Source organism: Ochlerotatus camptorhynchus, unplaced genomic scaffold (genome assembly GCF_037179485.1).
Source record: "Ochlerotatus camptorhynchus isolate MF236.1 unplaced genomic scaffold, CSIRO-AGI_Acam_v1.1 ptg000357l, whole genome shotgun sequence".
Classification (NCBI taxonomy): Eukaryota; Metazoa; Arthropoda; class Insecta; order Diptera; family Culicidae; genus Ochlerotatus; species Ochlerotatus camptorhynchus.
In genome coordinates, this window is record NW_027040845.1 from 2,579,142 (window position 1) to 2,651,230 (window position 72,089).

The 72,089-nt window shown below is 40.4% G+C and overlaps 1 protein-coding gene and 1 pseudogene across 1 annotated transcript; both read right to left on the minus strand.

The window, feature by feature from the left end:
• Positions 1 to 4,635: 4,635 nt before the first annotated feature.
• LOC135709333 (PAS domain-containing serine/threonine-protein kinase-like) lies at positions 4,636 to 20,298 on the minus strand (annotated as a pseudogene).
• A 15,660-nt stretch (positions 20,299 to 35,958) lies between these two features.
• LOC135709334 (uncharacterized) lies at positions 35,959 to 36,729 on the minus strand. Its single transcript, XM_065231641.1, has one exon. It carries the CDS (start codon positions 36,727 to 36,729, stop codon positions 35,959 to 35,961), a length of 771 nt encoding a protein of 256 aa, XP_065087713.1.
• Between the last annotated feature and the right edge of the window lie 35,360 nt (positions 36,730 to 72,089).

Below are 72,089 nucleotides of genomic sequence, written 5' to 3' on the forward strand. Positions count from 1 at the left end.
CTATGGGTCGATCATTTTGCGCTGTTTCTGGATGTTCCAGCTCGAAAGAAGGCCCTTCTAGGATTTATTTCTTCCGGATTAATGCTTCAAACAGGTAAACAGTTTCGGATATATAGTAAATTTCAGCTAAGCCATACCAAGTTTGCAAAATTTTAGGGAAGTGGATGCCTGGATAAACTTCTGTCGCAACCCGTCACTCAACAAGAGCAGTATAATTTGTTCTTTGCATTTTCAAGATTCCGACTTCTACAATCCGAACAACAAAACTCAAGGGTTAGTATATACGCTAACGATTTTAAATTGATTCACTACTTGAATAGCCTATTGGTCCCAAGCAAATCGATTAACGTATCCTATTCTAGTCGAAATTCTAGTACTACACTATGTTTGTTTTGATTCCGTATGGAAGTTTGACAGATAAAATTAGGGGTTCGTGGATTTTCCTATGTTTCGAGGGGTGATTCGACTAGCTTGGGACCGAAGATAGTACCAGAGCTGAGCCAAAAACTTGAGCACTTTTCTTCGGGATTTTCTGGTCTTATACCATAGTGGTAACTCTAAGACTAGAAGGTCCCGAAATAACGTGCTCAACTTTTTGGCTCAGCTCTGGTACTATCTTCGGTCCCAAGCTAATCGATTCACCCCTTGAAACATAGAAAAACCCACTAACCCCTCATTTTATCTGTCAAATTTCCATAGCGAATCAAAACAAACATTGTGTAGTAGTAGAATTTCGACTAGAATTGGGTACGTTAATCGTTTGCACGGATAGAAATCTCCTTATACCTTTTGGCAAATTTCTATTGCTGATTATTCATAAAATGTATAAGTCAACTAATAAGCAGACGCCTTGCAAAAAGTTAATGAAGATCATGTGTTGAATGAAATGTATAAGCGGTCACACATACCTTTTCTGCATTCTTATAGGACCTATGTGGTTTGTCTTATGGAATGTTTAAGGCTGATGTAATGGCAAAAATGTATAAGTGAAACACATGAATAAAATAATTGATTTTCGTTTCGTGTGCTTGGGACCAATAGGCTAGTCAAGTAGTGAGCCAATTTAAAATCGTGAAAACTAGATGTATGAGTGCTCATTGCAAGACAGCGTATATCACGTGATATACGCTATAATGTGAACGGGGTATTAGCAACAATCAATACGAAACTAACGATTTTAAATTGACTCACTACTTGACTAGCCTATTGGTCCCAAGCAAATCGATTAACGTACCCCATTCTAGTCAAAATTCTACTACTACGCAATGTTTGTTTTGATTCGCTATGAAAGCTTGACAGATGAAATGAGGGGTTATTCGTTTTTCCTATGTTTCGAGGGGTGAATCGATTAGCTTGGGACCGAAGAGAGTACCAGAGCTGAGCCAAAAAGTTGAGCACGTTTCTTCGGGACCTACTAGTCTTAGAGTTACCTCTATGGTATTAGAGTTACCTCTACGGTACTATCCTTTGACTTCACCGAAAAATCCCATAAGAAACTGTCAATCATTTCTAGAAGAGACCATTTTTCGACGGTGCCGTCAACGCCAATAATGGAGCACGAACGAAGGCGATGAAGCACACAAAAATGACAGTATCAAAGGCAGCGCAGGTTGCTATGATTTTCATCCAAAAATAAGTTAAAATTTCCCAATGGTGAAAACATGACGGTTGAGTACTTTTAACTGAAAATCGAATTCATTTTTATATTTTTGTTTTTGAGCTTTTTTTAAACTCAAGTGTTTTTGAGTGTTTTTTTCTTACCGTGTTTGTTAATCTATACCGAAAATTGGGTTAACGATTATTAGCGTGTTGAAAGTTTTCTTCCTGTGAGTTGCCAATGTGGTATGTAAAGAGGGATGGCAGATATAATCTGCATTTTCTTTTATTTGTTTGGATTACCTCTAAGCTTATTGTACATTCAAACTATAGCAGATATCACGTTATTTAGGCACTTTTTATATCATATTATATTACGTTATTACGTTATTAATATCAACTATAGTCTGAACGTAGTATAATTTCATTACGTCAGGGTAGGCGTGTAACATGCATGAGAAGCTAATACTGTTTGCCACACCTTTTATTTGACTAAACGTATGAATTGATTACACGCTTAAATAATAAGGCCACGAATGTTTTTAGTCACCTTTCTCACCGGGAGAGGGTATTACTTATGCGTCTTTTCGGAAATATATGGGAATTCTGGAAGTGAACCATATTGTTAATTTATAATATTTGATAAAACCCTATTGTTCGCAAATGAAACAGCTCGCTTCTATCCAGCACCATAAAACAAATTCATTTTTATTACTCCTCCACTTCTAACTTTGTTAATATAAGCTCTAAGCCCGCAGCCATCGACAATAAACATAATCAGAGCTCCCCGACAATAACCAACAAACCAACAGTGCCATCGCGCGACCAACCATGGCAATCAACGATCGAGCGGGAAAACTTTGTTTCACTTTGCAATGCTCAACTCCGAATACGACGACGCTACTCTTATCAGCATTGACGCATCTAGAAATACAATCCGCTCTAACAAGCATAGTTAGTTGGTTTACCCACATGTAGAACCGTTTCGGAATACCATCAACTCGAGGGGATAAAAATTTCATTAGGACACTAGCTTGCAACAGTTCAACCAACCAACTGGCCTTATCATAACGATAATCTAAACGTCCGTCGATTTGCATTCGGATCGTTCCTCCACCCATCGCTGATGTTGCCCGGAGCGGAAAAAGTTGAACCATAAATGAATAAGGCACAACTTTTACCGCGTCCCCGAGAGTTGCTTTTCACATACCTACGCTTTCACCTACCGGGGAACTATTGGATAGCCGAGGGGGGGGGGGATGAAAGTCTAGCCTTTTTGCCTCCCGGTCGGAATCGGCACAACTCGGCATGGAAGAGAAAGTTTCACTCCTGAAATAAACAATTAAGCGATGTCAAGTGGGTAGTTGGGAATCACTTGACTTTTGGCACTACCACTTTTGCCCTCCACGAAGGGGCAGTGCCCCTTCAGACGAGGGGATTCCCTGTCCAGCGGAAAAGTTGATCGATCAATTTGGCAGTGCGATGATGAATGTATGTATGAAGCCTAACGTATGCGTTGTGATTTTTGCAGCATCACTGAAGGGGATAAAGTGAATACGGAGGTGTGTATCGGCATTCTTAGTAAGTATGTCCTTTCGTGGATTGCATGGATATGGACCGTAGCCGAATAAGCACGCAGATTTGGCTGAAGGAACATCTGCCGTTCTTGCCGAACGATATGGGGCCGCCAGCCAGCCCCGATCTTAACCCCTTGGATTACTCAGTGTGGCGCGTCATGAAGGCCAAGGCCTGTGCCAAACGCCACTCCAGTACAACAAGCCTCACACAATTAGACTATATTATCAGAACCTGTCGAGCATTCCGGAAACATGTTGTGGCCGTAATTGCGGCAAATGGAAATTCTATCGATGATTAACGCAAGTTACAAACGTATTATTTATAATATTTTTTTCAATCCACAAATGTTCTCTTTCTTTTTGTTTTCACAGTGTTCAATTGTGCAAACATTATCACGAATACGGTACATCCATGGAGAAAAAGCACATCCACGTCCAAATATGTGTGTGAGATACATTATAGACTGATGAAAATTCTTCCAGTATGTAATTTCTCCAAGAGTTTGACTCTCCCTCCGAAGTATTGGTGTGCTCTTACTGCTCATTTGACAGTCATATTTTGGTGACTGCTTACTTATGCCTAATCTTATGAACAGTAAATTATGCAATACAACATCTTGAGTCCGAACACTTCCACCCGGTTAAGTAGGTCCGGTGCTCACGTCACCATCGATATCTTCATCAGCAACATGGGCAACATCTCGCAACCTGTCGTGGATCAGGAACTCAGCTCAAACCACTATCCGGTGGTGGTTGAAGTGGGTTCCTAAGTCAACAAGTTCCAAGCATCGCGACGAAACTACCATCGTGTAGATTGGTCGCAGTTTCAACACTGCGTTGACACCAGTATTAACACTACCGCCATCCTCATCCTTATCGTCAGCATCACCATCCAACACCACCAGCAGTATCTCACTATTTTCTGTATCACAATTTTCTTCTAGTAGTAATAAAGCTCCTGTTTGGGTTTTGATCTAATTTCCGTCCTACTAAGTACATCCCGCACTTTAACTCTTTTTTTGTAAGGGTTTGAACAAAACATGGAATGTTTTCATCAAAAATAACTTCTAAATTTATTCACCTTTCCATACGTACCGTTGGATTTGACAAATAGTTAAACAATGTTGAGATATTATTAAAAATCTAACACTGCTTCTTGATTCTAATGGGTTTCAGTTCCGTCCTATCGCATTGAAACGCCATTAGATTTTCTTCGTCCTAGATGATGGTAAAAAAAGTGGATTCGCTAGGTGCGCTTCTTTTGTTTTGAGAACAATGAGTGTAAATATTCATACAATGCGCTGTAATAGACTTCATGTTGTGGCTTATGAACTAACGGATCGGAACAAACGTATTATTGTTTTGGGCAGGGTGAAATCATTGATAATAGTTATTGATGATTTCTGCTCGATAGAACGGAAATGGGCGATTACGACGAAGTAGCGCTCTTCCCTATTGATTGTTAAACAATCCAATCGCCATCGACCAGACTGATACATGTTCCGTCAGGTTCCCTCGGACAGACTGGTGAGATCGGTGAAAATAATATTCATCTATCTACCGAAGATATCGTCAGACCAATCTCATCATCGTGCCACAGAGGACAAATATCATCGTTCAGCATCTCGTTGGGATCCATGAACGAATCATCCATGTGGACATGCTCATCGCATCAATATTCGCATCTTCGTAGCACTTCTACGAATTGGTTTCGTGCGGTTTGCAAAATTGAACTATGACGAAATGATTTCCTGCGTCATCCATTCCGTCGCCAGTAGCCCCTGGATGGTAATCCGAGTTTTGGAATTCTTGTAAAACAGCGGAAGCAACACGTACTCCACTTCTTCACAGGATTTCTTCACGATTGCAGGATTTTCTCAACAGTGTCACGAGAGCCCACAGTTCCAGTTCCGGGCCGAAGAAGCGGTTGTCTGCCAACACTTCTGGACTGCAGTACCCGGTCGTGTCGTAGAAGTTAGAAAAAATATACCCTTCCTGTACGAACGTCCCAGATCCGAAATCAATCAGCTTGTTATGGAAATTGTGATCGATGATAACATTCTCGTCTTAGATGTCCCGGTGCAGAATACTCAACGAGTACAGGAAAGCAACCGCACGAGCAACCTGTCGAAAAATCCAACAACCCAGCTTCTACGGCATCACGGGTGTTCGATGTATAAAATAGAACAGATCCATCCCGGAGTGGTAGATTTTCATCACAACATCGAAAAACTTGTTGAACCAATCGAATATGTTGACAACCCTCAGACATAGAGGTAACTCTAAGACCAGAAGGTCCCTAAGAAACGTGTTCAACTTTTTGGCTCAGGTCTGGTACTATCTTCGGTCTCATGCTAATCGATGCACCCCTCGAAACATAGGAAAATCCACGAACCCCTCATTTTATCTGTCAAACTTTCATAGTGAATTAAAACAAACATATTGTAGTACTAGAATTTCGACTAAAATGGGCTACGTTAAGGTGATTCTCTAAGGAAGCCATGGCGTGAAACTTGGAAAGCATAAATGTCAGCTTCCACAAAACATACAATTATGAAATTGGCACTCTCTGATTGCAGTATAGCGCAGCAAACAAGGAGTAGCATTTTCATATTTTTATGTTTTGTTGAGGCTGACATTTGTGCTTTCGAAGTTTCACGCTAAGGCTTCCTTAGAGTATCACCTTAATCGATTTGCTATGGACCAATAGGCTAGTAGTGAGCCAATTTAAAATCGTTAGTTTCTAACCGGTGCTTCAGATGCTTCACGTGTGTAAACAGGCACGCTTCCATAGGTATATCCCGTTTCTTTTCGGTTTTAATCATAAACTGCGGCACGAGTTTCTCCTTCAGTATGAACTTCGATATCACCAGCAACCTATCCGAGTTCCGGTAGCTCAGATTCACATACCCGTCCGCGCCCTTCCCGATGTGCCTCACCAGCGTGTAATATTTGCTGTACTCTCCGTGGATCAAATCTTCATCACAATGTGACATACGGGAGACGGCAGCAGTATTCTAGATGGCCTGCCCTAGCGAATTGTCCACCGTACTGGCCACATAGTTGAACGTCAACGTCAGATTCTGATGCTTATCCTCATCCACCAGGTTGTTGTACGATGAATCCGGATCTCGGCTTACCCAGCTGCAGTAGATCTTCCTCCCATAGGGAAGCGTCTGATTCGAAATGGTGTACAGTATGTCGATCACGTTGCCATCGTAGTGAATAACTTCCCCGACGAACTTCCCATCCGAATAGATAGATATGCGTGGTCCACACGGAATTGGAAACGTTACAACGATGAAATGTCGTTTCTGTTGATCTGGCGTGGACGTCGAGGGGGCGACACTTTTTTTTATAATGTGTTTATTTTTTCCAGGCTCATTTGCCGTAGCTTTGCGAAGCCGATATTTATTGTTTAGATTACAAAATTACTTAAAACTAGCGTTAGTAAAGCGTGGGCGATTACTCGCAGCTATCTCGAGGTTTAGGGGTATCAAATTGTAACAAGCGGATGGCAGGGTAGGGATTGAGAAGACAAGGTTTTTTCGAGCAATGTACTCTTGATCTCGAACTAAGTGACATACTGGAGGAAAAGACGAACATGGGAGTACACCGATGCACTATGGGGATTCAGGTGGCCAATAAGAAGAAGACCGACTTATCTTGATTCGGATTCTGTTATCTGCTATCGAAAGAAGACTATTTGATGCATAAAATCCCACAAAAAGAATTCTCAAAACAGATTCTATTACTGCGATACCGGTAATAGAGTTGGTCACCCGCCATTTTGTGTGAAAAGCAGTCATATATTTGAAATTTCATTTCTTTAAACTGAAAAAGAAGTGATTATTCAAAGATTATATTGAGAACTTTATTTTTTCGCACAGTTACCCAAACACTTTACTAAGAAAATAAAAAGCTTTGCAAAAGTGGTAAATGCTTCCGTAAAATTTTAGTACACTATCAAAGATTCGATTGTGATTGATTAAGATATTTAACCCAATTCAACGTATCGCATCGTCTCTCTTTCACTTACGAGACAATAAAAGTCACTTTGTGAGGTGACTCTCCATGCAAATCAAATGTAGAGTCTTCTCACAAGGCGTGACTTTCATTGCCTCGCAAATGACAGAAGGTCATCCCGATGTACAGAACAGGGATGACTGCTTAAGGCCTTGATCTTGACTTGTAAAGTTCCATCATCTTTTTGCTCCAGAATAGTTAGGAGGGCATCGAATATTATTCTGTGATTTACATATAACCAGAACTTCTTGAACTAATAAAGATTTTCGGGACATTGTTTACAACATAATTTAACCTTACTCAATGACCATAACTCCAGAATAGTTTGGAAGCAATCAATATTTGAACACTGATACTCTACGGGGCTGGCCAGAAACCACGTGGTCTATTTTTATGATTTTGAACCCAACGTGGTCAAACGTCTATACAAATTTCTGAAAATTTGTATGGATCGTGGTCTTCCGTCCCCCCCCTTAAATTGACTACGAGGTTTCTGCATGGCCCCTAAGATGCATAATGCGTTAAACATCATTAGTAGGGACCTGATGGCCTGTCAAATACGTCGACAATATACGAGTCAAACCACATTGATTCAAGAGGACATCTACTTGAGGACATTTTGTAGACCTTAAGATATTACATGACTTCAAAAACATCTTGAAGCTAACAATTCATGCCAATACTATCATGTATCAAGACAAAATGCATAAAAAGCACGAAAATATTTTTGGCCACCTTCTTGTATGGAGAAACCCCACTGTGCGATGAGAAGCTAACAACTTGGAAGAGCACAAGATGACACTAACTACTAAATTCTCTGGGGCAACACTTTTAAATCTCAATTCTAGATGCTCAACAAATCAATCGTTGAAAAATCTTCTTTCATTTCTCGCATCTACTTGCATCGCATATCATCTTTTTGCAGGAAATCTTCAGAATCGTCATCAATCTTCTTTCTATCTAATCAGCGTGCGCGCAGCTAATCAAAGCAAATCCTGCATCGTAGATAGAGTCGTCCCTCTTGGTTGATGTGACCATTGTCTTTAAAAGCTCGTACGATTTGACATACCACAACAAAACATTTGAACTGTAAAAATACCGGGTTACTAAACGTACAGTTATTCACAAACAAAGTTAGTCCGATGTAGGGCTCTACATTTTCGAAGCTCTAAAAAGAACTCGAGTTTTGTTTCTCTCATACAAACGTGTTCAACGCTTCATTTCTATAACGCCTTGCTAGACTATAACCACGAAACGTTGATGAAAAAGAAGCACGATTAAAAAGGAAAGGCTGGTTGTGGATCTTCTCGTCGTTGCTTTGCTCATCGCTTTCAATGTAAGTAACGTCGTTTTCTAGTTAAACGAAACCTCATTATGGCTTTCAATTCCTTTCACACTCTATCACCATAGAGGTAACTCTAAAGCTGGGTTTAGATAGGGCAAGTCAATTGATCAAGTCAGTTGAATTCAACTGACTTGAACGTGAATTGAACGTGTAAACCATGCCATTCAACTGACTTGATCAACTCACTTGAATTGAAAAAAGTTGAACCAGGCTCAACTTTGCAAGCCAATTGAATTCAACTGAGTTGATCATTTGACTTGCCTAGTCTAAACCCAGCATAAGACAAGTAGGTCCCGAAGAAACGTGCTATACTTTTTGGCTCAGCTCTGGTACTATCTTCGGTCCCAAGCTAATTGATTCACCCCTCGCAACATAGGAAAATCCACTAACCCCTCATTTTATCTGTCAAACTTTCATAGCGAATCAAAGCAGACATAGTGTAGTACTAGAATTTTGACTAGAATGGGTAACGTTAATTGATTTGATTGGGACGAATAGGCTAGTCAAGTAGTGAACCAATTTAAAATCGTTAGTTTCCACCGGTTGCTATCACCGCTCTTTCAATTTGTTTATTTGCGTTATGTCCCGTTTTCGCTAATTTTTTTATAGATAAATATGTGGATGGAAGATAAATTACACATATAACGTGTAATGTTCAAGTGTTTACACGTGAGAAATGTTTTAAGTTTATATTTTCATTTTCCGACACAGGGTTTTTGATCTAATTACTGTCCTACTAAGCACAACCCGCAGTTTACCTCTCTTTTTTGAACGGGTTTGAACATAAAATGGAATATTTCTGTCAAATATGACTTATAAATGTATTCACCTTTCCATACTTACCGTTGGATTTGATAAAGAGCAATAAATTGATGAGATATTGTTCAAAATCTAATACTGCTTCTTGATTCTAAATTCGTCCTACGAGTTTCAATTCTGTCCTAACGCATTGAAACGCCATGAGATTTTCTTCGTCCTAAGGATAAACGTAGAAAAAGGGAATTCGCTAGGAGCGCTTCTTTTGTTTTGAGGACAATGAGCGTTAATATTCATACAATGCGCTCTAATAGGATTTATGTTGTAGCTAATGAACTAACGCATCGGAACAAACATATTATTGATTTGTGCACGGTGAAATCATAGATATTATTGATCTTTTCTGACCGATAGAACGAAAATGGGCGATTACGACGAAGTAGCGCTCCACCCTATACGTCATGAAACCTCTGTTGATGTGTTTCATTAAAGACGAAACTATCAAAGTGGAGCGCTCTTTCGTTCGTCCGTTTAGCGAACCCCACACGTATCAATATATTGACGTGAAGGGGAATAATTGACAATAATATTGATGATGTGAATACAGAAATATTGTCAATAACGATGTATTGACGTCAATATAAAATGTATTGACAATACGATTATTGTCAATACAAACTGTCGTGTAGGGTCCAGGGCTGTCTAAACTCGCAAGATAAGAGTATTTTAAATCCTCTAGTGAATGTGAGGAGTTTCATCAAGCCTGGCGACGGGAGAAAGAGAGACAAGCGATTGAACATTTCTAGATAGAGCTGGAATTAGGGCGTAACAGCTTTTGTAAACAATGACTTTTCTCGATGATTTCTCGAAAGACATGACTCTCCCTGGCAAATCAACATTACCATCGAATAGGGGAAGACTTCCCCTACCCGATCGATATGTTGGTTCGTGGAGGCTTGCCTTGAGTTGCTAGAAATCAACGAGAGAAGTCATTGTTTACAAAAGCTGTTACGCTCTAATTCCAGCTCTATCTAGATTTGTTTGTGCACGTCGACTGAGGTTCTAGAATGCTGCAAAGGTGTTCGACTCTAAAGCTGGGTTTAGACAGGGCAAGTCAATTGATCAAGTCAGTTGAATTCAACTGACTTGAACGCGAATTGAACGTGTAAACCATGCAATTCAACTGACTTGATCAACTCACTTGATTTGAAAAAAGTTGAACCAGGCTCAACTTTTCAAGCTAATTGAATTCAACTGAGTTGATCATTTGACTTGCCTAGTCTAAACCCAGCTTAACAGAAAAAAAAGCCAGCAGTCTCTTCGTCGCATCGATTTGGTCGAGTGTTCACTCGGCTGTCGACAAAAGCAGACCACTCTTGATGTGTGCTACGCGATCGGCTGTTTTCTCGGCAGCAACCATTGTGTGGTCCTCCTCATTGTTCTTCATCAGCAGTTCTTTCGGTCGATGCGTCGTCGACTTTGGAAAGCAACCGTTTCGTGATGAGTGTGTGAGTGTTGACCACGTTTTGCGTCCATTGCTGCAATGGACGCGCTCTGACCCTCGTTGGCGTACAACAATTTGCCATACAATGAAACCACTGGAAGCGACTCCAGTTCTGATGGAGGAGGCTTTTTGGATAGCGGAAGATAAAGTGTTTATTGTGTTGTACCTTTTGACTATATTTTTAAGATGTATTGTATAGTATACCAAGAATCCTCGGCTCTGTAAAGTTAATTCGGTTGAGCCTTACCAAATAAATTTAATAAACAAAAAAAAAAAAAAAAAAAAAAAAATCGATTTGGTCGATTGAAGCTGATATTGTGACGCCCTACCCAACAAACAATTTAAGTTGATCAACAGCTGAATAAGCCATTTTTTAGTTGAAGAAGCTTATTTTTGCCTGAATAAGCTTTTATTCAATATTCCATGTTTGTTGGGTGGTCCGATGACTGGCACTCTCGGCACACTTGAGGCACACTGAGAAAATTTTTGGTGCAAAATAAGTGTGTAGAGTGACCACCTCCTAAATAATGGATAGTGTTCTCACAGACAAACAGACATAACACTCACAAGTTGTTCATCGAACAAGCATTTAACCGACAATTTAAAAGTATCGTAATTGGTAGCGCGCATAGGCAATTCACTTGCGTTTGACGTTTACACACTACCACCATCTGTTGAGCGTAGTGCCCACCAGAGTGTACTCAATAGATGGCGGTAATGTTTTAGCGACGATTTTTTACAGTGAGAAATATATAATAAAGTGTTATGTCTGTTTGTCTGTGGTGTTCTTATCTCAAAACTGACGAAACTCTATATGGGACTGATATGCGTATATAGGCAGTATAAGTAGTGATACAGAACCACCTTACAGCTGCCGTTAAAACTATGAAGTCTGAGTTTTAATTTGGTAGTCATAAAACAGTTTGATAGATGCAACCACATTCTGCAAGGGATACTATAATAAAACAATGATATAATAAGAATAAACCTTCCAAGCATTTAGATTGTTACTTGGGCTTGGAGGTACCCCATAGTGAACAGTTATCTTTTTTTTCAACTAATTTGTTTATATGTCAAGGCTCATTTGCATTAGCTTCACGGAACCAAAATTCAATTTTGTTTAGCAGTTATCCTTATGATGATCGTGTTTGATTATGCGCGGAATTTTCAAAAATTTCTGACTCAATGAGGCACATTGCTATGGGAGGCGCTTCTCATCTCAACTTAAATCTTACGAGAACAACACTAGTTGGCCCTTTATGCCGCTAAAAGTGCCAAGGATAATAAAGTTACTAAGCAATAGGGAATGAATTAACTAAAAAATATCACGATCCGATCGTTTTGGTATATTAAAAAATATTAAGGGTTGTGTCCTAGACACGACCGCAGCATGACGTAGAACTACGCAAAATTGGTGTATGTCGTGCATTTTTGACTATTATACTTTATCTTAAATTTTTCAAGTATTACAATGTTTCGGTTATGGTTCAACGTACGTGTATCTCTTAGCGGAAGTGAATATTCACTGTATTTATTTTTGAGAGGCATTGTGTACTACCGCAAACTACTTTATCAGAAATAAGCTCAGTGATTATTTACTTTCGTTAAGAGACACATCTACCTTGAAAAGCAACCGTTTCGGGATGAGTGTGTGAGTGAAGACCACGATTTTCGTCCATTTTTACAGTGGACGCCCAATGCCCCGCTTTGGCAATGTTACCATACCTTGAAACCACTGGAAGTGAATGGAGGAACGGAGGAAGCTTTTTGGATAGCTGAAGATAAAATATTTTTTTGCATTGTACCTCATGACTATAGCTTTAAGATGTATTGTATAGTGAACTAGAAATCGCGGCACTGTAAAGTTTATTCGATTGTGCCTAGTAAAATAAAGTAATTAAAAAAAAAATAATTGAATAATGTTCTCATAATAGGATTTTATTGAACGTTTTTATTCAGCAATGAATTTGAATCATGGCTGGACCAAAAAATGCATGATGGCCTATACCATTTGTATGCTTTAGAGCCCGCAAGACCGAGTGTAATAAACCAAACAACAGTCGCTAAATGAAAGGTATTATGATCACAAAGAGCACATATTTTTTTTGGAATCGGTCAACCGGTTCCGGAAATATGAGCGGAACATGCTGCGGTTTATATAAGGCATGAGGCTAATTGCGACCTCAAACGAATAAAACTTATCATGTGAATCAAATCACATTAGAATGAAAAAAAAAAAATGGCGGTCATTTTGGGACCCTGTGACACATTGGCCATGTTTTGATTCCTCCGGACAAGTTGCCAGTTTCTGAGTATGGTCAGAAACCATTGAATCATTAAAATTCAACAACCAGTTCAATGTTCAATGGCAGTTATTAGGAAGAGTCAGGATCCAATTTCCGGAAACCCTTAGGAAAGTAGCCAGTTTTATACCCCGGACAGACTATGGCTTATATCATGTAATATAGGCTGTCTTGCAATGAGCACTCATACATAGGATTTCCTGTGAAAAGTAGATGTATGAGTGTTCATTGCAAGACAGCCTATATTACATGATATAAGCCATAGTCTGTACGGGGTATTAGACTTGGATTTGTATAAATGAACTCAAGTTTCCTTCGACCTCATCGCTGGTTTTCAAGGTGATCACACCGTAGTCCACTTCGCTAGTGTACTTGCCAACTAGCACATGCCCAGCTTACAAAAGTCATTCGGTTCCGAATCAGAGCCAACACAAACATAGTTACACATACGACACTTTGTATTCGAAAGCGAGCACCGCTGCGGTCTCATCAACAAAAATTGAGAGCAGAACGGATACAAACCCAACCCACGGATGCCTCCCATTACGTTTGATGATTGATGCGTTGATTGCATGCAATGAGCTTCAACGCCCCTGCAATTGTTTTTACGGTGCGACATTTGCATAAATGCAATAGCTATTCAAATGCAATTTTCACTCCATTTTAATCAATGTTCATTGTTTGATGATGATTGCAAAATGGAATAGTTTAAATTTATTGAAGCAGAAAATTCTGATGTCATCTAAAAATGTTTCATAGTTAATGTTTTAGACAATTGCCATACTTAAATAACAAGCGACTATTCTGATATTCTTGCACGAAAACTTACTGTATATTTAACATATTATCTTCACCTTAGAGGCTCTATCGTTAAGGGCAAGATTAGAGGTACTAGAGATAAACAAAACAAAGAACAGAAACCACCGTCGGCCAATCGTCGGTCCTTTGAGAATAGCATAACTTTTCCAAAAGAAGCCTGATAATTTGTAGAACACTCACGTGCTGGGAGCTTTGTGTTTGAACTGGGAAAAAGTTTTCGCATGACAATCCATTTCTGGAGAAAATATTCAAACCACCACAATACGTCCAACATGTCCAAGAAACCGTGCCAAAGCCGTAAATAAATAGGATTGTGTAGACATGCAGCGAACGAAAAAGAATGAAGAGCTGCACCGCACCACGAGCCTTCGCTGCAATGGATCAACTTTTAACGATCTGCACATATTTAGTTCAGCGCTGGTTGCAGTGTGATGAAGCGAAAAGAGAAGTAAATCCAGCATTCGTCGGGGGGTCCACCGACGGTAGTTTTTTACGAACTCTACATTTTGGAAGAGAAGCACCCTTTGTTGGGAAATCCCTCCGGGCGCATAAACCACTTGTGCAGATGGAAAATATGTCACATTGTGGAAGCCGGGCAAGATTGAAAGCGCTGAAAAGGCAGAAAAAGGAAAATCCCACTGATGGAGATGCTCGGAACGATGGGCGAAAGTAGTGAACAGCTTTGCGCCATAAGCGTCTTTCATGCATCTTTCAACAATGTCAAACTCTGTGCATTTTTCGCCCCAAACTCCCCCCCCCCCCCCCGCAGCAGCAGCCATCAGGGAAGAGAACCAGGTTCGTCATCATTCGTTGTCCCCGTTCGGGGATGGGAAAAGGAGCAAGTTTAATCTTTTAGCATCAGACGATAAACAAACAAGCGCAGAGTTACACACATTTTATTTTTGTGTGAATGGATTGCGTGTGCCACTGCAAGTGCAAATATTGACTGTCTGTGTTTGGCAGAGAGAGATGTGTTTTTTTTTTAAATTTGCTTGATTGGTTGGAAATATGCAATGCAAATGTGCTGTAGACGAAGCATCGTGCAGTGATTCTCGGAGAATAACAAGTTTTGCGACTGAACTGGTCTGGCACATCCGTCGGGAATTCCTCGAATTCATGTCAGGAACGTCTGGAATCTCCGTTTGGAATATCTGGTATCATCCGGAAACCAAATCTAAAACTTCTCAAGTCTCCGTTGGAAGCGTCTGGAATCCAAGTTGGGAATATCTGCACCAGAAAAGAACGTCTGGAATCTCAATCGGGATTGCCAGGAATCTCCGTTTGGAGAAAGTGTCGAGTCCAAGTAGGGCACGTCTGGAATCCCCGCTGGGATAGAGCATGCTTGAAATCCCCCTTTAGGAACGTCTCGAATGCAAATGGAAAGTCTGGAATCGCAGTCGGAAATGTCTAGAATCCCCATCAGGAACGTTTGTTGTCGGGGCTGAAAATGTTTGAAATCCTCCCAGGGAACGCTTGGAATCTGCAACGGAAACTGCTGGAATACTCACCAAGAACATCAGGAAACACTTTGGGATCGTCTTGAGTAGTGGTCGGGAACGTCTGGTATAACGTTTGGGAACGTCTTCAATCTTCGTCGGGAACGTGCGGAATCATCTGCGCGAACATCTGGAATGTAAACATGAATCGCCTGGAGTCCCTGTCAGGATAGTCTGGGATCCAAGTTGGGAGTGTGTCTCCGCTAGGAACTTCTGAAATCCATGTCAGGAGTGTCTGGATTTTCCACTAGAAACGTTTGGAGCCTCTATCGGGAAGGTAAGAAAAATCTTCATTGGGAAAATATCAAATCCATGTCGGGAACGTTTGAAAGCCCGCTGGTATCGCACAATAGCTGGAATAAGGGCGTAACAGCTTTTGTAAACAATTACTTCTCTAGATGATTTCTAGAAATTCAAAGCTTAGGACTATCTGGAATTCCCGATGGTATCGTCTGGAAACCAAATCTAAAACTTCTGGAGTCTCCGTTGGAAGCGTCTGGAATCCAAGTTGGGAATATCAGGAGACTTCTCTGAAAACGTCCGGAGCCTCCATCGAAAACGTTTGGGAGAAAGTGACGAGTCCAAGTAGGACACGTCTGGAATCCCCGCTGGGATCGAGAATGCTTGAAATCCCTGTTAGGAACGTTTCGAATGCAAATGGAAAGTCTGGAATCGCCGTCGGAAATGTCTAGAACCTCCATCAGGAACGGTTGTTGTCGGGGCTGAAAATGTTTGAAATCCTCCCAGGGAACGCTTGGAGTCTGCAACGGGAACTGCTGGAATACTCACCGAGAACATCAGGAAACACTTTGGAATTGTCTTGAGTAGTGGTCGGGAACGTCTGGAATAACGTTTGGGAACGTCTTCAATCTTCGTCGGGAACGTGCGGAATCATCTGCGGGTACATCTGGAATGTATGTCTGAATCGCTTGGAGTCCCTGTCAGGATGGTTTGGAATCCAAGTTGGGAGTGTGTCTCCGCTGGGAACCTCTCGAATCCATGTCAGGAGTGTCTGGATTATCCACTAGAAACGTCTGCAGCCTCTATCGGGAAGGTTAGTACAATCTTTATTGGGGAAATATCAAATCCATGACGGGAACGTTTGAAAGCCCGCTGGAATCGCACAATGGCTGGAATAAGGGCGTAACAGTTTTTGTAAACAATAACTTCTCTAGATGATTCCTAGAAATTCAAAGCTCGCCCAAACATTACCATCGGGTAGGGGAAGACTTAACAAAAGCTGTTTCGCTCTAACTCCAGCTCTATCTTGAAGTGATATCAAACTTTTCATGAGTTATTTAGTAGTTTTGGAAGTGATTCAGTACTTTCCGAAGTGAGTCCAAACTATTCTGAAGTGATTCAACACTTTCTAAAGTAATTTCAAACTTTCCATAAGTTATTCAGTAGTTTTGGAAGTGAGTCCAAACTTTTCTGAAGTGATTCCGCACATTTCTGAAACGATTTAGTCCTTGTCGAAGTGATCGAAATAATTCCTGAAGTGATTCAGTACTTTCATTTTCATTAGTCAATCGTTTGTTTTGGAAGTGATTCAGTATTTCCCGGAGTGATTCCGAGCATTTCTGAAGCGATTTAGTCCTTGTTGAAGTGATTGAAATCATTTCTGAAGTGATTCATTACTTTCTGAAGTGAGTCCAAACTTTTATGAAGTGATTCAAAACTTTATGAAGTGAATTCAAACTTTTCACAAGTTATTCGATTGTTTCGGAAGTGATTCAGTATTTTCCAAAGTGATTCCGAACATGTCTGAAGCGATTTAGTCCTTGTCAAAGTGATTGAAATCATTTCTGAAGTGATTCAGTACTTTCCGAAGTGAGTCCAAACTTTTCTGAAGTGATTTAAAACTTTATGAAGTGAATTCAAACTTTTCATTAGTTATTCGTTTGTTTCGGAAGTAATTCAGTATTTTCCGAAGTGACTCCGAACATTTCTGAAGCGATTTAGACTTTGTCGAAGTGATTGAAATCATTTAATGCAAACTTTTCATAAGCTATTCGATTGTTTCGGAAGTGATTCAGTATTTCCCGGAGTGATTCCGAAGCGATTTAGTCCTTGTCGAAGTGATTGAAATCATTTCTGAAGTGATTCAGTACTTTCCGAAGTGAGTCAAAACTTTTATGAAGTGATTCAAAACTTTATGAAGTGAATTCAAACTTTTCATAAGTTAGTCAATAGTTTCTGAAGTGATTCAGTATTTTCCAAAGTGATTCCGACCATTTCTGAAGCGATTTAGTCCTTGTCGAAGTGATTGAAATCATTTCTGAAGTGATTCAGTACTTTCCGAAGTGAGTCCAAACTTTTCTGAATTGATTTAAAACTTTTTAAAGTGAATTCAAACTTTTCATAAGTTAGTCAATAGTTTCGGAAGTGATTCAGTATTTTCCAATGTGATTTCGGACATTTCTGAAGCGATTTAGAACTTGTCAAAGTGATTGAAATCATTTCTGACGTGATTCAGTACTTTTCGAAGTGAGTCCAAACTTTTCTGAAGTGATTTAAAACTTTATTAAGTGAATGAAAACTTTTCATAAGTTACTCGATTGTTTCGGAAAAGATTCAGTATTTTCCGAAGTGATTCCGAACATTTCTGAAGTGATTTAGCCCTTGTCGAAGCGATTCAGTATTTTCCTAAGTGATTCTGAAGTGATTCAGTACTTTCCAAAGTGAGTCCAAACTTCTCTGAAGTGATTTCAAACTTTTTATAAGTTATTCAATAGTTTCGGAAGTGATTCAGTATTTCCCGGAGTGATTCCGAAGCGATTTAGTCCTTGTCGAAGTGATTGAAATCATTTCTGAAGTGATTCAGTACTTTCCGAAGTGAGTCAAAACTTTTATGAAGTGATTCAAAACTTTATGAAGTGAATTCAAACTTTTCATAAGTTAGTCAATAGTTTCTGAAGTGATTCAGTATTTTCCAAAGTGATTCCGACCATTTCTGAAGCGATTTAGTCCTTGTCGAAGTGATTGAAATCATTTCTGAAGTGATTCAGTACTTTCCGAAGTGAGTCCAAACTTTTCTGAATTGATTTAAAACTTTTTAAAGTGAATTCAAACTTTTCATAAGTTAGTCAATAGTTTCGGAAGTGATTCAGTATTTTCCAATGTGATTTCGGACATTTCTGAAGCGATTTAGAACTTGTCAAAGTGATTGAAATCATTTCTGAAGTGATTCAGTACTTTTCGAAGTGAGTCCAAACTTTTCTGAAGTGATTTAAAACTTTATTAAGTGAATGAAAACTTTTCATAAGTTACTCGATTGTTTCGGAAGTGATTCAGTATTTTCCGAAGTGATTCCGAACATTTCTGAAGTGATTTAGTCCTTGTCGAAGCGATTCAGTATTTTCCTAAGTGATTCTGAAGTGATTCAGTACTTTCCAAAGTGAGTACAAACTTCTCTGAAGTGATTTCAAACTTTTCATAAGTTATTCAATAGTATCGGAAGTGATTCAGTATTTTCCGAAGTGATTCAGAACATTTCTGAAGCGATTTAGTCCTTGTCTAAGTGATTGAAATCATTTCTGAAGTGATTCAGTTCTTTCCGAAGTGAGTCCAAACTTTTCTGAAGTGATTTAAAACTTAATTAAGTGAATGCAATCTTTTCATAAGTTATTCGATTGTTTCGGAAGTGATTCAGTATTTTCCAAAGTGATTCCGAAAATTTCTGAAGCGATTTAGTCCTTGTCAAAGTGATTGAAATCATTTCTGAAGTGATTCAGTACTTTCTGAAGTGAGTCAAAAGTTTACTGAAGTGATTTAAAACTTTATTAAGTGAATTCAAACTTTTCATAAGTTATTCGTTTGTTTCAGAAGTGATTCAGTATTTTCCGAAGTGACTCTGAACATTTCTGAAGCGATTTAGTCCTTGTCGAAGTAATTGAAATCATTTCTAAAGTGATGCAGTACTGTCAGAAGTGAGTCCTAACTTTTCTGAAGTGAGTAAAAAATTTATTATGCGAATTCAAACTTTTCATAAGTTTTCTTTTGTTTCGGAAGTGATTCCGAACATTTCCGAAGCGATTTAGTCCTTGTCGAAGTGATTCAGAACATTTCGGAAGTGATTCAGTATTTTCCTAAGTGACTCTGAAGTGATTCAGTACTTTCCAAAGTGATTTCAAACTTTTCATAAGTTATTCAATAGCTTCGGAAGGGATTCAGTATTTTCCGAAGTGACTCCGAACACTTCTGAAGCGATTTAGTCCTACTCGAAATGATTGAAATCATTTATGAAGTACCACAGAAGCATTCTGCACCATCGCCTCTATCATCATCATTATCGGCAGCAGGTGCGGTGACAAAGAAAATCCCAGAAAGAATCGTCCACATTACAAACAGATTCAGCTCCTTTCTGTCACCATAATCGTTTCCAGCCCCTCATCGACTCATCAACATCAGCCACCCACCGAAAAAGGAAGAACGCCAGAAAGCAAACATCACAAACCCCCCTCCCGATGATGTCGGTAGGAACCCACCCACATGCGACACATCGCCAATCGAGCGTACACACAAAGAGCAGCTTTGCCCTACCTCTCGGTGACGCCATTAAAAAGCCATTACAAATAATTTAATACTCCCAAGGGCAATGAAAAAAAAAATCCAGGGAAGCATTCCATCTGCCCGACCAGCCTCCGCAACCATTTGAAAAGTGATTTTCGTCCTTACAAACGATGCGATGGGTCCTGATGCCCGTCTGTCATGTCATCTTCCACCCGGGGGGAATACGACGACATTGTCTATGTCCGAAATTGTGCGCCCGAACCGAATTGACTGACTGACTGATGACTGTTGCGGGGAGCCCATCAGCTGGTTACGTTCCGTTGCGGGCCGAGTTTGAGCCCCAAATTGCTCCCCGTTGTGTCATTTTGTGATGGATTTACCACCAACTGGGGCCGTAAATAAGTAAATATGATGGCTGCGGCTCAGCGAGGGGCGTGCGGCTTGTTTATTGAATTCCAGTGGCTTTTGGATCTAGGTTCGACAACGCCAACCTTGCCGGCGCTGGAGGGGCAGTGGTTAATGAAGTCGGAGATTTCTGGTGGTAATGGGAATGCATTTGGTCGTGTGAATTACTTGAGGGTCCTTGCCCACAGTGGATATGGATTCAGTTCTAGCTGAGGCCGTTGAGATTTTCTGAAAAGAAAAATTTCTGGTCACGTGTTCATTTTGGTAGGTAAGTACATAAAGCCGTTCTTTCCGGTCCATGTGTTGCAGAACTCAATGTGATCGACGTAGGCCACGCTTCGAAAATGACGTGTTTTTGTTTTGCTGCGTCGTTTTCGTTTTTGTGAAAATGTTTAAAATTTAAGTTCGCGGTTTTAAAAAGTTGAAATTAAAAACACAGAAGTGATGTGATAATGACAGTTATCAAATCCCTCTATTTCATTGCATCAGGCGACATTTGTACCACCACGTTACACCACACAGCTAAGTTCATTTACCTTTTCGTTCCTCTTCGTTTATCCATCTGAATTAAGATAATCATTTTAAAACTTACTAAATACACGTCCATCAGGTATTGCACTACTGCTTGATTGTAAGTTTCAGTACATTATCAATGGTATATCTTAGCATCGATACTGCATTGGAGCATGGCTTATCGTGTGTGAAAACAGCTTCGGAATGCTTGTGCTCTAGAAAAGGGATATTGAAGCTACGGTAGACCTGTCACCTTCTAACTCCCGGGTTCAAGTTAGTTGCATTCATAAGAAATGATTGCAGGCAGGTTTTATCCATAATGTCACTGCCAGACGGTGGGAGCTAGACTGTAAACACATCCACGCACACACTTGTGTTGCAGAACTCAATATTAAAAATCTAGTTACGATTGCATTCTTCAATTTTTGCAACTTGATTACATTGTTTCGACAGGTCCTTTGTTGCCAAGCAATGTCGTTCATTAATCTTCAGTATATTAAAGTTTAACCCATCTATTCTCGTTGGATGTACAATTTTAATCGATCTAGGAGTTTTTCCCCACTCGAAATTGCTTTGTCTCTGCTCCCACCTGTTTATGCTCTCTTGTTTCTATGACCGGTGCATGGCCGACCAGTAGGAGCACATTTACATACAGATCGAAAGTTCATTTCCACTCTCGCATTTCTGCAGCATACGTTCACGAGCCTTACATATAGAACGTTTTTCACATTGAATTGAAAAGCAATTGTTTTCCACCCTCACACGTTCGATTGCACACTATGGTGCAAAAATAAAAAAAAAAACTATTTCCATTCAATACCGTACAGCTGCATCCAATCGATAGCCTCAATTTATCCGAACAAAACATGGGCTCTGCACGAGAATTGGATCCAATAGAGGGGAGAACTTTGTAATTGAACCATTCACTTGGTGCAGTGGGCGGCATATTGCTCTACTGTGCGTTTGCTTTAAAACGGTTCAATTTGCTATGAAGTTGAATTGTTTTAGAACTTCCATTTCGACAAATATTGAAATTCGTACAAACAGCAATCTATCTCGAGCTAAAATCAGCAGTTAACTAAGTGAAAATTCACCAACAGAACCACTTTGGCGCTGATTGAAATGTACTCAGTGACAGAGGATCCATTAAAATCTGAAAGCCACATCCCTCTTCGTCAATCAAAGGCTTTTAAAACCCACTTGCACTCTCAGTCAGCTAATCTAATCCAATCAACCTATGCCTTTTCCTACACATGTACTATGTATGCACCTACCCACCATTACACGAACCTCCTCTCGACCGACGGTATGGGGCCCTGATTTATCGATTTTGCTTTGATGTTCGATTTCCACACAATCTCTGGAATGTACCGGGAAGGAAAGGAGGCTGCCGTTTTAGAACTGACTAAATGACATGGATGGATTCCGTAACTCGGTTATGTTGGATTTTGAAACCTTTGGTGATGACGATGACGGCATAAGGTTGTGTAACAACACATCATTCTGTCGTTCAGGGAGTAGGGTTTCTTCGTTCACTAAAAAGTGGTTGATTCTGCATTTGAAGTCGGCATGTGTGATTTCTTAAAAGGGAGTTGATTCATCTTTGAGTTCGGTTTTGTGGTTTTTCGTTCACAATGAGATCTAGTTAGCAAGTGCACCGTAGGTTTGGAATTGTAACTGGACCAATGAGAAGGTAAAATGATTGAGTCCAAACCAAAATCATCATCGGTTTGAGATATATCAATAGAGAGAATTTCCACATCAACTGGTAAATCGATCAGACGCGTCCTACGCGATTCGACTAGGAAACAGTGGAAAAGGGTGGGGTTGAAGTTCTTGAGGAAGAGGTGTTGGAAATAGACGAGACGTCCCTGGTAGCCAAGAAGAACAGTGAAGAGGAAGCTGGTGATGCCCTGTAACAGCAATAATAGGAAATATTGAAACGAGAACGAATATTTGACCGTCCTGCCATGGCCGAGGTATGAGAACTATAGAGCATTTCCAGCCCAAAATGCAAACCGGTTGGACATGAGTGTTTCCAATTTGAATGAAACATTACTCACATATTTGCTGCTACCAATGGTTGCATTTTTCATTTAAATATGATTTTTTCTTCACAGTAACTTTTGAAAAGGGCGTGTTCAAAAAATTCATTAGACTTTTTTTCAAAAAAATCATAACACGAAAACTATAGATTTGATCAAGATGACATCTGAAGAGAAGTTGTAGTTAATTAAATTATTAAAAAAAAACACTGAAATAAAAAAAAAAAACTTAGTAAATAAACATTGATCAGTACCTACTGATTATAATAAAAACTATGTTTGTAAATATTGTATATACCTAATCCTAATCTTAAGGCTAAAACTAAAGTCAAATCTTAAAACTAGTGATCTTAAACTAAACTACAACTAAACTTATATAAACATGAATTAACATTGTGAACCAGTCTAATGAAGATGATCACCGATTCTCACGAGAGAGAATGATCTCATTCCAATGGTCAATCATTGCACTTGACCAAACGAACCGAATTGTACACACAATACGAGTAGTAGCAAATAGATACCCCAAGCGTGCGCAACCACATCTATTGTCGGTGTTCTTTTAATTTCTATTCCTCGATCGTCAACCATCCGTCGGTTGCAATAAATTAAAGGAAAGTGAAGTGGAAATCGAAATTTTGCTTGTGATCCGAAATCGATGTTATCGCGTCAGTGTGATCAGGTTTTGATCAATCGTGTGTCCGTGCGTAATTAACGTGAAAATCGCGGACTCCAACGTTAGTGGAAAGTGACTAACTGGCTAACTCACATCTTCTACTGGGAAGGTGGAGTAGCAGCAGTACTTTCGGGTGCTAAAGTGCTCCTCTGGTTTCTGTGCGCCGTTCGCGGTACGAACGGGAAGAAAAACCTCCGAATCCCGGCAAATACAGAGCCCACGGCTCGAACAAACATAAAAAAATGTAAAACGTTGACTCAAAACAAACCCCCTTCTATCATAAAATCTTAAAAAAAAAACTGAAGAAATGTTCTAAAGCTTGGTTAAAAATAAAGGCTGGTAACTTGCTTTTTAAAAAAAATAATATTTTTCCAAATAATTTGTTAATTTTTAAAGTTTATGAAATTGCATTATTTTTTGTATAGTAATAATTTATTTGAGTTTTACGCATAATCTTCAATAATTTTTACATAATATTTTTTTCTAAGTCCAGCCGTTCTCAAATTAATGTGAATAAATAGTAATAGTAATAATAATTGTCAACATTTTATACCATTTTCAAATATCGTGATACACCGAAACAAACAATTAATCAGATATGGGTACACGACGTTAGGCATACGGACGTTAGGCATACGGACGTTAGGCATACGGACGAAAGGAATAATGTACGATAGGCATAATGGACGTTGGGCATAAAGGACGTTAGGCATAATGGACGTTAGGCATAATCTACCCGATAAATTTTAGAAGGATGATAATGGGGACCGTCTATTGATTGCTGACTTCGGTGACAATAATGAAAGAGCCTTAATTTTTTGGAACTCATGAAAACTTGCGACGTCTTGGACAGGCAAAGTATTGGGTTACAGATGGTACGTTTGCCACAGTTCCTTGTTTGTTTCGGCAACTCGTCACTGTTCACGTCACTGTTTACATCAGCAGACGGTTCCGCTAGTTTTCATTCTGATGACAACAAAAACAGAATCGTTGTATCGAAAAGTATGGCAGGAAATCCTGGCAGCAGCAGGTATGTTTTTTTGTTATTGAATGAAAAACCACAGAATTCACCATTCTTCATTTCATGAGCTGTTCTTCGGCATCATATTTTATTCAACCTTAGCTGTTTTTTTGTTGTTATTGAATGAAAAATCACAGAATTCATCATTCTTTATTTCATGAGCTGTTCTTTGAGTAAAACCTTTTCTTCTTTGACAATTGCAATGTGTGTGTAAAAATATATTACAACAAATGTGTGATTTTTTTATTTCTAGATGCGATTGATTTCAAGATATAGTTCAAAACTATACTGAGTTTTCATTGCCAGATTACTTAACCGCTAGCGCTACTAATCTTGGATCTAAGTAAATATGTGGATAATGGATTCTTAACTGTGCTTATTAAATATACTATGTTTGTTTAACTTGTATCATTTTTTATTCAACGCTTAGTTTAATTTAAGCATTGTTTACCATGCTCGAAACAGGTTTCTAGAGTTACACAGCAGCAAGGTATTTTATGCCTAACGTCCATTATGCCTAACGTATATTATGCCTAAAGTCCATTATGCCTAATGACTCTATGCCTAACGTCCGTATGCCTAACGTTTTTATCCCTAATGGGGTACACTCATCAGATATGGCAGCTGTCAGAGTTTTTTTTTTTCTCTGTTCGGGACCTAACACCACTGCAACCAGTAATTTGATCTATTGTAGTATATCCCGTGTCCTTAGTTTAGTGCATGTCGTATTACTCCATCACTATTGAGAAATGATGAAGTATTCGATTTATTTTTCAGTTGTCATTCTTGAATTTATCGCAAGGATCCGACTCTAATTGCAAGTTCCCGCTATTTATACTCTTCGGAGTGTTGAAACACCCTCCAAAGGCGCGCCCCTGGAATGACACCGATAATGACCATGCATCAGAACTCTCGTTTTAACCACTTCAAACTAGAGATCAACGAATAGAGGATTAGGAATCACATACCTAGATAAAAACTAACTAATTTTTTCCTTGTTTCAAGATCATCCTCAGTGGGCAAAGCCGAGTCTTGTCACTATCAACAAGGCATAAAAAGTAACAAGGATTCCTTCCTTGGATTACTGAAAAATCCTGATCCCCTACTTTGAAGTAGTCAGGACTAGGAATCGGTGGTAGATCTTACATCCCGTAACGTACCACGAAAAGGTGATCTACCCACGTTACGGGGCTGTCAGACTTACCCTTACATAGACGCAGCGGAAGAGAAACAAGTTTATAAGTAAATACTCTTCAATATAGCCAAATAATCAACAAACCCCCTAACGTGTCTTTTTTCAGTCCTCTATTAGTTGTATACCTGGGTAGAATCGTGTATGTCATAACAGAGGCAAACATATTAACAAGTAAACTAATTTTACATTAAACCTGTATCTGAGATAAATTCTCTCGGTACTTCTCTGACGTTTACCATATAGTGCCTAAGGAACTCATACCATAGAGATCTCCTAGTACAATCTCACCAACACTAAAGTCCAACGTCTATATATGATAAAAGAATATGATGACCGCGTCAGGTATCCCGCGATATCACAACTAGTTAAAAAGGCACAGGCTTCTTTCACGCACACTTAAAAAAGGTTGCTTTAATTAATTGTACCTAATAAAGATAGGTATAATGTCAACATTGTAATTAATCTGCTAAATATATATTTTGGGAAGTCCTTCACCTGTTCCATACAGTTCATCTCTCTTAGCGTTTCAAGTTAAAAGGCAAGCGATTTTATGACCATGATTAACAATTTCAGTTGTGTTGTAAACCTTTACCTAATTCAAAGAAGTGTTGTTCAGGAGCAAGAAACTTTTTAGATGGAGTTATAAAATAAATAAAATGTTTTGAGTTTAAAATACCTCTGGGTAATTCTTTGAAAATTTGTAGTACATGCCGTCTTCAAGTTTATCGTTTGCCATCAAATATGAATATGAATATCATCCCATCGGTTATGTCTCTGGCTTCATCGACTTCAGCAGATTCTGTTGTCAATAGAATCAGTTTGTCCCATAATATTGAGACATTTAACCAAGGCATCATGGGTATCCATGTATCACCAATTCCGACAAAGAGGCTGAGAAGTGCGTGTTATCCTCAACAGTGACACATATTCGACCTTTCGGAAGATGATGACCAAAGAATCCTCAACGCCAAGGCTAAGGATGACGATGAAGTGATGAGCCAACTGAAGGAAAAATACGCGGATCCGGAATGCACTCGGGAAGAAAAGATGCAAGTATTATCCGTATTACCCAAATTTTGGTCTGTACAAAGAATCATGGATGAATTCGGTGTGAACATAAATAATTTTTTAACACCATAAAGGAAAAATTAAAAGTGCAATTCTCATCTTCTTCACTTTCTCAGGTGAACGATTTGGTCACCGAAGATGGAATATTATGTTCCCCTCGTTCCAAAGCAGGACATGGACTGAGAGCAGAGTTAGTAATATACAGTAATGAAATTCTACGAAGATGACGATATAAGCAGAGTTATGCCGGGCATAAGAGATTATGTGTCGAGTCCGCATCGTGCTTTCTTGCCGCGCGGATCTATTTGCTTTTTGCTGAAGGAAGTGTCACTACTACCTAAAGCTACAACAAATTTAAACAGCACTTTTCAGTGCTCAACCTGTAAATTTTTTTCTACCTTGTTCAACTCTTATTCCTCTTCGATCCTTGTTTGGACCCTACCCGAGGTAATCCTTCTTGGATATCGATTTGGAAAATTCCTCTTTGATCCTTCAGATTCTCAGATTGCTCACGGATGATGAGAATGATCCATCATCCAAGAAAAATTCTAGTAAACTTTCCCGGCTTAATGCCAAGAAGGAAAAGATTCCCCCTATTGTGATAACCACTTCCGATTTCCATGCTCTTCGCATGGAACTTTTGAATTTCGTGAAAGCTAAGTTTTCACTACAAATTGGACGTCGGGGTGAATGCCGTGTATTGGCTGAAACCTTAGACGGATTTAAATGTCTTCTCAAGTATCTTACTGAAAAGAAGCACAAATTTTTTACTTACGACACCAAAACTGAACGTGTGTTCAAGGTTGTCATGAAAGGACTGCCCCTGGATCAGATCAAAGATGAACTGGCAAAATTACTTGGAGTTGTGCCACTCCAAGTAATCAAAATGAAAATGAAATCCCGTCCTGGCGATTCGCGCAACGGGATTTCTAATGATTTTTATTTAGTTCACTTCAAGTCTAGTGAACTAAACAACCTTAAGGCCTTAGAAAAAGCTAGCCTTATGCTCCATGTCCGAGTGAAGTGGGAACACTTCAGGAAGACTGGAGGAAATTTCCAAAACCTCACTCAGTGTCGTAAGTGCCAGGGATGGGGTCACGGAACTAAAAATTGTTACATGCCAGCTAAATGCATGAATTGTGGTGATTCCTCTCACGCAAAGGACGACTGTCCTGTGAAGGAAGATCCTAAGAAATTTAAATGTTCAAATTGTGGTGAAAACCACAAATCCAATTTTTGGGAATGTAAGACTCGCAAAGCGATCCTACAACCACGTTTCCGAACAGGTACAAATTCCTCTGCTGTTAACAACGGTCAGCGAGGAACAAATTCTACATTCGTACCCGTAGGTACAAATATCACCCCTGCTTCAAATTTTTCATCTGTACCTACTCCCCTCGCTGCTAACAATGTTCAGCGAGTTAATGGAGCTACCTATGCTGCTATTGCAGTGGGTAGAAATCAAAATACTAACCAAAGTAATTCTAACGGAAATTTTGACAATTTTGACTTAGGAAGCATTACTGCCCCTAAAATGAAATTTTTACAGAATTCATTAATTGACATGATTTCTGATATGCTTAAATCTAACTCCATGTTTGATGCTATTCAAACTGGAGTAAAATTGGCTGATAATATTGTCATGACTTTAAAATTCAGTAATGGATTTTAAAGCTTTAAACATTTTAAATTGGAATGCTCGATCTCTTAAAGATAATGAAGACGAGCTATTTAACTTTTTAAGAGTTCATAACGTGCATATTGCCGTTATAACTGAAACGTTCCTTAAACCTGACCATAAGGTTAAGAAGGACTCAAATTATTTAATTTATAGAAATTGATCGCCACAGGGTCGGTGGCGTTGCCATCATTGTTCATAGACGAATCAAACATAATTTTTTTCTTCATTTGAAACCAAAGTTTTTGAAACTTTGGGAGTTTCCGATGAAACAAAATTTGGACAACTTACGTTTATAGCTGCCTATTTGCCATTCCAATGCGTAGGCCAGCAAAAGAATTTTCTCAAGGGTGACCTCCAGAAACTTACCCGTCATAGGTCTAAATTCTTCATTATTGGTGATTTTAATGCAAAACACCGCTCATGGAATAATGCTCAAAGCAATTCCAATGGTAATATTCTGTTTGATGATTGTTCTTAAAAATGTCCGTAGAAGACAATATCAAAGAACACGGGATCCTGCCATGAAAGTTATCTGGCGGGATTTGCAAAAACAAATTTAAAAACGATTCTCTGCCCTGAGGAACAAAACTTTTGAAAATAATGTTTCTAAATTAGACCCGAGTTCCAAACCCTTTTGGAAACTCACAAACATTTTGAAAAAACCTCAAAAGCCAATTCCAGCGCTTAAAGAAGGTGGTAAAATTTTGATCACAAATTTGGAAAAAGCTCAGAAACTTGCTAAGCAATTCGAGAGTTCCCATAATTTCAGTTTGGGTCTTACTAGTCCTATTGATAATCAGGTTGCTCGGGATTATCTGAATATTTTCTCTCGGGAAAATATTTTTGATGATTCCTGGGGGACTGATTTGGACGAAGTAAGGTCAATAACTAAAAAGTTTCAAAATATGAAAGCTCCAGGTGATGATGGAATTTTCTATATCCTCATCAAAAAACTCCCTGAGAGTACCTTGTCTTTCCTGGTAAAATTATTTAACAGATGTTTCCATTTGGCATACTTTCCTGATAAATGGAAAAATGCAAAAGTTGTTCCAATTTTGAAGCCGGATAAAAATCCAGCTGAAGCTTCTAGCTACCGTCCAATAAGTTTGCTTTCTTCAATAAGTAAACTTTTTGAAAAGATAATTTTAAATAGAATGATGCTTCACATCAATACGAACTCAATTTTTGCAGATTAGTAGTTTGGATTTCGCCATGGGCATTCAACTACTCATCAACTCTTAAGAGTTACCAATTTAATTCGTTCAAACAAATCGGAAGGCCACTCAACTGGAGTTGCTCTTCTAGACATAGAAAAAGCATTCGACAGTGTTTGGCATGAAGGTTTGATTGCTAAATTGAAAAAGTTTAATTTTCCACTTTATATTATGAAATTAGTTCAAAATTATTTAACTGACAGAACTCTTCAAGTAAATTATCTAAATTCCAAATCTAATCGACTACCTGTTAGGGCAGGAGTTCCTCAGGGTAGCATTCTTGGGCCTATATTGTATAACATTTTCACTTCGGACCTCCCTGATTTGCCTCAGGGTTGCCACAAATCTTTGTTCGCTGATGACACAGGCATTTCCGCTAAAGGAAGAAGTCTTCGTGTTATTTGCAGCAGACTGCAGAAAAGTTTAGATATTTTCTCTTCTTATTTACAAAAATGGAAGATTTCTCCCAACGCTTCCAAAACTCAACTTATAATATTTCCACATAAGCCTAGGGCTTCCTTTTTGAAACCTAGTAGTAGTCACATAGTCACTATGAACGGAGTTCCAATTTCCTGGTCAAACCAAGTGAAATATCTTGGATTAATACTTGACCAAAAATTAACTTTTAAAGATCACATTGAGGGCATTCAAGCCAAATGTAACAAATATATAAAATGTTTGTATCCTCTTATAAACAGGAAATCCAAACTTTGCCTGACGAATAAACTTCTAATATTTAAACAAGTTTTTAGACCGGCCATGCTTTACGCTGTGCCAATATGGTCTAGTTGTTTCACTACCAGGAAAAAAACACTTCAAAGGATTCAGAACAAAATTCTGAAGATGATTTTGAAGTTGTCTCCCTGGTACAGTACTACCGAAGTACATAGAATTTCGAATGTTGAGACTTTAGCACAAATGTCCAACAAAATAATTAATAATTTCAGGCAAAAATCGTTGCAATCCTCAATTGCAACGATTAATTCCCTTTATACTTAGATAAGATTTAGTTTTAGTTTTTAGTTTTAAGATATCAATTGTTATACTGACACGCAGGTTAAAAAACCTGTTTAAAATACTGAATTGCCAAGACAGGAACAATGTAAAAATACTTAGATATATATCATAACAATTAAGGCTGGTAAGTTACTGTAGTAACTGGAGCACCTAGGTTAAAATGAAATGTAATTTATTTTGAATTTGAAACAAATAAAGAGTTTAAAAAAAAGAGATTATGTGTCTGTAGTGACGGGTGGTGTACGCCAGGTAATACAAAAACGTCTACTAACAATACCGCTCAAAGAATCATACTTGCATTTTACGGAAACCCATAAAGATGTTAACATTAGCTTTAGCTCATTTGCAGCCTTACGGCCAAAAAATTGTGAACTTCTTAGTAAATCAGGATCCCATAATGTTTGTGTATGTACGATTCAAGAAAATATAAATCTAATGTTGAACAGTCTGAAAAAAGATCGAATATTGTGTGATCGCACTATTTATACGGAACAACTTCTTTGCGATTCACAATGTAGAACAGACTTTTGCCATCTTTGAACGTGCATGAATTGTTACGATACGTCATTATCCGAATCAAAATTATTAGAAAAGTTGAAAGATATACAAATATTAGAAGTATCATTTGAACAGTGGACTACGACTGATAGGTGTAATATTGAGTTTAAAACTTTGCCTTTCGAAGATTTTTCATTTTTCATTACTGAAAAGTTAGACAAATTAATATATCATGATTTTATAAAAAATAAAAAGGCAGAATTCTTTAAATAAAAAAAAAACAAATTCTCCAACATGGCGATGCGACTTTTCTGAAAACTACATATTTGTCCTACAAGATGAGGTTCAACGCTATCATTGGAATAATTCTCAATGTACAATTCATCCATTTGTCAGGGGGAACGACACTCATTTGGATGTAATTTTTCAGTCTAGTTATTACTTGGGATTTCCGGGGAAAAGCATAATTGATGGGATTTTTTTGAGTGTGTCATGTTGACGAAAATAGAGCAGGGATAGAAAAAGTAGATGGGAATATACCTGGGACTGGGAATGGATGTGAAGTGAGGGGTGTTAAAAAGTTTCAGAGGGATACGAGTCTGAACGCGAAGATGATAGGTGTAAAAAGAAAATTAAAATTTGCTGGAAGGCAGCGTCCATAAATTAACGTTTATAGAGGAGAGGGAATCACCTATATCGTTACGAATCATTACATAGGGGAGGAGGAGTAATGATTGTTATGTTTGAAAATACACGTAAAAAATTTCATCAATAAATCTTGCTTGCAAAATGTATATGTTTTAGTTTTATATCTTGAGATTTTTGGTATTCATAAACTTTTGAAAAGCAGGTACGCTGATCTTTTGTTTTTATTTTGAAAATAATAATATAATTACCTAGATATAAAAAAAGACATAACGAAATCTAAAATTAATTAAATTGTGGCCCTTAGAGCGTCGCGGAATATAAAGAGGGGGATCATTTTCAGTGTTACTTTTTGTTTGAAAATATTTATTTTTAGCGTAACGTAATTAATGGTCACCGCCCAACAATATTAACTAAAGCTCATAACTCAAGTGCAGAAAACGGTTCCGTACCGAATAGGTCGAAACTGTACTTATGAGGAACGGGTGGTGGCGATGGATCACTAGGATCCGGTTAATATTCCCAGCTGTATTTGGACGGGAATTTGATTCTCAATATTCTCGAGCAAAAACTTCATCAGCCGGTGAGTGTCTTCCTTCGCCAGTAGGTCTTTCTTTTCCGAACCCTTGACCAACAGCAGCGACGAGTACAACTTGGGCCGAGTGGAAAAAATGACCTGAATTCCTTTTCCACCTGTTTGTCGTAGGGGGTTTGATTGGTGATGCTTTTCCCGGGCCTAGAATCAGCAGTTGAATGAAATCAACAATAATTATTGCTTCGTGCCTGTTCGGCAACTTCCATGCTACAACAAAGAGACACCTGGGCTCATATCCGTCGAATTCGATCGGTTTGAGTCCGGAAAATGGATGCACTTGATGTTTTTGCCCCCGCGACCAATTATGGTCAACTGACATACGTGGTGTTTGTTGTGGAGATTATTGAAAATTGACAGTAACTGGCTTCGCGGTCTACCTGAAAACTTCGAAAAACTGCACGGCTTGCTTGACAATTTGTGTGCATGCAGAAAGGATAAGTTGGGAATAGAAAGAATAGATAGGATGGATTGAAATTTTGTGCACGTTGAAAATTTTATGAGAGGTTTGGGTAAAAATAGGATAATTCTGAAGTGTCGTTCCTCCTGCCACGAGGGGCACGCAATATAAAGAACCGGAGTGTTGAAGTTAAAATGCAATCAAAATTACTTAAAGTAATTAATGCGTTTTGAAGTAATACTGACGGTAATTAAAGTTATCTATCCGTAATTAATGTATGTAATTAATGTACTTTAATGGCGAAACTTCGACTGTAATTAATGGAGTAAAAAAATAGTTAATGTTCTACATTGTGTAATAAATGTAATTAATGCAGTAGTTTTATTTCTACTCGTAAAGCACAAATTTCTAAACTTCTTTTCACTAGAAGACAAATCAACTAATTTTTTCACTCTCTGAACGAATTTTTACACCCGCTTGCTACGATGTTTATTTTGTTGCTATGGTTACGCTCAGGGGTGGCCTAACGGTTGGCGGCGTGACGACTGCGATACCCGAGTAGAAAAGTTCGGACTGGCAGTGTTAGCAACAGTTCTTGAGCGGTCGGCTATCATCTCTTTTTGCCAGTGGTGGCGGGGACACACACCCCTCACCATCCCTCTCCGAAGGGGGAGTTTGGTAAAGAGAGATGATAAAACCGATTTGTACCTTCCTAAAGTTTTCCTTGCTCGCTGTCTACTCTCTATATGCAATTTTCACACTGCCGTACTCTAAACGGAACTATCAATTCTATACTTTCATCTCCTCCTCATCTTTATTATCACTTTATACCCCGTTCACATTACAGCATATATCACGTAATATAGGCTGTCTTGCAATGAGCACTCATACATAGGATTTCCAGTGAAAACTAGATGTATGAGAGCTCATTGCAAGACAGCGTATATCACGTGATATACGCTGTAATGTGAACGGGGTATTAGTTTGTTATTTGAAATTAGTATCTTCAAGTATGCAAAACTCAAATAAATTATTATTTTACTAAAAGATACACAATTTCATAAACATAAATTAACAAAAAATAAAAAATATATAGATTCTTTAAAACAAGCTACCAGCCTAAACTCTTCGCCAAATTTTATACCATTTCTTCAGCTATCTTGATAAAAAATATAAAGATTTGAGGAGACGTGTTTTGAGATAATCAACGTTATAGTTTTTTTTTGATATTAATTCACTAAGTTTTTTTTATTTAAGTGTATTTTTTCCTTAAAGATAATTTAACTACCTACAACTTTTTAACAGATGTCATTTTGTTGAGATCAATAGTTTTCATGTTATGATTTAAAATATTATCAATTTTTTAATACGCCCATTTATAAAGTTACTGTGTCGAAAAAAATCATATTTAAATGAAAAATGCAACCATTGATAGCAGCGAACATGTGAGCAATGTTTCATTTAAATCGGAAGAGACAAAATTGACATATTTTTTAGCGTTTTGTGCTGGAAATGAACTATATACGTTTATTTATTGTAACAAAACAAGGAAGCTACATAACAAGCAATGACAATAATACAGGAACAAGTGGTGACATCCATTGGTAGGTGCAGGAGCTATTTTATGTTAAGGGTAGAGGCAGTAGTAGTCGCCTGCACGAACACTAGCATTTCGGCCCTCGTGACCAGAAAGTTTTATGCCTCAGAAAAATCCCACTGACCTCGGCCGGGATTGAGCCCAGATCCATTGGGGTGAGAAGCAGTCACGATTAACACTACACCACCGGCACCTGCCTGAATCATCTTCGCGCGGTTGTGTTTATCACATAATAACATCAGCGAAGGAGTCACAGAGGGATCTGTCATTTTCAGCGCTATGGGATGTTAAGATTGCCAGTAGGCACAATTTTTCGATTGATGTTTGTATAGCTCGGTTGACATGAAGAAACACCCTCCGACACCCAACAACACGCAAGAAACACAATCAGTACAGTAACAAGGTGGTAGAGTGACGTACCCCCTGGTGTAGGTCACTCATTGAATGAGTAAATTTTGATCAAATGTGAATAAATGTCACGCATATTTGAGTTACATTTATTCAAATTTGAGTAAAAATTTACTAATTCTATGAGTGACCAACGTTTTTACGAATTTGAGTGAACGGGATTCAAATATGAGTCAGATTAATTTATCTGGTAGGCCTTTCAAAAAACTATCAAGCCGAACAATGCATTGGCTCCTAAGTAACATTGATCGAATCTCTCCGTCAACTTTCTCAATCGTTAATAACTTGACCTCAAAACATATGTATTGTGGCATAAAATATTTGTCGTGCGACGTAACTTATAAATATGTATCTAATTGATGATTTTTTTTTTCCTTTGGTTTTTTCCGTCGATCTTGTTTTCCGTGCTGAGCACTAATGCTACCGGCGCCAGCAAGGCAGCTCCCACACCTGGACCCTACCTATCGACCCCATCAACTCATGAATCGGGGACCAACGGCTTTACTTCCCTTCCAAAGGCATGCGTGATCAGAGATGTTATGGCTCAGAACATCCCGGCGGCACCGACTGGATTTTAGCCCGGGCCTGCTGGGGTGAGAGGTAATCACGCTTAAGATTAAAATAGGGCTTCCAAACATTATATTATTCATGTATCAACCTTCTACCGCATAAAGGGTAATTACCGGGTTTGAAACGTACTATGAGGACTCAATAATTTCGGATACATAACTTATAGAATTATTGCATATTTCCTGACTGCGTAGCATTTTTAATTTATGATAAATTATTTCATTCTGATTTAACCGGCATTAAATTTTCCATTGCCTGTTTTCAGAAAACATATCCATTAATCACAACCTAACCTGTGATATAAAATTCGTACCTGATGGTCTCACAGTTTAATCGCTAATGATGAGCATCATGAGCGATATCATTAAAAATCGATAACAAGCCCAACGTACTGGGACTAGGGTCGATGCAGTTTACAAAAAAAAAACAATACCAATAAATTATAATAATCTAATCTTTATTTTAACAATATTCAACATTCAATAGCTTGGTTGGTGATTTTCAATGCATTCCAAGGTTTTAATCACTTTCAACATTTCCTCATAAGACATTTTCAGCGACATGTTAGGTAAGCTACTCACAATTTCTTCAGCTTGCAAATCTGAGCGCACCGCTTCAACGCTTTTGGTTTCTTCATTGCGCTTCTTTGCATTTTCTATATCAATTTCTTCCCCGAACAGGAATTCGTCGGATTTGTAGTAATCTTTCACCTTGCTCTTGGTTGACTCTTCACTCGATCGTTTACTGCTGTACTTCTTGGCGGTTCGTTCCTTTTTCTCCGTTTGCTTCGATGACTTTCGCGTCTTCTTGTCCACTTTCAGCGATTCATCCGAAGAACGTCTCTTCTTGCTTGCTCTGCTCGTGTGCTCCACCTCCTCCTTCTCAGAGGGAGCCGACCGTTTCTCCGCTCGTCGGTAATCCCGTTCCAGCATTTCCGGCCGTGGAAAATCCCCTCCTTCGTGAACGTAGGATCGCAGCAAAACCTGGGTCCGAGTGCTGCGAAGCGTAAATTGATAGGTGATCTCGATCAGCTGGTAGCATTCTCCACAAACGAATGGCGGTAGGTCCTTGTCGTCGTTCAGGAAATTTGGAAAGCACTCCATCAGTTGCACCATCAGGTTCTGGTTCACGTTGATGTCGACGAGATAGCGCTGCTTCAGGCAAAGACGACACATTTCGGCTGTCCTGATCGAGTGAGTACGGTACCCGAAGCCGGAATCGATGAATTCTTCTGCGATTAATGAGCTCATGATGATGAGTTGATTTTCTTTTTAGGTGTGGTGATTGATGTTGCTTGAACATCCTATTTATACACCCTAGCAGAGAAGCGGAACATTTTAGGTAATAGTTTGTAGTTTCTACCAACAGGTAGTTCAGTAGTTATTCAGCTTCAGGTACTGCAATTAAGAGTATTATGTTTGTATTTCAATCAATCTAATTCATTACCTATACTGCTAGGCTGAAGAGCAATTTCAGGAATGTCATTTCGTCAAAAAAGATACGATGAATAAAATTTCTATAGCCGTTCCTCTTTGAAGCTCCTGTAACTAAGTAAAGATTGCTCCATAAACTGTGCCCAGCAGAGTCAGAGTCAGTAAAGAAAGTCAAACAATTTCAAACGGCACACAGCTTTCCTAACTTAGTGCCCTTCCGATCCCGTTTTATCGAGTTTCCATTGCCACTTGCCACCTTGCATTGCAAACCATATGCGGGTAACTTTTGCAGATTGCAACAGTAGCTCCTTCAGAGAGCACAGGACGAAGCGCTTTGCCTTATTAACAAATAGAGCAAAACAAAATGAACGGCAATGAAATCCGCTCCTGGTCTATTGAACTTTGAACAAAAGCAACCTCCCCCAGAAAAGCGGACCAGATTAGGGTTCAACTGCATACTACTCGGTCTGATACTGGTGGCAAGAGCATAGGAACAGCTTTCACCTCGCAATTATTTTCCTTCTTCCGCATTGTGCCCAGAACAGAGCAACAAAAGTGTTTTTGTAGTTTCCAAATCGCGGAAACGTTACTCTTTCATGGAGTAACCAACCAACCCAACCGGAACCGGTTCCCGGGCAGAAGGTGAACATTTCAGAAGCAGATGATATTTTTTTGCTGGTGGAACAAACTCGTGAAAATTAAACTCAACCTCGGAGTGGGTGGAAGAAAAGCGATAATAGTCAAAAATAATTGCTTTTCTATTCAGGCCGCTTATGGTGGGAAGGAAGCCGAAGCTATCTATACCTACCTAGATGCAGCTACACAAACTGCTATGGACCGATTCAGCCATGAATGGAAAGTAAAATCTCGGTGAAATATTGATTTTGCTCTATTGCGGACCCAATTGGGAATGGGAATCTGTGGCAATAAATAGGTTGGTTGAGATTCTTGGGCATACCTACTACAGTACAATAGCGTTGGCAGAGAAGAATGAACTAGCAGATGGTGCTAGTGGTTGAGCTATTGAATTACAATCAGTTATCTCTAGCGGAATTTGGCAAAGCCGGCTCGATTGGAATAATGGAGAAGCAATGGACTTATAGGGGATTCATTAAGTTCATGTGTTGGTACAAACTCAAATTTGAAGTTAGTTATTATTGCCATTACGTAAACTCAATCTAGCCTTTCATAAAATAAATCAGAATACGATGAGCTTGCAGTAAATGCTGTCAGCTACGACTTTGCTTATGGTTCAAGATTTTATTATCGTTTGTTTGGCTCGACCAAATTATGTTGGGACTGACCTGTATTTACCTTGGTTTATCGCGAACAATAACAGCGTTCAACGAATAATCAAGTTGTAGTACCAAAATGACACGTTTACATTATATGGAAATCTAATAACTGGTCAGTACTAGAAATACAAATGTTACGATTGAAAATGAATACGTAAAATACATTAATGTATCAACTCACGGTGGGAGTAGCCGTCAACAATGCTGATGATGGTACAGCACGCAACAACCACCCTACTGCTTCCTCTCTGAGATGATCACGTTGGTCATGACGAGAGGAGCAACACAATAGTTGGGTAAAGAAGAATTGCATTATAACACACCATCGACTGGAAATGCTCCCGCAACGTGGGGCTTTAGGTAGTGATGAAAACGTCGCTAGAACTATTCCACAGCCGCAGTCAGTTTATGAGTAAAAAGAGGGACGCACATTTTTGCCTGTAGACTTGGAGACATACTTCAAGTCTCCGCGTACATCGTACGAGTTAGGCAAAAATGTGCGTCTATCTTTAAAAACTGTCGCATTAATGGCCCTTCGCTCATTTTCAACTTCTATTCAATTTTCAAACTGCCGTACTCTAACGGAACTATCCACCTACCCTCTTCTAAAGATCATTCTCTAGCTAATAAATCATCACACTAAAGCTTCATGTTACCATTTCCAACCAACTCTGAAATACGTTAACTTCGCGTATGAAGTAACATAAAAACACTTTGAATATACTAAAGATGTTTTATCATTTTGCTTTGCTTAATTGTCGGAGTCACAAAATATTGTAAAAATTTCTAAATGCTAATCGCTTAGAGTTGATTATATGGACAACATTAAAAGGACTATTGTTGCAAGGTTATTATCCTTTTATAAGTCTTGCTCAACTTTTTGGCTCAGCTCTAGTACTCTCTTCGGTCCCAAGCTAATCGATGCGCCCTTCGAAACATAGGAAAATCCACGAACCCCTCATTTTATCTGTCAAACTTTCATAGCGAATAAAAAAAATTAAAACCAGAATATAGCCACTTTACCCCAAAATTTCAATTCTTTATTAAATTCGCTTTGATCTCTTGATTCTGAACAACATATAAAAAATCGCAAGGTTCTAGGACATTTTTTATAATATGGCCACTTTATCGGTCAATCCAGATTATCCGGTGAACCAGGATATGGCCACCATATTCCAAAGTATGTATTCCAAGCTAAATACGCTTTGATCTCTTGCTTCTGAACAACATAGAAAAAATCGCAAGGTTCTAGGACATTTTTTTATGTGGCCACTTTATCGGTCGTTCCGGATCCTCCTTTAGGCCAGTAGAGTTTTCCTGAGGGCGTATATGGTGTATTTACACCATATATACTTAGTACATCAATTTCCAGTAATATACGTTAAGTAAAGTCTAAAATTATGACGATAGATAGTGGCATTTCCTACATTACCGGGAACTCGGATTTATCCCGGCCCTCTATCTCGGTACGCAAAAGTCTCCGGCCAATGAGACCACCACCAATCGATTCAGGAGAGTTTTTACTTTGAGAATATGTATAAAATGTTGACTGAAACCGTATGGCAGCCGAGATATTAAATTTAGTCGTGGCTTTGTCATTTTTGCCCACTGTGCACCGGTTGGAAACTAACTCACTTCTTGACTAGTATATTGTTCCCAAGCAAATCGATTAACGTACACGGTAAGAAAAAAGTACCCAACGGCCAGTTCACTTTTACCTACTTTTGACTAGTTTGTCTCCTTTTCTCCTTCTAATGTTGTCAAAAACTGAGGAGCAAAACCCCCCAACAGGGGTAGTAAAGTGCGGGAACCCAACATTGAGTATAATCATATTTACCAACTGTTGGGTACAACTAACTTACTTTTTGATTGAAAGCTAGTGGAAAATTCCATACGAATTGCACACAAGTAAATGAAATTTACTTTGACCCGCTTTACCTACTTTTGGGTTCCTGCACTATAGTGCCGAGATGAGTGAAAAGAACTTATTTTTGGGTACTTTTTTCTAACCGTGTACCCCATTCTAGTCGAGATTCTAGTACTATACTATGTTTGTTTACAGCGGCGCCAGTGATGTAGTGGTAAGCGTGATTACCTCTCATCCCAGCATACCTGAGTCAAATCCCAGTCGGCGCCGCTGGGGTGTTCTGAGGCATAACATCTCTGATCATGCCTTCCTTCGGAAGGGAAGTAAAGCCGTTGGTCCCGGTTCATGAGTTGATGGGTCGATAGGTAGGGTCCAGGTGTGGGAGCTGCCTTCCTGGCGTCGGTAGCATTGGTGCTCAGCACGGAAAAACAAGATCGACGGAAAACAAATCAAGGAAAAAAAATCCTGCCGTCAAATCAAACTTTACGGCTAACAAATTCGCAAAAGCGTAGGTCACTCGTAGAATGAGTAATTTTTAATCATATCTGAGTAAATGTCAATCATATACGAATGATATTTATTAATATTTGAGTAAAATTTAACTCATCGTATGAGTATTAGGTTTTTGAGAATTTTAGTGAACGGGATTCAAATATGAGTTCGATTCATTTACCGTGTAGGCCCTTCAAAAAACTATCAAGTCGAACAATGCATTAGGGCCTAAGTAACATTGATCGATTCTCTTCGTAGACTTTCTCTTTCGTTAATATCTTGACTTCAAAACCGTTCCTTGTCGTGTTTGTCGTATGTAACAAGTACGCTTCTCCAATTATTTATTTAGTTATTTATTTATACAGAATTCCTAATGATACAATTTTCCGCATTTAATTATATTGCATGAACTTTGGTGTTTTTACAATTCAATTCATAAATGTATTCCACATCAAGGAACGTACGTCCACTTATAAAGAGTTACACTTCTCATACAAAAGCCAACGAGCTCCCAATACGTTCAGCTAATTCATTCCATTTGACCCGAATACGCTACCTGTTCGTTAAAGTTCGGGGTTCGATTCCGAACCGTTCTCTCGTATAAAAGAGTAACCGAAAATAGATTTGAGTAAGATAGTATATTGAAATTGCATGACAAGAAAAGAGATGTAGCATTGAATGGTTTCAGAGAAAGATGATGAGAATTGTCGTTTGAAATTACTATTCTATCTGAGGGTTCTGGAACTTCTACTCGTTCACTTTGACTTGAACCGTGGAAAAGGTGGGAGTGTGAGTAGTTAGTTCTTAAGTGTAACCTTAGTGTCGCGGTGTGTTTTGCGTGGTATGTGCAGTTTAAAATGCGAGGAGTCTATAAGACAGAATTTAATGTTACATTTATCGTTCCTTTTCGTTAGCCTGTAGAGTTCAAACCTTAGGTTCGTGTGGAGATGTAACTGAAATTGGTGGGATTTTTCTAAGGCATAAAAATCTCTGGTCACGCCTTCCTTCGGAAGCCGTTGGTCCCGGCCCATGTGTGTTGAATGAGTGCGATATCGTACGCAGGTGTGGAAGCTGCCTTCCTACAAATTCGATTGCCGTCAATGGATGGCAATCGATTTCCGTCGGTTATTGGCACAATAGTAAATAAAGGAAAGAAGTAACTGAAATGTGTCGACAAGCCGTTCGACGGCTTTTTGTGCACGATCTTTTTTTGTGGATATTGGAGTTTGCACCTCATGGCTTCTAGCGATAGATGGCATTGCTCGGCACACCACAACCAAGGAATAATCGTGCTTTCTAGACCCTGCGCTTCAACGTCAAGGTTCCCGGTTAGGGGAGAATTCGGAAGGGAGACACCGTTTAACTGATCTCCGGCAGAGCGTTGGCCAAATCCGCCAATATCAACCACGTGAACCCACGTATATTATTCCTTTTCGACGATATATTGACATTCCGCATTCAGTACCAGTAGTACATCACCACCGTTGAATAGGGTGCTACTTTGCCGACCTCACTCCGACAAAGGGATACTTCTGTGCCGATACGGAAGCAGCGACGACAATGCAAGCTGAACATTGCATTAGGTCCTAAGTAACATTGCTTGATTCTCTTCGTCGACTTTCTCTTTCGTTGATAACTTGAGCACATCGACAGTGAGCATGCATAAGGGCGTAAACGCGATGATCGATTCTCTTCGTCGATTTTCTCTTTTGTTAATAACTCACTAGAATTAACGTTTCTCGGTGCGTTTGCTGTTGCTTTTGATAGCCAATACAACCGGTTACAACTCTGCATTGAACAAATTCTAGAAAATTGTTTCGCTTAGCTGTAGCAATGCAAAGAGAAAATCGATGAAGATAATCGATCATCGCGTATACGCCCTTATGCATGCTCACTGTCGACATAACCGTTTCTTGTTTTGTTTGTCGTATTAGATGCTACATAAAAGCTTCTTTTATCGAACTGTGTTTTGAAAATATCTGGGAATGTCTTTACATGGCCATGGGGACACAAAGAGAAATTCGACGAAGAGAATCTGTCAGGACCTAATGCAATGTTCAGCAGGAATGATGGTACCGTGAGTAAATGAAATGCATGAGAATCACAACACTCATTAACACATGAGCTCGAAGAAAATTAACAGGTTATTACCCCGTGAAGACTATAGCTTATATAATGTAATACAGGCCGGACTCGATTATCCGGAGGCTCGATTAACCGGAGACTCGATTATCCGGAGAAAATGGCTCGATTATCCGGAGGCTCGATTAACCGGAGACTCGATTATCCGGAGAAAATGGCTCGATTATCCGGAGTCATATTTTTTTTACCTATCTTGCAAATTATTTTTCATAAACCGCTTGGGAAACCGACTTTCGATCCGAGGACGAGTAACATACATCGTTCGACTCAGTCTGACAAGATCGGGAAATGACTATATTTAAGTGTTTGTCTGCCTTTGTTACGAAATCCGGCGTTAAGGGGTTTTGGATTAACTTTGACCTGAAAGGAATCAAACCTATCATGTGCCACAACAACATACAAAAACTGAATCTCATGATGGTCCGTTCACTAATTACGTCACGTTTCATGGGGGGGGGGGGGGCAATGGCAACCGAACAAAATTTTTGAAGATCCGTAAAAAAATGTACTCGCGCTGTTGTACTTTGTACAACACACATGAGTTTTCCATTGCCCTTTTGTTGCTGAGTTACCAATCGATCTGAAACCAGCGAGTATTCCTCAAAAAACTTGTTTTAATCTAAACAAGCTAAACTTTGATTAAACTAAAAAATGCGGATAATAGGGAAAATGTAAATGTAAATCGCGAAAACTGTGACCATACTACGTGGGATTTGACTTAATTGATTACAACATGGAATATATCAAGATTCTGGCAAGATAGAAAGTTACTGTCTCTAACAAAGTTGTTCAGGAGATCATAGCCTTGTCGCTGGTGGACAGTTGTTCAGAATTTTCTCACTACGTAGCGTTAGTATACATGTGAAATTCTCGCATGTGATATATCTCGAGATCCTGACCAGATAAAAAGTTACTGTCTTTCACAAAGTTTTTCAGGAGGTCAAAGCCTATTGCTTGGTGCTCAATAGTTCAGAATTTGCTCACTACGCGACGCTAGTATGCAAGTGAAATTCTTATATAAAATATCTCAAGTTCCCAACCAGATAGAAAGGTATTGTTTTCGGCATAGTTGTTCAGGATGTCAAGGCTTTTTCACAGGTGGACAGTAGTTCAGAGTTTTCTCACTTTGCGGCGCTACTATAGATGTGAAACTCTTGCATATAAAATATCTCTAGATCCTGACCAGATAGAAAGTAAATGTATTCGGCAAAGTTTTTCAGAAAGTCAAGATCTTTTTGTCACCCAATAGTTTAGAATTTTCTCACTATGCGGTGCTAGTATATACGTACCTTTCTCCCATATTCAATAGCTCGAGATCTTGATCAGCTAGAAAGTTGCTGTCTTCGGCAATGTTGTTTAGGGGGTCAAGACTTTTTGGCTGGTAAACAGTAGTTAATAATTTTCTCACCACGTGGCGTTAGTATACATGTACACTTCTCGCATATGCATATATCGAGATCCTGATCAGATAGGAAGTTGTTCAGGAGGTCAAGGTCTTTTGGCTGGTGGACAGTAGTTCAGAATTTTCTCACTTCATGATGCTAGTATACATGTGAAATTCTCGCATATAAAATATCTGACGTTCTTGACCAGATAGAAAGTTACTGTCTTGAACAAAGTTGTTCAGGAGTTTAAAGCCTAGAGTTTATGAGAAAATTCTAAGCTATTGTTCACCAGCCAAAAGACTTTGACCTCCTGAATAACTTTGTTGCAGACAGTAACTTTCTATCTGGTCAGGATCTCGAAACAAACCACATGCGAGAATTTCGCGTGTATACTAGCGCCACGTAGTGTGAAAATTCTGAACTATTGTGCACCAAGCAATAGGCATTGACCTCATGAACAACTTTTTCGAAGACAGTAATTTTCTACCTGTTCAGAATCTCGAGCTTAGCATACGCGATAATTGTACACGTTTACTAGCGCCATGTGGTGCAAAATTTCTAGGCTACTGTCCACCAGCCAAAAAATCTTGACTCCCTGAACAAGTTTGCCGAAAACAATAACTTTCTATCTGCTCAGGATCTCGAGCTATTGTATATGCGAGAATTCCATGTGTATACTAGCACCGAGTAGTGAGAAAATTCTGAACAACTGTCCACCAACGAAAAGATCTTGACTTCCTGAAAAACGTTGCCAAAGACATTTATTCTTTATTTCGTTATCTAGTGATGTATCACATGCGAGAACTTAACATGTATACGAGCACTACCGAGTGAGAAGATTTTGAACTACTGTTAATCAGCAAAAAAGCTATGATCTCCTGAACAGCTTTGTCTAAGACAGTAACTTTCTATCTGGTCAGGATCTCGAGATATTTTATATGAGAATTTCAAGTTTATACTAGCGCCGCGAAGTGAGAAAACACTGAACTACTGTCCACCAACGAAAAGGCCTTGACCTTCTGAACAACTTTGTCCTCGACAGTAATTTTCTATCTGGTCACGATCTCGAGATATATCACATGCGATAATTTCACATGTATTCTAGCGCTACGTAGAGAGAAAATTATGAACTACTCTCCACCAGCGAAAAGATTATGATCTCTAGAACAACTTTGCCCAAGACAGTAATTTTCTATCTGGTCAGGATCTCGAGATTTTAATGTGCCTCATGATAGGTTATTATCCAAGTCCGATTCTGGTCACTTTCCCGGGGCACCTGGAACTTGTCCGGAAGTGGCCAATATGGTCCAAGGTACTTAATTTTTTCCACCATTGATCTTGATATCAAATTTTGATTTAATTTGATGTGTCGCTTAATGGGTTTTGTTCCTTTCAAGTCAAATTTAGCCTCATGGCCCATAAACGCCGGAACTTGTTCCGGCCATATCTACAAAACCAGTGGTCCGATTCTATAATCCTTCAAAAGCGTTCAATGGAACCACTAAAACATTAAATGAGACCACATAAAACCAAAAAAAAAATTTTTTTTTTTTTTATGGCTCGATTATCCGGGTGAAATTTTTTTCAAGACTCCGGATAATCGAGTCCGCCCTGTATAGGCTGTCTTGCAATGAGCACTCATACATAGGATTTCTAGTGAAAACTAGATGTATGAGTGCTCATTCCATGACAGCCTATATCACATGATATAACCCACAGTCCGTTCGGGGTATAAGCAACCGGTGGAAACTAACGATTTTAAATTGGCTCACTACTTGACTAGCCTATTGGTCCCAAGCAAATCGATTAATGTATATTCTAGTCAAAATTCTAATACTACGCAATGTTTGTTTTGATTCGCTATGAAAGTTTGACAGATAAAATGAGGGGTTCGTGGATGTGGCTATGTTTCGAGGGGTGCATCGATTAGCTTGGGACCGAAGATAGTACCAGAGCTGAGCCAAAAAGTTGAGCACGTTTCTCCTAGACCTACTAGTCTTAGAGTTACCTCTATGGTATAAGCCTGCACAGCAAAAAAATAATTTTGATATCACGTCAAAGTGGATGCACTACAATCATGTCGAAAATATGGTGTAATATTACTTGCTAAAAAGGACAAAATTGTCATTAATACAATGCATGAACTGACATTACGCTGCTTTTACTGCATTTGTTTATTTATGTGGTCATAAAAATTACATGAAATTTTCGACATGATTGTAGTGCATCCACTTTGATGTGATATCAAAATTATTTTTTTGCTGTGTGGTACGCAGCTGAAAAGAAAACGGAAAAGTAATTTTTGAGGAATACTCCCAAAAGTAAATTTGACAGCTATACGGAGGTGTCTTTTGCTAAATTTTGTGATCATAGTCGTCTAATTTCAAAATCAACAATTATCAGGTTTTATGTTGTTAAAATGCATCCGAAACACCATTATTACAACAAACGTTAAAATTACCTAACGGAATAATTGAACAAACCATTACTCCGTAAGGAAAGTGAAATTGCATTCAGAATGCGCCACCTTCATATGGATCACGATACTCATGTAATCGATCTTTCCTCAATTTATTTTGAACTGCGTACTGATGGATCAAGAAATGCGAAGGAAAAGTAATTTCTTTAGCATTCCGTGTCCTATCCCGTAGGATGTAAAAACGTCATTACTTTTCAGCTGCGTACCAGGCTTTAGGCTAGTAACCGCTAGAACTAGGTCAGGAAACCGCACACACGGTCAGACAAACAAACAAGTGCTATAAATAAACATAGGTTAGGAACACGATTAAATCATATCATGATTTCCGTTATTTAGCCCTGAAAAAAAAATGTTGTTTTCGTAAAGTAAAAGCTTTCCCCAATGTTAATTTTGGTTGGCTAGATTCTTCACATTTGGTGGCGTTCTATTTTGCGTTATTTTTTTGTAGTATTTTTTGTTGTTGTAGCTGAATTTACTCCAAGTTAGACTGCTTGGGAAAACAGTATCCGCACTCACGTGTCAGGATCGGTGGTGGAAATCTGAAAGGGAAAGTTCCTCCAGTTCCAGTGATGATAAATGTGAGTGGGGTTGTTTAAAGCCCTACAGTAAAAGTATGGACGACTGACACCACAAAACTGAAAAAAGCTGTTCCAATCGAGCAAAGCGGTGCATTTTGACGGTTCGATTGGAACAACTTTTGACAGACGTCCATACTTTTACTGTAGGGCTTTAGGGTTGTTGTGTTTCGGTAGAACGACGGTTAGCATCAACTTTCGTTTAGGACCGTTTGAAGCGGCCTCTGTTTGTGAAGATCTCAAACCCTCATGGGATTTCAGTCTGCTGAATCGCTCTCAAACCACCCTGAGGTTGGGTTTGTTGCCGGGCAAATCAAACCTTGACGTGTAGTCCTCTTCGGAGGTGGCGCTTTGACCACTCGTTTAGAGAAAGGAAGCGTATTCAGTGGTGGTTGTGAGTCGTGCGTTGCACGTATTAAATACTAGATATTTACTGCTTTTATCGCACTATGCGTTGAGCTGGAAGTGTCTGTACACGGCAAGAAAAAAATACTCAATATTAAGTTTAAGTTTCGTGTAAAAGTAGTTATTTCTAAGTGTGTAAATCAATTGAAAAATAATTTAATAGTGAATAGGTTTTTCGAAAATCAGATGAAAATCGATAGTAAGATTAATTTAAAATATTTATATTTATATTCATTTGCAAAAAAAGACAAATGGGCACGATTACATTATAGCAGGGGTGGCATGGTGAAATCTCGTGCTGAATGATGGTTGCCGTTATTTTTTATTCCAGAGGTTGTTGACTACTCTGAAATTCACGGATGTCGCTTCTCTGGAGATGAGTGCATTACATGCAATTGATCCTAATGATCCTAAAAAGTAAAATAAAAAAACTTAAAAAAGTAAATGTTTACACCATGTTTTCTGATTTTGGGAACAACTTATCTTCGGAATTATCTGCTTGAACAAAACTAACATGTGTTATTGTTTCTGCCCGAAATCCTTATCTGATATACAACACACATGATTTTGCAAAATGTTGCCACAGCACATTAGTATTTTTGCCTACCAACACGCATATAATTGAACACTTTATTTAATTTTCACTTTAATCCGCGACTTCCATCAAAGTTTCACGTACCGCGTGTTTAACCATGTTCTTTTCGATGTTAGAATGCGAGCGATTATATGACATGTATCGAATGATTGCGAATGATATATATTTGCAAAATAAATTCTTTCTGTTTTGAGCTGAAAACTATCCATTATATCTAGCATATCGTAAATGGTTCACATACGAAACATATTTTAATATTAATTCGTCTATTGAAAGTAATACATACGTTCTTGTGCAGAAACTCATCCAAATGGTTTTGTCATTCAAAATTTGGAAGCATAGAATCTGTAGTCAATTGAATGTGAATTCATTCTACAACATGAGGATGGTTTAGTTCAGTGTATGAGCTTATGTATTTTTCGGCCTGCTATCACTTGACTTTACACTTCGTTATATGTGTGATCGTGAGATGATCTATTAGGCTCATGATTTATGTAATCTGGATCAATCTGAAAGAAATCACTATCTATTTCATACAGTTCTTACGCGGGAAATGAAAGTGACGTCAACAATGTGGTTACATTTCACATGCCGAACCTTTGTAGATCGAGGTTCATTTTCCATAGGACGAAGTTGCATCCATTTATAGACCCAATTTGTGTACAGTAGACCTACAGTACATCCACATACCAGAAAAGTTTTGCAATTTTAAGTAATGCATAATTAATATACAAATAATAAGAATATCTAAACTTGCATGTTGACACTGAAATATGGACTACAGCTCAAATGTTACCTAAGATACGGCATAAATGTAATTGAAGGCTACATATTAGACCGAGGTATACATACACCTATAGATCATATACCCTATAGATCACATGAATTTAAAAAAAAATACATGATTTTCTGGTTGGATTTTATATAAAAATTCGCAAGGGAACACAAATTGTCATCCATTTTTAAAAATGTACAGCAAAATGACCTTAATTCCTCAAAATATCTCAGAGGTGTATTGAGATATCTTTGAGATAATTGGATTGGATTGACGTTTTTTTTTTTTTTTCCTTTGGTTGGTTTTTTCCGTCGATCTTGTTTTCCGTGCTGAGCACCAATGCTACCGACGTGCTAGGAAGGCAGCTCCCACACCTAGACCCTAGAAACACTGGAATAAGAGACCAGCGGAGAAAAAAAAACATGAATTTGGCAACAAGATAAACATCAAGGCAGTCCTGGCATCACTTGCATCTGTAACTGCTTGCGAGTGACTTCGCCAATGCTTCGACGAGCAAGTTCATTAGAAATTGGTAAACGATTTTAATACTCCTCCCTAATTGAAGCAAACCATTTGTAAACATTGCAGATTGGAACCGCTTTTGACAGTTCGATTGGAATCATAACAGTGTCTCCGCTGGTCTCTTATTCCAGTGTTTCTACTAGACCCTACCTATCGACCCATCAACTCATGAACCGGGGACCAACGGCTTTACTTCCCATCCGAAGGAAGGCGTGATCAGAGATGTTATGCCTCAGAACATCCCGGCGGCGCCGACTGGGATTGAACCCAGGCCTGCTGGGGTGAGAGGTAATCACGCTTACCACTACACCACCGGCGCCGTTGGATTGACGTTTTAAAGTAATGGTTTGTTGAAAAATCTGGACTACGCCATTTTGAAGTTTTTCGTGAGATTCAAAATGGCCGAATACTAAGCAAAAATGTTAATGACTGACCAGAACAAACAATTATGCACAGTTTCATCTAAATCGGAGAAGGTCGCATCAGATCGATTCGTCATTTGGCCTGCTCAGATGGTTGTAGAACATTTTTCGACCATGACTGGTCAAAACTCAATTATGATAAAGACATGAACAGGGGTTGCGGATCCTCATGACGTATCAATTTAACGGTTTCATCGATTTACCTTTACAACCTCTCCGGATTAATGTTACGTCCATGAAAACTGAACAAGTAGTAGAGAGGTTTTCTTTTTCGTTTTTTGGTTTGTACCAGCGTAAAACGAACCCACGTAATCTGATTCCGCATTCGCCTCCCGCTCTTCAAAGCCGAATCCCATCCCCGGGAATCGTGGTGGGGAAAAGGATTGATTTGAATATTGAATTAAATCGATCCAACAAAAACATGGAAATAACGATCCTCAGGAAGAGAGAGAGAGAGAGGAAGAAGAGCCTTCGCAGATATCATGAAAGGTATTTTCCCCATCCACAGTTCAATGGAGAAAAAGAAAGCGAGCCATGGCAGCCGGTTTGCGCTTCAGGGAGATTGAATAACACTAAGGATTGAAGTCACCCCGTGTCTGAGCCGGTGGAGATTTGTTTTGCCTGACTTTTTCTGTTTCGAATGAATTGCCTTCGGTTTCACTTTCCGACTGGAAACGGTTCTTCCCCGAAGGGAGCTTTAAGTGATGAAGCTTCGGCCAACAGACCTGTCTAAATCCATAACGGAAAAATATAATGAAATTCCCTCTACACGATATCGATCCCCTGTCATCGAAAGGCATGTCCCACCATAAATATTCAAGGTCCACTTGAGCTGACCCAGATATGTCAGCATTTCGTATAGTTCGCACGCATCGTCTCCTCTTCTCTGTCATACGGGAACAAATGACCAATTTATGCTGCACTATGTGGCATATGTTGCTATTATCCTTCCACCCCCAAACCCTAACGGCGTCCCTTTTGCTTGGACCAGGATCAGTCGGTCGGTCGGTCGGTTCGATGCAATGCAGCAGAAAATAATCGCAATGACAGTTGACAGGGAAGATACATTTTTTAAACCATGTCGCCTCGTCCTCGTGAATCGTTGAACCGAGAGATGATGTTTCGCCAAAAGGACGACAACCAGCAACAGGAGAACTGCAATGACTAGGTACGTAGGTGCCATATTCAGCTGGAGGCTCTGCCACCGACAGGCTTCGTGATGTATGTTCCGGCGTTGTGGGGCGGCCATGTTGGCGTTGGCAACACTGTATTCGAACTGCATCGCAGCATAGCAGCAGCAGCAGCAGCAGCGTATAGCTTGCATCATCGTTTTTGACTGCTCGAAGCCCATTGTCAGAGCATCGATGTGGCGTGCATAAATTGAAAAATTGTACACATAAATCACATTGTCAAATGCGAGTCTTAGCATTCATTGTGGGCCGATAGGTATGCGAATCCCTACACGCAAGTTCGCCACTTTTGGAGATGGCAATGGAGAGCTGACAGGCACATTCTGTTCGGTATTTTTACGGGAGCGGGGAAAGTGGATGAGTGAATGCTGAGTAGCGCAAAACTGGGGAATTGATCGTTATTTCGCTTAGAGAAGCATTCTAACTTTTTCTATCTTTGACATATTATTTCTCAATACGTGTGAGACTCTCGGAACTTTTGAAACTCGTTACGGGCAGATCCGATATGACTGTTCTAAAAAAATAACAAAACACTGCTGTTTTCAACCGTTCAAATTTGACAGTTTACATGCAAAACCACACTTCACGATTTCCTGATCGAAATAACCGCAATGCTGATTGTGGAGCTCAAAATCAACCCCTTCTCCCCTGATAGCTATGACAGCACTCCCCCTACTCGTCGAATGGTGTTTTTTAAAATTCTTCCAACTGTGCGGCATACAAAACAGTCAGCCGCACTTTCGCTTCTCTACCATATCAATGCAATGTTTAAAATGCAGAAAAAGAAAAACACCGATAGCAGTTTTATAAACTCACATCCCGACAGACGGACAGACAGCAGCGACAGGCTTCCATCACAATTCGATTCCGACGGGGACGAGCGAACTTTTCCTTTTCACCTTTTTTTCCACCACCCACCCACAACTATTGTCTCCGTTTCGTTTCACTTCTCCCGGGGCTTGGACAGTTCGTTATTCACGCGATACGATGGATGGAAAAACTTTTATTGCAAAATATTTGCGTGGGTTTGTGTTTGTCTAGGCAGAAATTGCAAGCTCCCTCCGGCCATCACGCCAGGAGGGAGCGAATGAGAAGGGACGAGTAATAGTGTCAGCGGTTTTTGTCGGATCGTTCCGGTATTATTATACATTCAAGTTTTTCCATTCATTCTGTTGGTGTGGCCACAGCACATCGGGGAACATACAGAAAAATCCTTAGTTATAATAACATTTGCTGATGTGAAAATAAAATGACACAAAAAGGACCGGGAGAGGGGAAAAAAAGGCAGATGTGTACGAACCATTAATGGACTGGAGGATCTACCCATCTATCACAGCTACACGCAAAACAAATTTCTCTTACAGCCAATGGAAGGTTGGATTTATTACAACCTCTGCATATCTCAAGCAACAATTCAGCAGCCATTTGGCATCCACTCTGATTTATAAAGGTTTTATAACGGTAATCCATTTAGTTTTTTTTTATTACTCTTTATTTGTTCCAAATTTAAAATAAAATAACATTTCTCGCCTAACTTTTCAAAAGGTCCTATCTAACATTTCACTCTTTTCGAGAAAAACGAGGTTGAAGATTGACAGAATCTTTTTTGATACTATTTTAAACCAAATCAACTTTTGACCTTTTTAAGACCTTTAATAGTAAAATGCGATAGTTAAATTTAAATTTAAATTATAAACTACCCGTTTCAAACATTTTTTTTTCTATGAAAACGTGAAAAATATCACATAGGACATTTTGTTCTTGTCAGGTGTACATTGGACATGTTATATAGGACGTTTTGTTATAATCGCAGTTACATAGGTCATTTATGTTTTCAACATTATATGTTTGTTTTTAAGCAATATCAGTGCATAATTTAAGTTATACGAGTTAAACGATCAATATGAGTATTGGACAATGCATCAACTTTTTTTTAACGGTATATCGCAACACTGCCCACAGATTGTTTTGGTCGATCGTTGGTGATCGCGTGAGCTGCTATTTATTTGATAACAGTGTTGTTTTTTGTGATAAATCGTGGATGTTACGCTTAAGAAATTTCGCCGATGAAGGCCTGTTGCCCGAAGAGGTTTAGAAACTCCATGGAAGGCGACGGAAAGTTTTCGATCTTTGTTAGTAAAAGTTAACCGGTGAAGGCTGTTGTGACATGATAGGGTAAAGAGCCCACACAAGAACCAACCAGAAAGTGTACCAGGAAACACCAGTTCCAGCTGTTAGGAAAGCGGAAACTTCTCTGAGCAGGAAGAGGAAATATGCCAACAAGCTTCAGTCAGAAAAGCAAGGGTAAGTCAGATGCATCGGGACATTTTTTTTTATTAAAAAACCGTCGAAGTCAAGAAGCACCGGAAATTGAACATTTTCAATCAAACGAAGACTGACATGTCCAAGGTGGGCCTCCCGGAGGAGCACCTTTTGACAAAGAAGGCATTGTTGCATTTTCTGCTTCTCACAGTGGTGCCGAAACTGACGATTCCGAAGCTTCTTGATGGAAAAGACGCTGGCTTATGCTTTGCCACTGGTGCACTTTGGGTGGTCATTGTACCAACCAGAGTAGTATTTAAGTGAAAGCGACTCAGTCCGCATCGTGCTCTCTTGCCGTGCGGATCTATTTGCTTTTTGCTGAAGGAAGTGTTACTACTACCTAAAGCTACAACAAATTTAAACAGCACTTTTCAATGCTCAACCTGTAAAATTTCTACCTTGTTCAAGTCTTATTCCTCTTCGATCCTTGTTTGGACCCTACCCGAGGTAATCTTTCTTGGATATCGATTTGGAAAATTCCTCTTCGATCCTTCAGATTCTTATAGTAATCTGCTTGGAAGTCGATTTGGATAAAAATTTACTGCCGCCATGGCGCCTAAACGCAAAAGAAAGGGGCAAACTCTTGACCCCCCTTCTGAAGAAATTAATTTGAGTAATCAATTTGATTTGCTCACGGATGATGAGAATGATCCATCATCCAAGAAAAATTCTAGTAAACTTTCCCGGCTTAATGCCAAGAAGGAAAAAATTCCCCCTATTGTGATAACCACTTCCGATTTCCATGCTCTTCGCATGGAACTTTTGAACTTCGTGAAAGTTAAGTTTTCTCTACAAATTGGACGTCGGGGTGAATGCCGTGTATTGGCTGAAACCTTGGACGGATTTAAATGTCTTCTCAAGTATCTTACTGAGAAGAAGCACAAATTTTTTACTTACGACACCAAAACTGAACGTGTGTTCAAGGTTGTCATGAAAGGACTGCCCAGTGGTGAATCCCTGGATCAGATCAAAGATGAACTGGCAAAATTGCTTGGAGTTGTGCCACTCCAAGTAATCAAAATGAAAATGAAATCCCGTCCTGGCGATTCGCGCAACGGGATTTCTAATGATTTTTATTTAGTTCACTTCAAGTCTAGTGAACTAAACAACCTTAAGGCCTTAGAAAAAGCTAGCCTTATGCTCCATGTCCGAGTGAAGTGGGAACACTTCAGGAAGACTGGAGGAAATTTCCAAAACCTCACTCAGTGCCGTAAGTGCCAGGGATGGGGTCACGGAACTAAAAATTGCTACATGCCAGCTAAATGCATGAATTGTGGTGATTCCTCTCACGCAAAGGACGACTGTCCTGTGAAGGAAGATCCTAAGAAATTTAAATGTTCAAATTGTGGTGAAAACCACAAATCCAATTTTTGGGAATGTAAGACTCGCAAAGCGATCCTACAATCTCGTTCTAAGCAACAGGTAGGAAACTCTCCACGTTTCCGACCGGTACAAATTCCTCTGCTGTTAACAACGGTCAGCGAGGAACAAATTCTACATTCGTACCCGTAGGTACAAATATCACCCCTGCTTCAAATTTTTCATCTGTACCTACTCCCCTCGCTGCTAACAATGTTCAGCGAGTTAATGGAGCTACCTATGCTGCTATTGCAGCGGGTAGAAATCAAAATACTAACCAAAGTAATTCTAACGGAAATTTTGACAATTTTGACTTAGGAAGCATTACTGCCCCTAAAATGGAATTTTTACAGAAATCATTAATTGACATGATTTCTGATATGCTTAAATCTAACTCCATGTTTGATGCTATTCAAACTGGAGTAAAATTTGCAAATAATATTGTCATGACTTTAAAATTCAGTAATGGATTTGAAGTTATGAAATATATTAAATTGGAATGCTCGATCTCTTAAAGATAATGAAGACGAGCTATTTAACTTTTTGAGAGTTCATAACGTGCATATCGCCGTTATAACTGAAACGTTCCTTAAACCTGACCATAGGGTTAAAAGGGACGCAAATTATTTCATTTATAGAAATGATCGTCTTGACGGAGCCGGTGGTGGCGTTGCTATCATTGTTCATAGACGTATCAAACATAAAATTCTTTCTTCATTTGAAACCAAAGTTTTTGAAACCTAGGGGGTTTCTGTTGAAACAAAATTTGGACAACTTACGTTTATAGCTGTCTATTTGCCATTTCAATGCGTAGGCCAGCAAAAGAATGTTCTCAAGGGTGACCTCCAGAAACTTACCCGTCATAGGTCTAAATTCTTCATTATTGGTGATTTTAATGCAAAACACCGCTCATGGAATAATGCTCAAAGCAATTCCAATGGTAATATTCTGTTTGATGATTGTTCTGCAGGTTATTACACTATTCAATATCCAAACAGCCCAACATGCTTTTCTTCTGCAAGAAATCCCTCCACTATTGATTTGGTCTTAACTGATTCATGTCAACTTTGTAGCCAATTGGTTACCCATGCTGACTTCGGTTCTGATCACCTTCCAGTAACTTTTGAAATATCCCAAGAAATAATTTGTAATCCCAACAGCTCTACTTTCAATTACCATAGAGCTGATTGGGAGCAGTATCGAACACTTATGGAATATAACTTCGATCCAAATATTCCTTTGCAAACCAAAGATGAAATTAATTATGTTCTTGAATCTCTGACTACTTCTATAGTTGCAGCAAGAGCAGCCTCAGTACCAAAATGCGAGGTTAAATTCGATTCAATTATAATAGACGACGATCTTCAGCTCTTGATCCGTCTTAAAAATGTCCGTAGGAGACAATATCAAAGAACACGCGATCCTGCCATGAAGGTTATCTGGCGGGATTTGCAAAAACAAATTAAAAAGCAATTCTCTGCCCTGAGGAACAAAACTTTTGAAAATAATATTTCTAAATTAGACCCGAGTTCCAAACCCTTTTGGAAACTCACAAAAATTTTGAAAAAACCTCAAAAGCCAATTTCAGCGCTTAAAGAAGGTGGTAAAATTTTGATCACAAATTTGGAAAAAGCTCAGAAACTTGCTAAGCAATTCGAGAGTTCCCATAATTTCAGTTTGGGTCTTACTAGTCCTATTGAGAATCTGGTTGCTCGGGATTTTCTGAATACTTTCTCTCGGGAAAATATTTTTGATGATTCCTGGGGGACTGATTTGGTCGAAGTAAGGTCTATAACTAAAAAGTTTCAAAATATGAAAGGTCCATCCAGGTGATGATGGAATTTTCTATATCCTCATCAAAAAACTCCCAGGGAGTACCTTGTTTTTCTTGGTAAAATTACTTAACAGATGTTTCCATTTGGCATACTTTCCTGATAAATGGAATCTTCTGAGCTTGTTCTGAATCCTTTGAAGTGCTTTTTTCCTGGTAGTGCAACAACTAGACCATATAGGCACAGCAAAAGCATTTTTTTAACGATCCTGCCCACCTACAGGGGTGCAAAGGGCCTTTGTGAAAGATTTCCATCCTGGGCGATTACTAGCTTTGGCCTTGACCTGTGCCCAAGTCAAATTTCGATCAACGTTCTTAATTTCACTGTTTAGGCTCCGCCGCCACGAGCCTCTGGGTCTGCCTCTGCTGCGATGTCCTGCTGGATTCCAATCCAGTGCTTACTTGCATATTTCGTTTCCGCTCCGTCGTAGTGTGTGGCCGACCCACCTCCACTTCCGTTCACGAATTTCTGTCTCTATCGGCTTCTGATGGCACAAACGATGAAGCTCGAAATTTGAGATCCAATTGTGGGGCCACCAGGCACGAATTATGTACCGCAGGCATCGGTTGATAAACACCTGCAGCTTCTGAGTGTTCTCCGCTGATACACACCATCTGGCACTAGCACAGATTTCACGTTCGAGTTAAAAATTCGGATTTTGGTGCGTCGACTGATCTGATTCACTCTCCATAAATTTCGCAAACTGGCAAAAGCAGCCCTCGTCTTCTTAATCCGTGCACCTATGTCGCTCTTGGTGCCGCCGTCCGACGCTATCTTGCTGCCAAATTAGAAGCTTTCGATTTCTCCACTGCCTGCCCAGCTACCGTGAAATTGGAACGGTTTTCCGTGTTAACATCCAACGATTTGGTCTTGTTGACGTTGATGGTTAGACCTGCTTCAGAGGAGCGTTCCACAAGATCTTCGAGCTTACTCTGCATGTCAGAGCGCCGTTGTGCTAATAACGCAACATCGTCAGCCAAATCGAAGCCGTTGAGATGCTCCATAGTAATATGCTGCCACAGCAATCCACGGTTCGGTACACGGTCAACGGCTTCAACCATGATCTCGTCGATTACGATGAGGAACAGTAGCGGTGATAATATACATCCTTGCCTCACACCCACGACAGACAAAGCTCCGTTGTGCAACACTCTGCATGAGAAAGCCTCGTACTGCGCTTCGATGAGGTTGACGATCTTATCAGGGACTCCCTTACGTCTCAGAGCGCCCCACAAGTTTTCGTGGTTTAGTCGGTCGAAAGCTTTTTCGTAGTCAATGAATACCAAGTGCAGGGACTCTTGGAACTCATTGACCTGCTCCAAGATGATGCGTAGCGTGACAATATGGTCCACACAGGATCTTCCAGCACGGAATCCTGCCTGTTGTCGTCGGAGAGTCGCGTCGATCTTCTCCTGTATCCGATTGAGGATAACTTTACACAGAACTTTGAGAACAATACACAGTAACATGATGCCTCGCCAGTTGTCGCAAACAGTTGGTTCCCCCTTCTTGGTTACTTTTACCAAGACGCCCTGCATCCAGTCGGCCGAAAAACATTTGTGAGGATAGCATAGGGTCAGCTTTGAGCATCACTGCTGATATGTGATTGACCCCCGGGGCTTTGTTGGACTTCATACTTCGGATGGCTGCTTCTATCTCCTGCAATGATGGAGCTTCAGTGTTGACGCAAGCAACGCGCCTCACCCTTAGCGGATCATGCCGATATGTTGATGGTTGGTTGACCGTTGAAACTTCGAGAAGTTGTTCAAAGTGCTCAAACCAACGTTTCAACTGGTCACTGGGGTCGGTGAGCAACTGTCCAGTCACGTCTTTCACAGGCATCCTTAGGTTCATCCTTGCCCCGCTCAGGCGTCGTGAAACATCATAGAGTCCACCCACGCTCGCTTGTCCCGTATACAGGAACGCTTAACTTCCCTCTCTAGAGCCGAATACCGCTGACGGGCCTCGTTCTTGGCTCCTTGGGTCCTTGCTCGCTCTATCGCGGCTTTTGCTTCTCTCCGCTTCTCGATCTTCCTCTGAGTGCGCAGCTCACCCAGGTTGTTCTTGCTTGTTTCAATAAAGGCATTCTTGATGCTCGTCCACTGTTCTTCTACGCTGCCACCTGCCGGAATATTAGCTGTGCGAGCCTCGAGTTCTTCGACGAACGATCTCTCCACTGCTGGGTCTTCCAGTCGCCCGAGTCTCTCCTCCCGCCGTTGAACCCGCGCAATGCGTAGGCGGATCTCACCGACCAGAAGATGATGGTCAGACGCGATGTCAGCGCTGCGTTTATTCCGAACATCAAGAAGGCTCCATCTGCATTTTCGGCTGATGCAGATGTGGTCGATTTGGTTCTCTGTATATCCATCACGGGAGACCCATGTGACTTTGTGCACTGGGAGATGGGGGAAGAGCGAACCCTCGATCACCATTTCGTTGTTGTCACAAAACTCTGCAAGCAGTTCGCCGTTCTCGCTCATATCTCCGAGACCATGGCGTCCCATAATGCGCTCATAGTCCGAGTTGTCGGAGCCGATCTTCGCATTGAAGTCGCCTGTGTAGATCTTGATATCACCTCTTGGAGTATTATCCACGACAGCATTCAGTTGACTGCAAAAGTTCTCTTTGTCCTGCAATTTGGCAGCATCGGTTGGCGCATAACATTGGATTATGGTAAGGTTTCGAATCCGTGTTCTGAATCTGGCAACGATTATTCTTTCATTGATAGGTTCCCACTTGATGAGCGCAGCCTGTGCTTGGGCGCTAAGTAGAAAGCCAACTCCACGATGTCGCGGGGCGTTTTCACCTCGCATACTAGAATATAAAGTACCTGTCCCGAAGGCAGCATGTGTTTTCCAAAGTTCGGCCAGCGGACTTCACTAAGTCCCAGGATTTCTAGCTTCATATGGTGGGCCTCACTGGGGAGTTGTGCCAGTTTACCCTGTTGGGCTAGCGTCAGTACATTGCATGTTCCAATTCTTGTCCATTGTTTAGCGCTAAAAGTCGTTGCCATCAAATCAGTTCGTAATCTTTCACTATAGGTTTCTGTAACAATTTGAAGGTTTCGGAGACAGTAGGTGGTTGGCCTAAGGTCTTCTATCCACCGTGATGGGACTGCCATCTGGGGTATAGCTTTCGGGGAGAAGCATTTCGTATTCAGCCACTGGATGCCAGTCAGACACTGTTTGAGCCGCCCCTAACATGGAGACCAGAAACTCGGGTTTTGTAAGCTACATTGGTTACTCGTACCCCAGCCGGCGCCCCGGGTAGGAAGGGATAGGAGTTACTGGGCAAGAGGCTAAGGACTTGCGTGACGGGTCTATTTTATAACCTTATAATCCCAGTCATTTGCCAGCTACAGCAAAAGCATGGCCGGTCTAAAAACTTGTTTGCATATTAGCAACTTCAGGCAGAGTTTGTATTTCGGATACAAACATTTTATATATTTGTTGCATTTGAGTTAGATGCCCTCAATAAGATCTTTCAAAGATATTTTTTGGTCAAGTACTAATCCAAGATAAAGGGTGTATTCGATAAAAATGACGCACACATATTTACTCACCATAATTAAACCAATTATCGGATTTTCTTGACATTTTCAGGGAATGAAAAACTACGAATGAGTTATGATTTACAACATTTGATGTATTCAATTTCGTCTCCCACCCAGAATGCTTGAACCTTCCATTTCACTCCACCCATCAAATTTGGTACAACCGATTTTCCCAGTGTTTTTGTTGTTTTTACCCAAATTTTCTTCAACTCCAGCTCTGTTTTAATAGTTTTGGGATGTTTGGGAAGTTCAGTCTTCATAATTGCTCAGAATTTTTCAATTGGGCGAAGTTCCAGCGAATTTGGTGGGTTGTTATCTTTTGGCATAAAAATGACCTCGTTGGCTCGGTACCACTCCAAAACGTTTCGAGCGTATTGGCAGGATGCTTATGAATGGCACCGTTGATTGTTCCGGAAGTGGTGAAGGGAGCGCTTATTTCCCCGCATCCGCAAATCGCCTGCCAGATCAGGAACTTCTTTGCAAATATTGATAATTTCTTCTTTCGAACATTCTCCGGAACATCGATCTTAGACTTGGCAACGAAATATTCTTGCCCAGGAAGTTGACGGAAGCCGGCCTTGACCTAGGGGCAAGACAGCCGTACTCAGAGTAAATATATTTGCAGCGAGTAAATTTGAGTTACTCACATTTACTCAAAAATGATCAAAGTAGTCTCGATTTTCTGATCAAAGAAAATATCGTCAGTCAGAATATTTGGTTTTCAATATAAACACAGTTTTTAAGCATTATAAGATCCAAGGCAGACCAGAGATCGATTGGTTAAATTGTTGTCCTGGAAGATTTTTTATGATAGGGTGGTGTTATTTCAGGACTATGCATGTTGGTACGCGACCAGAGATTTGAGAATTTTCTGCCCTGTGAACATAAATAGTGTATCTTGCACAGTCTGTAAAATTTCCCTCTCATCTTGATGATTTAATATCAGGCATGAGGAAATCCAACATAAATAGGCCTCTCCAGGCCGGTTCGTATTGGTGCGATTTGCGTGTGTTAGTGAGATGAAATTTTTTGTTAGCTGTGAGAAATTTTTTGTTTGCTGTAAGAACTGTCATTCTAAAGTAAAAATAAACAACAAAACGAAAATAAACCCTACGCTTACATGGTAACGGTCAAGTACCCTTTTGTGAGTAAAGGTTAACCCATTTTTGATAAAGGTGGCTTTACTCATTAATGAGTAAATTATTTTAACAACAATGAGTTTCTGCTAACAGTAGCTAACAGTTAGTACCTCATTGGAATAATGAATTACTCATTAATTAGTGGTGCCGCTTTTATTGACAATGGGTTCACTTTTGCTCATAAATGGATGTTTGATTCTTACCGTGCACATGACAGTATACGCTAGTGTATGTAAAATTATGTTATTAGTGTAGTGTTCGTGAGATCCTGCTTGGAGAACTCAATATTGTGCGACTTACCTTATGAAGAGCTGGTTCGAAAGTGAGTGGAGAGTTGCCCGTGTGTGTTTATGAAGCGTTGCCATGGAGACTTCTGTTTACCAGCATTGAACTGTTGCGCTTACAACGGAGGGCTGTACACACGGCTTGCTGACTTGTTAAGCGTCAAGTTAAGACCTGCTTACACTAGCGCTAATATATGCCATACATGTCCCTCTCCCCTTTCAAAAAAAATAGAATTTTACTCGGTTTTCCTTTTCAGCCGAGAATGCACCATTGCTCTGACATCATCATCATCATCATCATGAAAATCAATGGGAGCGGTGGTAGGGAGCTTACGAATCTCTCGTTCGAAAATCGAAATGGATGATTTTTCAATTAATCTCATAGTTTGTAACCCGACATCCTTACGAGTTTCCCGTTTTTAGAAAAAATGGCTTAAGCGCCACTCCCGAGGGAGACCATCTACCGAGACTAGGGTTGCCCGACCATATGAGACCTTTCAGGGAAGGTTCTGTTTTTCTCAAATGAATGAGCGGGAAGCAAGTTGGCTGTTGATCGATTACGATAAGGACGGGAATGCCCACGACCTATGGTCGTGAAAGAATCAAATAAAAGAATGAAGCATTCACGAAAACGATTTCTGCCACCGATGAATTGCTCTCGCGGATTTTATCATCACGGGCAGGCTTGACACAACACTTCGAACGGATCCCGTTCGAATAGAGAGAAATCCTGGTTGGATTCGGGGCCAACTTCCCCAGTAAAACTCTGCAAAAACTTCAAAAGAAAGCGACCGGAAACGTGAAAAAGCCTTACATTCGCTTTTCTAGATCCCTTTGGGAAATGATGAACAAAAACTTGTTATCTGTAGTGTGTTGGTTTATTGCAAACGCATCCTATTCATATTCAAACTACCTCTTGTTCATCATGGTTTATTTTCGTACTCCTACGTTATCGACAATTTATTATTCTAGGCCTATCTCAAATTCATTCCCTCTAGTTAGCTATCCTTTTCTTCTTTCTTCTTCTGGCGGTATTTATTTAGTGTGCTGTGCGACGAATGGTGTTCATTTTGTGTGTGCTACAAAAAGCTGTTTGGCGTTACCGACGCTTGCGAGGATCGGAATGGGTAACGGCTGAACGAACAGCGGCCACGCTAGCGGTTATGCTATGCTAGGGGCTTTAACTCACCATGCGCATGGGAATTTTGTTAACATGCATGTTACTCACGTTTTGACTCGCTACTTGCGTGGAGGAATTGGCGGTTGCTCGATGATGCCGGTTGGACCCACGTGTACCACACGCGATACTCCTACGGACTCCGAAACTATGCTACTGCGGACTGCACATAGCGGATGTCGTTTTCCAACTACGCCTCACACGCTGAGTTGTGGTCTTCTACCTAGACGGGGTACGGCCGTCGCATATCGATGATCGTCGACGCGTCGACGGGAAACTGCGGAAAGTGGTTGCCGCTGGAGAGGGAGGTCACCGGTTCGGAACCAGGTGCCCTTTTCCGGCCTCTGGTACCACCGGGTGTTCTTCGAAGCTGGAAAATGGGGTCGAAAACGGTCGCTGACTGATGTGGATGGTGTGACGAGCTTCACAACTTGCCAAAAATCTCGATTTCAAAACACCTTCGCACACTCCTAACCGCCGAGCTAACGCACTAAGCACTTTCTGCTTTAATTTCGAAAACTAACGAACTAATCGAGGGAATTTATAAAGAAAATCTAAATTAACAAACTTAAAGACAATTTCACGTTTACTAATTCACCTTTAAATTCACACGATGGCGCGATAACTGAAACTCGGACCGCTCTCGCCTCTTCCACAAACCAGAACGAAGTGAAAGAATCAAGTCTGAAGGTCCTCAGATTAGACGCAAGAATTGCAATCTTCGTCGCCGGAAATTACGTGAAATCAACGAAGTTGATTTTCACGAAGTTCAAAAAATCGCCTTCACGCATACTAGTTTTTTTGTAAAAAATACGAAGGAAAGCATTCTCCTTCTATCAAGTTAACGCATATGCCAATTTGCTTCCCACCCGAAGTGCATGAAAGGATGGGACGGGTCAACAAATCCTGAAAGCAGAATTGTGCAGGTCGATGTCCGAGCGTTTACGCGTGGTTTGCTTAGGCTCTTCGTTTGGCTATCGAATTACGCTTCGGCGCCCGAATGGTACAGAGAACTCATTTAACATCTAATGAACATTTCGGTGAGTGAACTTTTTGCGAACGCTTCATGCGTCAAGGGGTAATTCGATGGTGTTTGAAAAATTTCAATTAATGTACAACTTTTTACATTTTGATTTTTATAATATGGCACCTGCCACAAGTTGTTCGGAGAAAAATTGGCCCGATTGCATCCTGGGACTCCTGGGGCGCAATGTGGGATGGTTGCCGTAAAGAGCCTGAATTTATAAAGAGACGACATCTTATCCATTTGACAGGTCTTCTGCTCGATTGGAATGACTTTTCCAGATAATAGATTGTCATGTCGTCTCTTTATAAATTCAGGCTCTTTACGTTGTCGTATATCAAAATGTTGGTAGACTGTGTACTGGCGAACTGAACCGTTGTGTCACGAGTGATTGGTGATGTCATGGAAATCTTTACAACATATCGGGTGAGATCATTCCTTTATTTTTTCTTAACTTTCATTCCATTATTATATGAAACATTAAATGTTGTGGACAGGACGGTCCACCAGGGCACCCGATTAACGCAAAATGGATGGAGAGAGTGGAAATGCCAACTTCCTGTCTTTAACATTTCGTGAAAAGAGGGTGGGCTCTTCTCCCCACTCATTGGGACATCCTCCTGCTGGATGGCCTGTTTTTTGACCGGTTGTATGATCCTGTTGTTGGAAGGAGATTCTCATTTATCCCGTGGATGCAAGTGGGCGATGTTGCTCACGGATTCACTCAAACCGTTTTTGGCCCTTTATACAATGGCAAGTTTATTGTTTATTGTTTATCAGTTAACAGGTAAAATGTTTACCCCAATGACACTTGTTCTACAATTAAATACAAAACTAACGAATAACATAAATTAACATAAAACTCGTTTAAACCTACGCTTATTTGTTTCTCGTGACACGTTGAAATCGTACACATAATAACACCGGTTGAATACACGGAACATGCTTCGCAAAGCTTCGTGTAAGCCATAATTAGTTCTTGCCGGAGGGATGGTGATAAACGAGTGCAACCGAAGATTGCGACGACGTGTGTTGATGTCCAAGAGACTAAGAAGCGTAGGACTGTCAATGTTGCCTTGCAGAAGATCCCAACAAAGCACGCTTTTGCCACGTTGCGTCTTGCTTCTAGTAATTCTAGATTTATAAGTAGACAACGGCTTTCATAACTGGGCAGGTTGAATGGATCTCTCCACCTAAGATGACGTAGAGCGAACCGGACGAATTTTCGCTGAACAGCTTCGATGCGTTGAGTTTCATTCTGGTAATAAGGAGACCAAACGATAGACGAATACTCCAAGGTAGGGTGCACAATTGAGCAGTATAAAGCTTTTAGGCAGAAAACGTCCTTGTACTTATTTGCAAAACGAAATAAAAATCCTAGTTGCGATGAGGCTTTAGACACAACGTACGCGACGTGATCCTTGAAGGTTAATTTTGTATCAACCAGAATCCCCAGGTCCTTGACTGTCGAATCACGTTGTAGATTCACGCCTCCCAAAGCATAGCTAAAATGGAAGAGTGATATCTTGCGGCCAAATGAAATAACCGAAGATTTGGACACGTTTAGCGACATTCGATTAATATGGCACCATTCAGCTAAGGCTTCCAGTTGTTGCTGCAGAAAAAACGCGTCTTGTGGTTGCTTAATCATGTAGCAAAGCTTCAGGTCATCGGCATACGAAAGTTTTAGGCATTTCAAGATGAAATTGACATCGTTCATATACACACTTAAAAATTCTCGCCGAGATTCCAACAGCCGAGTAATTCTGCAATTTATTTTGCTGAGATTCAGTAAAACAATTGCCGATACTCAGCTAACAAACAGATATTTTGCAGAGATATCAGCAAAAGTAAATGCCGAGGTAATCGGCTGTTGGAGATTTTACCGAGCTAGATTAAGTGTGTACAGCAAGAATAGAAACGGCCCCAAGTGACTTCCTTGGGGAACACCGGACCAAACCGGAAAGGAGGGCGAAACGTGGTCTCAAATTTTGACGGACATACTTCGACCGGTTGGGTAGGATCGAAGCCAGGAAAGCAAGTTACTGTTCATTCCCAGCTTGTCGGTTGAATACAATTAGAAGCTTCGGCTTTCCTCAGCTGCTAGATGGACGAAGGCAGTTCAAAGCGACTGCTTTTCAACTTCGCCAGCTGACCAGCTTCACGGTGGATCTTCTGCGAGGACACCGGTGTGGAGAACATTACGATGGCCAGATGGTCGTTCACCAGCATTTCGTCGTTGGATAGTGAACGGTCCTTTAGGACACCCTTGATGGGGGAGGTTGCCTTCCGTTTTTTTTCGGAGTGCTACTGTCCATGACGTCGATTTCCTGTGTCAATCGGTCTTGTTGGTGCATCCGTACTAATTTGCATTAGATAGTGCTGGTAAAATGTATAGTATGCGTTATTTTTTGTAATAGGGATCGTGGCGTCATTTTCAAGCAATTGAGGCCAATTGATTTTATTTTTATTTTTTTTTTGCAAAAGCGTCGCTTTGAAACGATTAAGGCTTTTTTTCATTTTCAGTACATGGGTGCATTGCCAATTATACTACGGTTGACCTATATCGTCTACGGATGTATTTGGCTAATGAAATTTGATTTCAAATCCATTTCCCATACTAATATTTTGGGCAAGCGTTCTCTAATACACAACAATCGTCTATTATCGACGATATGTGCTTGTACCGCAACCACTCAGTATCAGGATTTTTCTATGTTTCAAGGGGTGCATCGATTAGCTTAGGACCGAAGATAGTACCAGAGCTGAGTCAAAAAGTTGAGCACGTTTCTTCGGGACCTTCTGGTCTTAGAGTTACCTCTATGCTATTACTAGGTTTCACCATTTCCGACTCGAAAAGTTGCCTGTTGACCATTGAAAACGGCAAATCACAGCATCCCTGGATCCAAGAGATTGAAGGGCTGTTACGAAACCACCCGATACAACTTTGTTAGATTCCCGGCCATACCGGCATCCGTGGCAACGAAGAAGCAGATCGACTCGCGAATCATGCAAGGAAGGATACCATCAAGGCAATTAACCATGCCTAATTAACAGAAGTCAAGTTGAAGGAGGTTGAACGCGAAACCCAAAAGTGGACCGACCAGCAAAGTTCCGCCGACCAGCAAGTGCTCACTCGACTGGACATCGGCCATACTTACACACGAGTTTTTGCTGAAAAAATCATCACCGCTGGTTTGCGAATGCTGTGCGACTGTCACGGATGTCCACCATGTGATTTTGCGCTGCTGGAAGTTTGGCTGGAAGAAACCAGAGTGAAATACGATATTGATTCAACAAGATGACAATGAAGCGCAGTTGCTGAATTTTTTTTTTTTTTTTTTTTTACTTAAATGATCTATATTTCTTGAATTTGTGTGGTTTACATGTATAACTTATCAAGTGACACAGATGCGTCTTTTCAACTTTAGTTCCTGTGAAATTTCAATTATTATTAATTACAGTTCCTAGTCCTATCAGGCCTGTTTAAGAGAATGACCACCTTGGTGGGATTGGTTTGTTTGAAAATTTGTTATTTCGCGAGGCATCCTTCCTTTGACGGCTATTGCGGTATCATCTGCGAACAGGAAAAACACGCAACCGTCTCCAAGGGGAGGAATGTCGGAAGTGTAAATGCTGTAAAGCAAGGGGCCCAGCAGACTGCCTTGCGGGACTCCTGCTGGGATGGAAAACGTGTCGGAAAGACAACCATTCAACGATACCTTAAACGACCTTTGCTGGAGGTAGTTACGGGTGATTTTAATAAGATGTAAAGGAAAGTTGAAGTTACAAAGCTTGTACACAAGTCCATCATGCCAAACATTGTCAAACGCCTTTTCAACGTCTAACAAGGCCATGGCTGTGGACTTGGATACAGCTTTGTTACTTCGGATGTTATTCATCACCCGTACTAGCTGATGATTGGTGGAGTGCCCCTTTCTGAACCCAAACTGTTCCGGAAGGAGAATGTTATTTTCCTCGACAAACTTGAGCAAACGATTGAGAATGAGTTTCTCGAACAATTTGCTCAGCGCTGAAAGGAGGCTGATTGGTCTGTAGCTTGAAGACAATGTTGGATCCTTACCGGGTTTGCGGATCGGTATGATTTTTGCTACTTTCCAGATGCTTGGAAAGTAGTGCAGTTCCAAACATCTGTTGAAGATAGCGGTTCGAAGAGACTGCACTTTCATGCTGAGTCTCTTCAAGATCAAGTTGAATATACCGTCAAACCCGGGAGCCTTCATGTTCTTGGTGTATTTCAGCGCTGAGCAAATTTGTTGTACTGTAATCATATGCGCCGGAGGCACGACACAAGGGGAGGTATCTAGGTTTTGAACGCATTGCGCAACCTGATCATCGAGCGGACTTTGGATAGTCGAGCCAAGCAAATGCGATGAAGTGACATGCTCGCCGATCGCATTTGCTTTCTCCTGTGGGGTGATTAAAAGCCGATCGTCATCATTTTCGACTCTGAGAGATGGAACGGGTTTGGGATTAGTTTTCAGCACCTTGGCTACCTTCCAGAATGGACGGGAGCGGTCATCCAGATTCTGGACAACACACCCGAAACTTTCATTTCGGAGTGAGTCCATTCTGGAAGCAATCTGCTTATTCAGATCGGCCATTTCACGTTTTTTGCCCAGATCTCCAGTCCTCTGAAACTGGCGTCTAAGAACATTTCTCAACCGAATCAGTAATTGGGTGTGGGAATCAATGGCAATAAACTTACCCCTCATAGGAACTTGTCGAACGTATGCCTCGTCAGCCATGGATATGGCCTGTTGGAGCCCTTCCAACGTCCGCTCGATGTCATCTACGGTGTTGAGTAGTGGATTTTCATCGATGTTGCTGTCCACCATTCGTCCGTACTGCACCCAGTTGACATGGTGGTAGTCTTTACGCAGGCAGCTTCTAGCAGGAACCACATTGACACCGACTTCAGTCACCACCGGTTGGTGGTCGGAGCTGAGATCGTTGTGCGCCTCCGGCTTGGATAGTCCGATGTTTGACAGGAAAAAGTCCAGCGTGGAGGGATTTCCCGCCGGAGCGATGAAAGTAGGTTCGTCCGGAAATTGCACAGTGTACAGACCATGTTGTGCGTGGTCGAACAATAGACATCCGTTCCGGTTCCTCTGGTAGTTCCTCCAAGCTTCATGACGGGCGTTCAGGTCGCCCCCAACGATGAATCGGGAGCTAGTACGGGTGATGGCGGTCAGATCCTTCTTGAATTGGATTCCTAATCCGTTGCTTGCGGTACACTGGCGTGGGTAGTAAACAGCGATGAACCGGACGTTTCCAGTTGGTGATTCCACCTCCACACTAATGGCCTCGATGATAGAAGTGCGGATGTGGGGCAGAGTGCAAAACTTGATTCCCTTTCTAACGATGACCGCTACACCACCCCCCCTGGAGCTGGTGCAATCATGTCGGATAATGTTGTGGTCAGGCAACCAGAAGCTGTCACCGGACTTTAGGTGGGTCTCGGTTAGAAGAACCACGTCGATGCTATGCTTGCGGAGGAAGTCGGCAAGCTCAATCTGTTTTGCTCTTACAGAGCAAGCGTTCCAAGTAGCGATGGTTAGCGGTTTAGACACCATACTGGATGATGAACTTACCTAGCACTTGGATCTGTTCGGGCTTGCACTTACGTAGAGCACCGGTCATGTTGACGAAAATTTCCATCAGTTCATCCGCTGAAAACAGATCGGGGTTGTTGTTTTGCGCTGGTGGTTGTCTCCAGAATCCAGGGGAGGATGGAGAGCTTTGGCCAGCAGAATCATTAGAAGTTGCTTGAGCGGAATGCACCCGCGAATTCGCTTGCCTTTGCTGAGGATCACGAAGAGGCGGGAAATCCTCCGTCCGAAATGCCGGGACTTTGTCCTTCTTCCGTCCTGGTTGGTTGTTAGCTGCCGCCTGTTTTCGGATGCGTTTGAAGTCCTCGCGTTTGGAGCACTGTCTGTCGGAACCTTGGTGAGCACCACCACAGTTGGCGCATTTTAACACCACGGCTTCATCCGCAGGGCAGTCGGAAGTGGCGTGGTCTTGAGCGCAATTGCCGCAGCGTGGCTTAATGTTACAGTTGCGGGTGCCGTGTAAAAAGTTCAGACACCGTTGGCACTGAGTCACATCGCGATGGCCGCCACGGTATGGCTCCCAGCGGACGATGATGCAATTGATGGAGTGGATGGCTCTCAGCGCGTTGAGCGTCACCGTTCCCTTCTGGAAGTGTACCAGGAAAAGGCAATCCGGATACGCCTTCACATTCTCGTCTATTCTTGTCATCCGATAGACGGCACTTGGGGCCAGCTTGTACCGGTCCCTGATTTCAGCTTCGATAAACTTCGGGTCGAAGTTTGGTAGGCCCCTGATGACGACCTTGAATGGTTTCTCACCGGGAATGTCGTGGGTGAAGAATTCCTCCTTGGAAGTTCTCAGGTGGGCGACGACCATGTCATACTCCGCTTTGGTACGTAGCACCACCTTGGTGCCGACTCTGCCCAACTTGTATTCGGCTTTAACGCCCAGCGTCGCTAGATCCGCGATGAGCTCATTAAGATGAGCATTTTTACTACCAATGGAGGTAGCTTCACTTTTGCCGCACTCGGGCCGGCAGAATTTTCGTTGTCGATGGTGTCGCCGAAATCACCGATGTCGCTGGCGTTCGTTGCTGTGACGTCATCACGTCCACTCGCACCATCGGACTGGCCTTGGTTTTTCTTCCTCTTCTTGGATCGCTTCACCGTGGCGGAGGTGGTATTCCCAACATCGGTGGGAAGAGTAGCGTACCTATTTGAAATAGGTACACTCGTGCTACACTCGCCACTGTTCTTTTCCGATTTCTCACGGAGCCTGCTCCGGGAGCGCTGTCTTCCCATCACACGATGCGACCGACACTACTGACGACGCGAATAAACGTTTGGAATAACTATCGAACAACTCGACAGAGCGAGCAAATACCGGACTGTACTGCTTGACGAACAAGCAGAGAATGCCTGCTGAAATTTTTTTTTTTTTTTTTTTTAGTTTAAATGATCTTTATTTTAGTTTAACTTGGACGATTACCATATAAATTTTTACTAAGTGATTTAATTGCTTTCTTCATCTTTAGGTATGGGCAAAATTCAAAATTTGTTTTACAGAATTAGTCCTAGACTTAGTACACGGTCGACCACCTTGGTGGGATTGGTTTGTTTTGTTTTTAGAATTTGAAGAGAAACTACTTAATACTACTATTTACAGCTTAAAACTAACCTACTCTACTATATACACTTAACCTACTATGTACAAATTGCTTATTAAAGCATGTTCAGAAAGATTGCATTTTTGAATAAATTTAGTTGTCATATCATCAATTTTGGAATCTACTTTGGGAATTTCTGCCTCTTGATGGAGGTCTGCTATTCTTGTGTCGAATGGACGATCTAGGATCATCCTCAACACTCTATTCTGTGCAACCTGGATTTTGTTCCTGTGGGTCTGAGCGCACGATTCCCACACCGGGGCGGCATAGAAGATCGCGGGGGCTATGATCTGTTTGTAAACAGCCAGTTTGTTTTGCCTTGAGAGGCGGGATCTGCGGCAAATGAGCGGATACAAACACCTAACCAAGGCGGAGCACTTAACTAGGGTTTTCTCTATGTGCGAGCGGAACAGGAGCTTCTCATCGAACAACATCCCGAGATAAGTAACATCAGTGGACCACTCGACCCTTGTACCATCCATTATTACGGTACAGGAGGGAGACGGTTTAAGTTTTAATGATTGTCTGTGAAGGAACATGATCGCTTGGGTTTTCGATGCGTTGATTTTGATTTTCCACGTGGTGGCATAATCAGTAAAGGTGTCAAGGCATCGTTGGAGCTTGTTCGTAATTTCACGAGGCATCCTACCCTTGACGGCTATCGCGGTGTCATCTGCAAACAGAAAGAACACGCAACCGTCTCCTAGAGGAGGGATGTCCGACGTGTAGATGCTGTAAAGCAGTGGTCCCAGCAGACTCCCTTGCGGAACACCTGCTGGGATCGGAAATTGTCCCGAAAGGGAACTATTCAACGACACCCTGAACGACCTTTGCTGGAGATAGTTACGGGTGATTTTCACAAGGTATGGTGGAAAGTTAGAGTTACAAAGCTTGTATATAAGTCCGTCGTGCCAGACATTGTCAAACGCCTTTTCGACGTCTAACAAGGCCATGGCTGTGGACTTGGATACAGCTTTGTTACTTCGGATGTTATTCATCACCCGCACTAGCTGATGATTGGTGGAATGCCCCTTGCGGAACCCGAACTGTTCCGGAAGAAGAATGTCATGTTCCTCCACAAACTTGTTTAGTCGGCTGAGGAT

Bases quoted from the DNA above. Each gene is read 5' to 3' on its own strand.
- LOC135709334 (XM_065231641.1), bottom strand. From the start codon at position 36,729: ATGAGCTCATTAATCGCAGAAGAATTCATCGATTCCGGCTTCGGGTAC.